General features: G+C 38.6%; 6 non-coding genes and 4 pseudogenes across 6 annotated transcripts; all 10 read right to left on the reverse strand.

The window, feature by feature from the left end:
• Positions 1–20,823: 20,823 nt before the first annotated feature.
• Positions 20,824–20,942, reverse strand: LOC114915763 (5S ribosomal RNA). Its single transcript, XR_003803848.1, has one exon. It is a non-coding gene; the product is annotated as a 5S ribosomal RNA (ribosomal RNA).
• A 299-nt stretch (positions 20,943–21,241) lies between these two features.
• LOC114915760 (uncharacterized) lies at positions 21,242–21,358 on the reverse strand (annotated as a pseudogene).
• A 303-nt stretch (positions 21,359–21,661) lies between these two features.
• Positions 21,662–21,778, reverse strand: LOC114915761 (uncharacterized; annotated as a pseudogene).
• Positions 21,779–22,626: 848 nt separating this feature from the next.
• On the reverse strand, positions 22,627–22,745 carry LOC114915795 (5S ribosomal RNA). The gene has a single exon (XR_003803880.2). It is a non-coding gene; the product is annotated as a 5S ribosomal RNA (ribosomal RNA).
• Positions 22,746–23,041: 296 nt separating this feature from the next.
• Positions 23,042–23,160, reverse strand: LOC114915757 (5S ribosomal RNA). The gene has a single exon (XR_003803846.2). It is a non-coding gene; the product is annotated as a 5S ribosomal RNA (ribosomal RNA).
• A 298-nt stretch (positions 23,161–23,458) lies between these two features.
• Positions 23,459–23,577, reverse strand: LOC114915784 (5S ribosomal RNA). The gene has a single exon (XR_003803869.2). It is a non-coding gene; the product is annotated as a 5S ribosomal RNA (ribosomal RNA).
• Positions 23,578–23,876: 299 nt separating this feature from the next.
• On the reverse strand, positions 23,877–23,995 carry LOC114915756 (5S ribosomal RNA). The gene has a single exon (XR_003803845.1). It is a non-coding gene; the product is annotated as a 5S ribosomal RNA (ribosomal RNA).
• A 302-nt stretch (positions 23,996–24,297) lies between these two features.
• LOC114915759 (uncharacterized) lies at positions 24,298–24,417 on the reverse strand (annotated as a pseudogene).
• A 302-nt stretch (positions 24,418–24,719) lies between these two features.
• Positions 24,720–24,838, reverse strand: LOC114915773 (5S ribosomal RNA). Its single transcript, XR_003803858.1, has one exon. It is a non-coding gene; the product is annotated as a 5S ribosomal RNA (ribosomal RNA).
• A 297-nt stretch (positions 24,839–25,135) lies between these two features.
• On the reverse strand, positions 25,136–25,254 carry LOC114915758 (uncharacterized; annotated as a pseudogene).
• Positions 25,255–72,089: the final 46,835 nt, after the last annotated feature.

The raw sequence follows: 72,089 nt of genomic DNA on the forward strand, positions 1-72,089 counted from the left end.
TGCAACTGCTAAGTTAGCCACAAGAGACCTGTATTCAGATGCAATCAAATGTAAGGTTTCAAAATTTTTTTTTGGAAACAAGTTAAAAATGCATGTATATACTTTCTTTAGAAATTAGAAACAGTGTAAAAAGTAATTCCAATTGGTAAAAAAGCAACACACAAACAAAAACCACATGGAAGATCGAGTCAGTCCCCGCTGTCCTCCTCCACTCCCTCGTCTACCTCCCGCGCGCCGCCTCTGCGCCGCCTAGCGCCGCCTCCGCGTCGCCCACCTCATCCTTTTCCTTGGCTTCGTCGACCGCATTGTTGACTCTGCCCTCGCCGCCGACCTCGACCTCCGCCTCGTCCACGTCGACACCTCCCACGCTGAAGAGATCACCGACACCGTCATGGCGCTCTTCCTTGGCCTCCTCCGCTGCACGCACCTCCTCTCCAACCACGCCCTCTCCGCCTCCGGCTGGCTCGACTCCGTCTAGAAAAAAACAAACCTAGAAAAAGAAAAGGACAAATTCATTAGAAGAGGGCTTTAGTGCATTCAGAAAGAAAATGGAAAACCCTAGTGTTGAGATTCATGGAGTGGTGAATCAACTCAAACTTGGAGAATGAAAGTTTTGATGATAACAAAATGTGGATTCTGAGAATCAAAGCTGACCAAGGACATCAACAAGTCAAATACAAAGTCAAGAAGAAAATATGGCTATTATGATGTGTAATAGGGATAACTCATAAGTTGTATTGTTTTGTTTAGCTTATTTTGCATGTGTGTGCTTTGTGCATGAGTCAATCTTAATCTAATTTGACTAAGAGTGAGTATGATGATGAGTTAGATACTTGAAAAGTTATTTTGAGATATAAAATAGAGTTTTTGAAAACTGACTCAAAATATCGATTATCATTAAATATAATCGATTATTCCAGCAACAGGTGAAAAGGATGCCTTCCTATAATAATTGATTATTTGTGAAATAATCAATTATCCGAGGAAGCACTCTCTGGAATAATTGATTACCCTGCAAAATAATCGATTAATCTATTCTTGGTTGATTTCTAGAAATCATGAAGAACAAAATAATCGATTATCCTTTAAAATAATCGATTATCTGATTCTGAAACTTTTATAAATAGTTTTCACACTTTGAAACTTCAGAACTAGAGAGAACAGAGAATGAGTTAACAATCAAAAAGAGAAAATCGTTATTGTGAAGTCTTTGTGACCTTCTTGGAGTGTTTTCTTTGTGAAACCAAGAAGTAAAACATTTTTGAGATGCTTTGAAAAAGATCATCATCATCATCACATTCTTGGAAGAGAAAGATTGAGATTTGCTTCTGAATTCACAGTCTGATTTGTTCAGCTTCTAGGTGAATTCGTTCCTTTATTTCTTTGTGAATAATTGTAAATCTTGAGTTGGTGTCTCAAGTGATAAGGAATTCTTGTAGTGGGTTTCTACAAGAGGTGCTTTCTTGGGGTCAAGAAAGTGGTTATCTTGAATGTAGTTGTATATGCATATGTGTTGTATGCTTGTAAAACTTCTTCATTGAGATAGTGGAACAAATCTTGATCAGGTTATGATTGAGGACTGGATGTAGGTCACATGTGGAGTGGCTGAACCAAGATAAAAGACTTGTGTATTCTTTTCTTACCCTTATCTTTTACTTTGAGTAATATCTTGGTTGTGTGTTAAAGGGAATAATCTTGATTAATATGTTTGCATGCACAACATTGCTTTAAACTGAAACAAAGTGTTGCATATAAATTATTCTTAACTTTGAACTTTATTAAAGATTAATCAAGAAAGCACATAGGACTCATTCCCATTACCAAGTCGTTCAAGGAACTTCTTTGAGAATTCATATTAGAAAAGTTTGAATTGAAATAAAGATCCTAAGAACTCTGAAAAATTTGAAAGTGTCATAGAATCCAATTCACCCCCTCTTGGATTGAGCCATTCTTTTCTAACAATTGGTATCTAGAGCAAGGTTCTTGAGTGTTATTCAAGATTTCAAAAATGGCCAACAGCAACCTACGTTATGGTGAGGGTGTGTCTATTCATAGACCTCCTGTGTTTCAATGGTGAAAACTATGTCTATTGGAAAATTAGGATGAGAATTTTCATTGAAGCAATTGACATTGTTGTGTGGGATGCAATTGAAAATGGACCCTATATCCCTATGACCAAAGATGATGATGGGAAGAGAGAAAAACTTTGGAGTGAGTGGAGTGATGATGAGAAAAAAAGAGCCCAATATAACTATAGAGCAAAGAACATTATTACATCTGCATTGTCTATTGATGAGTTTTTTTTAGAATTTCTCAATGCAAATATGCTAAAGAAATGTGGGACACTTTACAAGTCACTCATGAAGGAACAAGTGATGTAAAGAGATCTAGAAAGCACACTCTTATAAGAGAATATGAATTGTTGAGAATGAATAATGGTGAATCAATTTCTGATTTTCAAAAAAGGTTTACACACTTGATAAATCACCTTGTTGATCTTGGCAGGAAATTTGAAGAAAAAGAATTAAATTTGAAAGTGCTGCAATGCTTGGATAGATCATTGTCGCCACCGGCCCGAAACGGGCTTTCGGCGGTCGCGAAGACGGTCGAGCTCGCTTTTATTTTTAGTTTTGAAAATGTATTGGATTATTAGAACGACTTGTTCTCAAACTGAGACCTTGTCGATCTTATCCAATTTATTTATTAAAAGTCTCACCAATCCATGTTAATCCCAAGCGGGACCCTCCATGGATTAGTGGTTTTCGTAGTAAAAGGGTTCGTGGAGTCGCCACCAATGTTTTACTCAAAACATTGGAAAAAGGGATAAGGCAATTGATTTTATAAATCAACTTTGGCCATTACAACCAGAGTCGGGTAAGGGAGTCGGTTACGCGTGGGGAAGGTGTTAGCACCCCACAGCGCCCCTTTTGGGTTCCCTATGACAGATTATTTCTAAAATAACAGTGTAAAATTACTAAATTACCCCTATTTATTATAAGCGATTATAAATTAACTATCTACATGATGACAGTTAAATATGCACACAGAAAGCAGTAAAAGGAAGGATTTAAGAAGAAACCTTTGAAGCGTGCTTTTATATATTAAAGTAAAACTGGGAAGCTTTTTGGCGTTCCCTCGCTCTACAAGCCCGCTCGCTCCCTCCTATAAATAATTTTTGACTTGGAAATCCGGAGGATTTCCCTTCGACTAGGTTCGATCCTCAAGCAAAAGGCTCGGGGCTCAAGAACTTCGTCGGATCAACTCTCCCAGTGATTTCTAGGGAGAGCACTGCTCAAAAAACCCCAGAATACTCAAGGAGAGGGTTAAAACTGTGTGTCAAAGTGTGAAATGACGTCCAATTGACGTCATATTTATAGGGAACAGGCGCAATACGGGCCCTGGAGCCAATACGGCCGTATTGAAATTTTTGAACTTCAATACGGCCGTATTGAGTTCAATACGGCCCGTATTGAAGTTTTTGAACTTCAATACGGCCCGTATTGAAGTTTTTGAACTTCAATACGGCCGTATTGAGTTCAATACGGCCCGTATTGAAGTTTTTGAACTTCAATACGGCCGTATTGAGTTCGCTGCGGCCGTATTGTAGTTCAAAATACTCAATACGACCGTAGTGAACCCCTGAGAGGCCGTATTGGCTTCATTCCTCCCACTTTTCTTATTTTTGGCTATCCTAAGACCTCTATACCTATAGAGAACCCTCCTTGGGCCTTCTAGGAGTCCTTCTGGATGATCTTCCTTCAGTCTTCGAGAGTCTTCAAGCTTTATTTCCGACCCGGACAATTTTAGGGGTCTACAGCTGCCCCCTCTTTACTTAGTCAAACGGCCTTTTGGTGTACCGATTGACAAGTAAAGGAGTTGACCCAATTGTCCGGGTGATGTGCCAACCTTCTGACTTGTAGCGTCTTCCGGTGGAAAATTGTCGAGTAGCCTCTCCAGGTTTTGCTTTGCTTGCTGCCCAAGCTGGAAGCTGTGAGTGTTGTCTCTCCAGGCTTAGCTTCACTCTTTGTTCGAGCCGGAAGCTAAGTACCCTTGTGACAACGGTAGCAGTGTGAGTTTCGCCTCTCCAGGCTTAGTCTCGCTCTTTGTTCGAGCCGGAAACTAAGCACCTTTGCGACGACGGTGAGCAGTGTGAGTTTCGCCTCTCCAGGCTTTGCTTTGCTTGTTGCCCAAGCTGGAAGCTGTGAGTACCGCCTCTCCAGGCTTAGCTTCACTCTTTGTTCGAGCCGGAAGCTAAGTACCCTTGTGACGACGGTGAGCAGTGTGAGTTTCGCCTCTCCAGGCTTTGCTTTGCTTGTTGCCCAAGCTGGAAGCTGTGAGTACCGCCTCTCCAGGCTTAGCTTCACTCTTTGTTCGAGCCGGAAGCTAAGTACCCTTGTGACGACGGTGAGTAGTGAGTACTTCCTTTCCAGAGATAGCTTCGCTCATTGCTCGAGCCGGAAGCTGCATACCTCCGTGTTTGTGACAACGGGGGTAGCGTGAATATCTCCTTTCCAGGGATTTGTGATGATTTTGTCTCCACAGTCCACGATGCTGCTTCGACGGTTGTTTTTTGATTTTTGTGCCACTGAGGGCTGGATAACGCAGGGATCCGTCTAGGGGATGTGCAGTCATTCATAGGTTCCTGTGCCCCAACTTGCATTGCATTGTTGGTACCCATGGGGAATTTCTGAATCCTTGGGGTGTGGACACAGATGCTCTCTCTTTGAGTTGAGCGATGCCTTATGTTTGGCTGACGTCCTTTGACGTTGGTGGAGTATCCCGATTTATCCTTATTCGGGTGACTCTTTTGATTTTTTCTGATTTTTGCTGCCTCTGTATAGGCTGTTATCCGCTGGGGATTCTGGATGTTGATTTTGTCTCCACAGTCCACGATGCTGCTTCGACGATTGTTTTTGATTTTTGTGCCACTGAGGGCTGGATAACGCAGGGATCCGTCTAGGGGATGTGCAGTTACTCATAGGTTCTTGTGTCCCAACTTTCCATTGAGTAGTTGGCGCCCATTGAGGAATTTCTGTTTCCTTGGGGTGTAGACACGAAGATGCTCTTTCTGAGATGAGCAGTGCCTTATGATTGGCTGACGTCCTTTGGACGTTGGTGGAGTATCCCGGTTATCCTTATTCGGGTAACTCTTTTTAATTTTTGGATTTTGTTGCCTCTGTATAGGCTGTTATCCGCCAGGGGATTTTGTCATTGGTTGTGATTGGCCTCTTCTGTTAGGCAGATCATCTTGATGTTCAATGATAGGCTGAGAGCCGGATTCCGCTTGGGGAATGATTATTGATCTTTTCGATTTTTGCTTTTTGAAGGAAGTGCCTCTGAGTAGGCGAATTATCTTGATGTTTGATGATTGGCTGAAAAAGCCAAATTCCGCTTGGGGAATTGTTATTGATTTCTTTTTTTGGGTTTTCCTTTTTGAAGGAGTGCCTCTTGAGTAGGCGACTGGGGATTTGAAGTTCAGTGTTCGGCTGAGTGCCGGATTCCGCTTGGGGAATATTTATTGATATTTTTGATTTTTTCTTTTTGTAGGAACGCCTCTTGAGTAGGCGACTGGGGATTTGGGGATCTTATGTATCCCAGAGTATTATTTAGGAAGCCTCTGCAGGCTTAGCCTCACTCAACGCTTGAGTTGGAGAGCTATCTTCACTGAGGAAGTTTAAGTCCTTTGACTTGGATATTCTGCTTGGGAGATCGTGCTTCCATTGGGAATTTTGTCGATCTTGTTTTGATAGCTCTCGCTGGGGATTTGTTCCGTGAGCTTGAGTTGGGGTTTCTCTGGGGAGTATTATTTCTGCGAGCCTCTCCAGGCTCAGTTATTTGAGGGAGTATTGTTTCGGCGAGCCTCTCCAGGCTCAATTATTTGGGAGAGTATTGTTTCGGCGAGCCTCTCCAGGCTCAATTATTCTGGGGGAGTATTGTTTCGGCGAGCCTCTCCAGGCTCAATTATTCTGAGGGAGTATTGTTTCGGCGAGCCTCTCCAGGCTCAATTATTATGGGGGAGTATTGTTTCGGCGAGCCTCTCCAGGCTCAATTTTTTGGGAGAGTATTGTTTCGGCGAGCCTCTCCAGGCTCAATTATTCTGGGAGAGTATTATTTCGGCGAGCCTCTCCAGGCTCAATTATTCTGTACGATGAATTAGTTTTTTGTTCAGCCCGAGAATGCGAGCTGAGGCGTCTTTTGGAGAGTATTATTTCGGCAAGCCTCTCCAGGCTTAATTATTCTGTGGGAGTATTATTTTAGCAAGCCTCTCCAGGCTCAATTATCTTGTGGGAGTATTATTTTAGCAAGCCTCTCCAGGCTCAATTATTTTGTGAGAGTATTATTTTGGCAAGCCTCCCCAGGCTCAATTATTTTGTATGGTCAGAGAGTATTGTTTCGGCGAGCCTCTCCAGGCTCAGTTATTCTGAGAGTATTATTTCGGCAAGCCTCTCCAGGCTCAATTATTCTGTGGGAGTATTATTTTAGCAAGCCTCTCCAGGCTCAATTATTCTGTATGAGGCGATTGATTTTCTAAATCTTTTGCCTTTTTTGTCGTTTTTTGGCTTTTTCTGTATTTTTGCCTCTTTTGTTAGTTTCGGCTTTTTCTGTATTTCGCCTTTTTTGTTGATTTTGGCTTTTTCTGTATTTTTGCCTTTTTTGTTAGTTTCGGCTTTTTCTGTACAGAAATGTCTTTGAGGAGTATTATTTTGGCGAGCCTCTCCAGGCTCAATTATTCTTTGATGAAGAAGAGTATTATTTCAGCGAGCCTCTCCAGGCTCAATTATTCTTTGATGAAGAAGAGTATTATTTCAGCGAGCCTCTCCAGGCTCAATTATTCTGCGAGAGTATTATTTCGGCGAGCCTCTCCAGGCTCAATTATTCTGCGAGAGTATTATTTCGGCGAGCCTCTCCAGGCTCAGTTATTCTGTGAGAGTATTATTTCAGCAAGCCTCTCCAGGCTCAGTTATTTTGTGAGAGTATTCTTTCGGCAAGCCTCTCCAGGCTCAATTATTCTGTTATGATGAGAGAGTATTATTTCGGCAAGCCTCTCCAGGCTCAATTATTCTGTATGGTTTCTGTTCAGCCCAAGAGTGCAAGCCGAGATGTCTCTTGGGGAGTATTATTTCGGCAAGCCTCTCCAGGCTCAGTTATTTCGTATGAGTATTATTTCGGCAAGCCTCTCCAGGCTCAGTTATTCTGTATGATGCGGAATCTCTGTCTTTTTTGTCGAATTTTCTGCTGTCATACACAAGCAATTTTCTATTTTTTCTATTTTATGTGATTGCCTCATGACGAGGTCTTTGAAAATTTCTTTATAGCCAATACGGCCGTATCCATTTCAGTACGCCCGTATTGAGTTGAAATTTTGTTCATAACCCCCATTTTGGTACGGGTGTACTGAACATGGTACGGGCGCATTGTTTTTTCTGAAGTTTATATTTTTTGTTTTGTTTTGTTTTGTTTTTTTTTTTTTTTTTTTTTTTTTTTTTTTTTTTTTGTTTGTTTTTTCCAATAAACAGAGAATAAGTGATCTTCCATTACACCTATCATCTGTATGCATGTATGCAGTATGATGCACCTAATTCTATTTGATTCATTTTTCAAAAGAATTAACCGATGCGTTTTTGGATTTTGCCATTCCTCCAGACGGGCTGTGCGCTGCCGATTTCTGTAACCGAGGAATGATGCGTGTTATATTGGGATTTGGTGTCATCAACCAAATGATCCTTCCCTTCCTTTAAAAGATATGTCAACCCTCCTATTGACCACTATATCTCCATGTTTCCACTAGATTATTCAAAAATCGTTGGGACAAGAGAGAAAAGAAGGAAAGGATATATTTTCAAAAGTTTGTGTTTTAGAGGGGTTTATTTTATTTTTGAAAAATGTTTTTTGTAAGAATGGCTGGCCATGGTAGGCTTATTGTGTTTAGGTTTGTTCGATTAAACACTTATGAGGTTAAGCACATCTTTATTATTAATGATTGTGCTTTGACAACTTGGATAGCTTTTCTTGAGCCCCTTGTTGAATTCAATTGATGATACCATCATGGATTTATTTTGTTTTTTTTTTTTTTTTTTTTTTTTTTTTTTTTTTTGACGGCCCTAACTTTTGCCTAAAACACCCTTTTGTGATGTCTTAGCGGGCTTTTGTATTCATTTTGTAACCCTAACTTTTGCCTAGGTCACCCTTTTCGTGGGATTCCTAGCCGGTTTTTGTCTTCATTTTGTAACCCTAACTTTTGCCTAGGTCACCCTTTTGTGGGATTCCTAGCGGGTCTTTTGCTCTTATTTTTGCGCAGTCCCCTTTTTGGGTTTCCTGCCGAGCTTATTATCTTTAGGATTTCTTTTATCCATGATGGCACTTATTGATGCCAAGAAAAGGTGCTCCAAGCTGTCATGCACATTTCCACATAAAAATGATGCGGGTTTATTTGTTATCAAGATGATTTTAACCTCATTTATGCTTATTCAAACAGGGTTAAATAATGTGGTTTAGAATTTTATTGCAAGCAAGAAAAGAAGCAATAAGAAATAATGAAGAATGATTTTATTATAATCATAGTGGAAACATGTGCCCTATCGAGGCTCGGGGGTCGGGCTGTCCCCGAGGAGTGATCTCTAATAGTCATCAGGTCTAAACATCCCTATTAGAAGGAGAAGAACACTTGATGACAACAACCGGCCTTGACGTTTGTGAACCGGCCTTCCGAAAGATCTGGCTTAAAGAACGTCGAGTTGGATCTTGATTCCTCTTCGTCCTTTGATCTTTACTAGGGTTGTATCCTAACCCTTGTTTCCCCGGGTTCTCCTTGATAATGGGTAGCTCGGGAATTCCTTGGGAATACTTGCCAAGTCCTTGTCCAGGCAAGTACCCGTTCTTAGTAAGCATATGGGCTACCTTCTTCATTTCTCGGGGAAACGTTTCAACATTGGCAATTTCCAATGCTTGGAAGGCGGTTTCTAGAGCTTCCTCTGCTGCATCCACGTAAGGTATGGTGGATGGCTTGCTGATGAGTATGTCATCTTCAGCTTGTACAGTCACCAGTTTGTCACCCATTATGAACTTGACTTTCTGGTGGAGCGTAGAGGGTACAGCTTTCGCATCATGAATCCAAGGTCGGCCAAGGAGACAGCTGTATGTCGGAGTAATGTCCATCACTTGAAATTCGACGTTGAAGATAGTGGGTCCAATTTGGATTGGAAGATTGATCTCTCCCACCACTTCTCTTTTAGAACCGTCGAAAGCTCGAACGATCATGTTGCTCGGGCGCATTTGGACTCCCTTGATTGCCACTTGATCAAGAGTTCTTTTAGGCATCACATTCAAGGAAGATCCATTATCCACCAAGACTTTTGCGATGTGGTACTCCTTGCACTTTACAGAGATGTGCAAGGGCTTGTTGTGGTTTGATCCCTCGGCGGGGATTTCTTCATCGATGAAGGTGAGGTGATCATTAGCCTTGATGTGACTAACAATTCCCTCAAACTCGTCTTGGGAGATAGTGTGCGACACGTATGCCTCGTTCAAGACTTTCAACAGAGCTTGCCGATGCGGTTCGAAGCATAGGATCAATGACAACAGCGTAATCTTTGCTGGCGTCCTATGAAGTTGATCCACGATGGAGTACTCGCTCTGTCGGATAAATTTTAACAGCTTGTCAGTCTCCTCCTCGGATTCTTTTTCCTCGGTTTTCTTTTCTTCTTTTTCTTTATTCTTGGGGGCTTTGTTATGAAGATCATCGGGAGTGTAGATCCTACCACTCCTAGTCATGCCCCCAAGTCCAGCGATGTTGGAGATATCGCTGTCGGCAGAAGAGTGGATGTCGTATATCCACGGCACAGCCTTATTTGATTTGTAAGGGAAAGGCCTTGGAACTGTGATCCTTAATGGTGTTGGACCTTCCCCTTTGTTTGTCTTGATTACCAACAACGGAGTTGACGTGTGCTCGCTTGGCGCGGTTGTTGGCGAACAGCGTGTGACCCATTCTTTGAATATACGCATCGATTATTTCTTTCTTTTTATTAATGTTTATTAATGGATTACTAGGAGAGATGTATGAAAGACTCCTAGATCTCTCCATGATCTATATGCATGATATGAGATGATGAGGTTGAATATGCATGCATAGTGTTTATTCAACTAAGCATTATCATGTTTTTTTAGGATGTTCCTAAGATGATGCATGATATTGCTTGGTTTGGATAAATAACCCTTTTTCTTTTGGATATTTAATTTGTATTTTTTTTTGTATTTTTTGGGTGAAAAGGGAAACTACCTATATGAATGTGATGAAGGTAGATGTTAACACCATGTAATGGAAAATTCTTATTCCTATTTATTTTTATTTTAAAAGAATAGGAATGTTGTATGTTTAAAGAAATGCAATGTATGCTCAAACAATGTCACATAAACAATGCACAAACAATTCACTCATCCACGAACAGTCACGAGCGAATCACGAGGTAGGGGTCTCCTGCAGAAAAGTGCATATTCAAGGAGGTTCTAACTGTTCTCACTTGGTCAAAGGCCCCCAAGGTGCCCCCATTATAGGGACCCAATTCCTCTCATCGTAGGTCGATGGAAAGCTCCAACGCACCGTCGGACTCAAGTTCATGGTTATCACCTTGAGTGATGTTTTCCGACAACGGTCTACGGGCACCTATAGACCCATTCGACAACCGGCCGTACTAACATCCACTCCCTATGGTTAATCACTCATGCCCCCGGGTATAGAGGAAACTGTTGTGTGCAAAGGTTTGTGTGCAGTTTTTATTTCAAACAATTGCGTAAATTTAAACAAACAACAGTTATTAAAAGCCATATAGATAAAACATGTTATTATACAAGCAAGGGGTAATGAAGTAATTTTAACTATTATTTGTTAAAATAATCTGTCACTAAATGGGATTGACTCTCGAGGAGTTAGAAATTCCCCAGTGGAGTCGCCATCTGTCGCCACCGGCCCGAAACGGGCTTTCGGCGGTCGCGAAGACGGTCGAGCTCGCTTTTATTTTTAGTTTTGAAAATGTATTGGATTATTAGAACGACTTGTTCTCAAACTGAGACCTTGTCGATCTTATCCAATTTATTTATTAAAAGTCTCACCAATCCATGTTAATCCCAAGCGGGACCCTCCATGGATTAGTGGTTTTCGTAGTAAAAGGGTTCGTGGAGTCGCCACCAATGTTTTACTCAAAACATTGGAAAAAGGGATAAGGCAATTGATTTTATAAATCAACTTTGGCCATTACAACCAGAGTCGGGTAAGGGAGTCGGTTACGCGTGGGGAAGGTGTTAGCACCCCACAGCGCCCCTTTTGGGTTCCCTATGACAGATTATTTCTAAAATAACAGTGTAAAATTACTAAATTACCCCTATTTATTATAAGCGATTATAAATTAACTATCTACATGATGACAGTTAAATATGCACACAGAAAGCAGTAAAAGGAAGGATTTAAGAAGAAACCTTTGAAGCGTGCTTTTATATATTAAAGTAAAACTGGGAAGCTTTTTGGCGTTCCCTCGCTCTACAAGCCCGCTCGCTCCCTCCTATAAATAATTTTTGACTTGGAAATCCGGAGGATTTCCCTTCGACTAGGTTCGATCCTCAAGCAAAAGGCTCGGGGCTCAAGAACTTCGTCGGATCAACTCTCCCAGTGATTTCTAGGGAGAGCACTGTTCAAAAAACCCCAGAATACTCAAGGAGAGGGTTAAAACTGTGTGTCAAAGTGTGAAATGACGTCCAATTGACGTCATATTTATAGGGAACAGGCGCAATACGGGCCCTGGAGCCAATACGGCCGTATTGAAATTTTTGAACTTCAATACGGCCGTATTGAGTTCAATACGGCCCGTATTGAAGTTTTTGAACTTCAATACGGCCGTATTGAGTTCAATACGGCCCGTATTGAAGTTTTTGAACTTCAATACGGCCGTATTGAGTTCGCTGCGGCCGTATTGTAGTTCAAAATACTCAATACGACCGTAGTGAACCCCTGAGAGGCCGTATTGGTTTCATTCCTCCCACTTTTCTTATTTTTGGCTATCCTAAGACCTCTAGACCTATAGAGAACCCTCCTTGGGCCTTCTAGGAGTCCTTCTGGATGATCTTCCTTCAGTCTTCGAGAGTCTTCAAGCTTTATTTCCGACCCGGACAATTTTAGGGGTCTACAATCATGGCAAGCAAAGGTTACTTCCATAGAAGAATCAAAGGACTTGACTTTATTGACCCTTGCTACTCTCTTTGGAAAGCTAAGAGAGCATGAGCAAAAGCTGCATATTTTTGAGGAAAATGAACAACAAGACAAAAAGGGAAAAAGAGTGTCACTAAGAGCCTTGAAATCATTCAAAGGCAAAGAAGTGTGTGAAGAATCAAGCTCCGAAGATTCTGAAACAGAGAACTTCAACTTGCTGGTGAAGAAGTTTAGAAAATTCCTAAGAAAGAAGAGGAATTCCCCTTACAAGTTCAACAAGAAGGCTAATAAGAAAGAGGAAGCAATTACATCCTCTTACAATTGTTTTGAGTGTGGAAAACCAGGACACATAAAAGTTGAATGTCCAAACCTTTTAAAGAAGCAACAAGAGGAAAAGAAAGTGAAGAAAAATTTCAAGGGAAAAAGATCCTACATTGCTTGGGAAGACAATGACTCAAGCACAACAAGTGATGAATCTGAATTTGAAGAGAACAATTTATGTTTGATGGCTGGAGCTGATCAAGACACAATAGTAAGTGATTCTAACCTTGAATCTAATCTCGATTATGATCAACTTCAAGAAGCTTTCATTCAAATTCACAAAGAGGCTATGAAATTAGATGCTTTAAATTCAAAGCTTAAAAATAAGCTGTCATGGTATGAAAATGCTTTAATTAGAGCTGAACAAGATCTTGAAAATTTGAAAAATGAGCATGAAAATATTCAAACCATTTTGAACTTCAATGAAACTCATTGTGAAATCTCCCCTTCTTCTAAAGTTGTTTGTGAAAATTGCAAGGTTTTGGAAAAAGAAAATGCTGATTTGAAAAACACTCTTGCAAAGTTCACAAATGGAAATGCAAATTTGAATATCATTTTGGGAAAGAAAAGAAATAATTTTGATAGAAGTGGACTTGGTTTTAATCAAAGCATGAACATGCCATTAAAATCAAAGGAAAGAGTTTTTAAGAAAAACCAATTTTTCAGAAAATACAAAGGCAATTTCATTAAACAAACTACTTGCTATTATTGTTGTAAGAAAGGTCATACAATAAGGAATTGCTACTCTAGGATATATGGTGTTCCAAATGGAGAAATTATTTGGATTAAAAAGAGTCAAAGGCTGAGAACTAACCATCAAGGACCCTTCACATGGGTACCTAAATCAATTTTCTGATTTTGTTGTAGGAATGCTTGAGAGCCAAAAACTTATTATGGTATCTTGATAGTGGCTGCTCAAGGCATATGACTGGAGATCCTTCAAAATTTTCAAGTCTGAAGTTAAAGAATGAAGGATTTGTTACTTATGGTGACAACAACAAAGGGAGGATTCTTGGTCATGGAAACATTGGTAACTCTTCCTCCTTAACATTGATTGAGAATGTATTGCTTGTTGAAGGGCTGAAACATAACATGCTTAGTATAAGTCAACTTAGTGACAAAGGTTTTAAAATTGAATTTGATAACACTTGTTTCTTGATCTGTTATAAATTGACAAAAGAAATTAGATTCATTGGAAAAAGAATTGACAACATATACATGCTAGATTTAGAACACTCAATATCAATTTCTAACACCAAGTGTTTAATAACCAAAGAAGACAATATTTGGCTTTGGCATAGAAGAGCTGCACATATACACATGGAACACTTAAAAAAACTTAGTAGAAAGGAGTTAGTGATAGGATTACCTAAACTCAAGTTTAGTAAGGACAAACTATGTGATGCTTGTCAAAAGGGCAAGCAAGTGAAGGCTAGCTTTAAAAGCAAAAATCAGATTTCAACTTCTAAACCTTTACAATTAATTCACATGGATTTGTTTGGTCCTTCAAGAACCACGAGTCTAGGTGGGAACTACTATGGGCTAGTTATTGTAGATGACTATTCAAGATTCACTTGGGTTATGTTTCTTGCAAATAAAAGTGAAGCTTTTAATGCTTTTAAGAAGTTTGCTAAGCTTGTTCAAAATGAAAAGAACACAAATATCACCTTAATTAGAAGTGATCATGGAGGTGAATTCCAAAATATTTTGTTCCAAAAATTCTGTGAGGAGCATGGTATTAATCAATTTTTTAGCACCTAGGACACCTCAACAAAATGGGGTTGCTGAAAGGAAAAATAGGTCTCTTAAGGAATTAGCTAGGACTATGTTGAATGAGACCAAACTACTAAAATATTTTTGGGCTGATGCTATTAACACAGCTTGTCATGTGTTAAACAAGGTTCTAATTAGGCCTATTCTAAAGAAAACACACTATGAGATTTATAATGGGAGGAAGCCAAATATCTCATACTTTAGAGTATTTGGGTGTAAGTGTTTTGTGCTGAACAATGGCAAAGAACAACTTGGAAAATTTGATGCAAAAGCTGATAAGGCAATCTTCTTAGGCTATTCTACTAATAGCAAAGCCTATAGAGTATATAACAAGAGAACTCTAATAGTTGAAGAATCAGTTCATGTTGTGTTTGATGAGACTAACAAACAAGAGACAAGACAAACAGAAATAGAGGACTTGACTGATTTGCTTAATCAACCACCATTACAAAGTGAACCTAATGAAAAGCCTAAAGAGAGTGAAATGAATGAAACCATTGAAAGTACAAGTGAACAATTGCCTAAGGAATGGAAAACTTCTAAGGACTTATCAATGGAAAATATAATTGGAAATATTGGTAAATGAGTGTCAACTAGAAGATCCATCAAGAATATTTGTAATACTATGGCTTTTGTTTCACAAGTTGAACCTAAGACAATAGATGAAGCACTACAAGATGAACATTGGTTAATGGCTTTGCAAGAGGAACTAAATCAATTTGAAAGAAATGAAGTTTGGGGTTTAGTGCCATTACCAAATGATTATCCAATTATAGGAACCAAGTGGGTTTTTAGAAATAAGCTTGATGAATCTGGAATCATTATAAGAAATAAGGCAAGGTTAGTGGCTAAGGGGTATAATCAAGAAGAGGGAATTGATTATGATGAGACTTTTGCCCCTGTAGCAAGGATAGAAGCCATTAGATTACTTCTTGCTTATGCTTCAATAATGAATTTCAAGCTTTATCAAATGGATGTGAAAAGTGCTTTTCTAAATGGTTTAATACAAGAAGAAGTGTATGTGGAGCAACCACCAGGTTTTGTTGATTTTAAGTATCCTAATCATGTGTACAAACTTAAAAAGGCACTCTATGGCTTGAAACAATCTCCAAGATCATGGTATGACAGGTTGAGCAAATTTTTGATTGAAAATAACTATGTTAGAGGTAAAGTAGATAATACATTATTTGTGAAGAAGTTTAAAAATGATACAATGTATGTTCAAATCTATGTGGATGATATTGTTTTTGGAACTACTAATATCTCTCTATGCAAAGAATTTGCTAAGACCATGCAAGGTGAATTTAAAATGTCAATGATGGGAGAGCTTACATTTTTCTTAGGGCTACAAATCAAACAAATGAGTGATGGAATCTTTATAACTCAAAGCAAGTATTGCAATGAACTGTTGAAGAAGTTTGGTATGGAAGGGTGTAAGGAGGTTGCAACACTAATATCAAACACATGCAATCTTGACTTGGATGAGAAAGGGATAGTTGTTAACAACTCAAATTATAGAGGTATCATTGGATCCCTTTTATATTTGACAGCTAGTAGGCTTGATATAATGTTTGCTATGTGCTTGTGTGCAAGATTTCAGGCAAATCCAAAAGAATCTCACATGAAATCTGTAAAGAGAATTCTTAAAAGGAACAACTAATGTAGGTTTATGGTATCTAAAAGGGGTCTCACTAAGTTTGATAGGTTACTCGAATTCAGACTATGTTGGGTGTAGACTTAATAGGAAAAGCACAAGTGGTACTTGTCACCTACTTGGAAGTGCACTAGTCTCATGGCATAGTAAAAAGCAAGCTTGTGTTGCTTTAAGTACAACTGAGGCTGAGTATGTAGCTGTCGAAAGTTGTTGTGCACAAATTCTCTAGATGAAACAATAACTAAGAGATTATGGAACTGAGTTTAACAAAATTCCTTTGAGATGTGATAATACAAGTGCAATAAATCTAACCAAATATCCAATTTTGCACTCTAGGACAAAACATATAGAAATAAGGCATCATTTTTTTGAGAGATCATGTTCAAAAAATTGATTGTGTTGTAGAGTTTGTTGAAACAAGTAAACAATTAGCTGATATATTTACAAAACCTCTACCAACAGAAAGATTTAATCAATTGAGAATTGAACTAGGAATTATCAATGAGTCTTGTTTGAATTAATTGTGAATGTGCACTTGAGTTTGATTGCTTGATTGAAATTTGGTTGATGTATGTGTAAAAAACTGATATATGATGCATAAAAGAGTAGTTTAAGAGTTGAAATAGATTAGGAATGGTTTAAAAGGTTAGAAATAAGAGAAGCAAAACTTCTCTGGAATAATCGATTATTGTAAAATATAATCAATTATTGTAAGTGAGTCTAGGAGAATAATCGATTATTTGGTAGAAAATCGATTATCTGGGAGAAGACGAATTCCAGAAGTCTCTGGAATAATCGATTATTTGGGCAATAATCGATTATCTGGGTAGCAAGAATACAAAGAGTCTCTGGAATAATCAATTATTTGGGCAATAATCGATTATCTGGGCGAGTGAGAGGAAATGACCCTCTAGAATAATCGATTATTCCAAAAATAATCGATTATTCAGTGCAAAAAGGGTTTTTCAAAGGATTTTACTAATACAAATAATCGATTATTTGTATAGATAATCGATTATTTGCGTGACCCTTGGTTTTCCAGATGGTTTTTGAATGATTTTATTTGCGCCAACCCCCAACCTCCCATTTCTCTTCATAAGTGGCACCTTTTCTCTACCCCAATCCGGTGCTAGGGCTTTTATAACACCTAAACCTTCTTATTTTTCAAATACCCACATTCTCTCAACTCTTACACAAACCCTAACACACTTTCTTCTTCATCTTCTTCATCTCCAACAAAGAACCCACCTTTAACCTCAAAATGGCCTCATCTTCCAAGAGACCAAAGAAGCTTGAAGTCAGAGGGAGCAAAAGACCTCTGCCCACAGGAGCTGAGCAACTCATCTCTAAGTGGTTTGCTGATGAGAAGACCCAAGATTACTATTTTGAATGGTATGCGGGTAGGAGAATCATTCCTGTGAAGATGTTGAAGCTAGAATGGTTCAAGAAATGAAGGTTTTAGTTTTCCTCCTCTCTTGGAGCACTAGGAACTTGGGAAGTCCTTGGAGTTAGAAGGAACGTTTTACCCTAAGCTTATAAGTCTGTTCTTATGCTTTGCCTCAAGCAATGAAGGGATAATGCAATTTGTGGTGAAGGGCAAGCTTATAAAGCTTGATGGTCCAACATTGAAGGAAGCAGTTGGGCTGAGCGGAGATGGGAGTACGAAGCCCCAACCCTTCAATTTTGGAGATTTTGAGGAGCTGAAAAATTTTAGAGATTGTCAAAGGAACCCAGAGACCACTAATTACACAAAATTTCTGGCCGGAGGTATGAAGAAAAATTCAAGATTGATTTCTTTTATTATAGCTTGGATGATTAAGCCTAGACTACATAATCATGCTCAAATGTCTAGGGATGACATTTTGTTGATGCATGTTATTAAGAAAAAGATTAAGATAGATTGGGTATCTGTGGTGAATGATCGTATGTGGAAAGCTAGGAAGAAGGAGGATGGTCCAATACCATATGCTTTGTTATTATCTAGGATTTTTGAGAAAGCTGGTGTGGATCTTAAAGGGGAGAAAAAGATAATTCTCCATGCCTCAAACAAAAATGAAAAATCTTCTTTACATCATATAGGGATACTAAAACAAGAAGACAAATGGGTATTCAAAGGGGATGTTCCTCTGACTCCTGAACTTGCAATAGATGAAGATGGTGTTCCATCTCATGATGAAGACCAACCACCACAAGTAGAAATTGAACCTAAACGAGAGCAAGAATCGGAGCCTAAAGCATTTTCTCCGTTTGAGCAAATTATGAAATTATGATTAACAAGCTTGATGCGGTAATGGAGATGTCTAGGAAGCACGAGTCGTATTATTCTGGCATTCTTGACCAGTTTGATAACCTTGATCACGAGATTGCACGAATTAAGGCTCAGCTTGGAATGCAAGAGGACTCGGAGTGATTCTAGAAGTTTTAGTGTTCTGTTCTGTTCTTTTTAGGTTTTGGTTTAAAAGTCTGATTTTAAATTTTAATTGGGTTGTAATCATGTTAATTCCTGAACAATTTGGTTATATTGGTTTATCTTCTTTTGAACAATTTAAATTCTGATGCAATAGGAATTTCATTGTGATTATATTGTGTTTGGGATGATTTGTTGATTGAAACTTTGATTTGGTTGTTTTACTGCTATATTTTGATTTGTACTTTGATGTGTGCAAGTAGTAGTGCATATTTGTTATATTTGGAGTGATGCTTATTGTAGCTGAGGTATCATGTGGCTAAGATATTGTGTTTGAAATACAAATTGTGTGAATATGAAAAAAAATTCCCTGATACAAATTCTAATATTCTAATATTGTGTATGGCATTAATTTTGAGCAAATGATTCTTGTGCATAATTCAATACATGTGAAATATGGACATATGAATGTATCTGGTTGTTTTTGATGATTTCAAAAGGGGGAGAAAGGTTTTTGAGTTTGTTTTGCAGGACTTAAAATGTGAAAATACTGGTTTGCAAAACAAAATGGCTTGTATGGTTTGTCATCATCAAAAAGGGGGAGATTGTTAAGATTCATGGAGTGGTGAATCAACTCAAACTTGGAGAATGAAAGTTTTGATGATAATAAAATGTGGATTCTGAGAGTCAAAGCTGACCAAGGACATCAACAAGTCAAAAACAAAGTCAATAAGAAAATATGGCTATTATGATGTGTAATAGGGATAACTCATAAGTTGTATTGTTTTGTTTAGCTTATTTTGCATGTGTGTGCTTTGTGCATGAGTCAATCTTAATCTAATTTGACTAAGAGTGAGTATGATGATGAGTTAGATACTTGAAAAGTTATTTTGATATATAAAATAGAGTTTTTGAAAATTGACTCAAAATAATTGATTATCATTAAATATAATCGATTATTCTAGGAACAGGTGAAAAGGATGCCTTGTTGTAATAACCGATTATTTGTGAAATAATCGATTATCCCAGGAAGCACTCTCTGGAATAATTGATTATCCTGCAAAATAATCGATTAATCTATTCTTGGTTGATTTCCAGAAATCATGAAGAACAAAATAATCGATTATCCTTTAAAATAATCGATTATCTGGTTCTGAAAATTTTATAAACAGTTTTCACACTTTGAAACTTCAGAACTAGAGAGAACAGAGAATGAGTTAACAATCAAAAAGAGAAAAACGTTATTGTGAAGTCTTTGTGACCTTCTTGGAGTGTTTTCTTTGTGAAACCAAGAAGTAAAACATTTTTGAAATGCTTTGAAAAAGATCATCATCATCATCACATTCTTGGAAGAGAAAGATTAAGATTTGCAGGTGAATTCGTTCCTTTAATACTTTGTGAATAATTGTAAATATTGAGTAGGTGTCTCAAGTGGAAAGGAATTCATGTAGTGGGTTTCTACAAGAGGTTCTTTCTTGGGGTCAAGAAAGTTGTTATCTTGAATGTAGGAGTATATGCATGTGTGGTATGCTTGTAAAACTTCTTTATTGAGATAGTAGAACAAATCTTGATCAGGTTATGATTGAGGATTGGATGTAGGTCACATGTGCAGTGGCTGAACCAGCATAAAAGACTTGTGCATTCTTCTCTTACCCTTATCTTTTACTTTGAGTAATATATTGGTTGTGTTAAAGGGAATAATCTTGATTAATATGTTTGCATGCACAACATTGCTTTAAACGGAATCAAAGTGTTGCATATAAATTGTTCTTAACTTTGAACTTTATCAAAGATTAATCAAGAAAGCATATAGGACTCATTCCCATTAGCAAGTCTTTCAAGGAACTTCTTTGAGAATTCATATTAGAAAAGTTTGAATTGAAATAAAGATCCTAAAAACGCTGAAAAATTTGACTGTTTCATAGAATCCAATTCACCCCCCTCTTGGATTGATTCTTTTCTAACACCTAGTTCCTTGAAGTTTGAAAATTTGACAAAAGTACCCCTGTAAAAAAATTGAGACAGTTAGATTTCACAAAAACAACCGAGACAATTTAAAAAAAACTTGAAATTACCACGTAAGTAAGAAATCGAAAAAAAAGAGAGGTGCAACACGAGGACTTCCCAGTAGGTCACCCATCCTAGTACTTCTCTCGCCCAAGCAATTTGCCTTACAACCGCATATACTAATATTTTGCGTAATATTTGTCAGGTGCGATCATAGCAGCACTAATGCATCGGATCCCATGAGAACTCTACAGTTAAGAGAAAATAAGGAATAAGAAAATAATCAGAAATTTGAATTTTTGTCTATCTCATGGAAAAATATGAGTTCAATCCGAGATAGTTTGAAAATTTGACAAAAGTACTCCTGTCAAAAAATTGAGACAGTTAGATTTGACAAAAACAACTGAGACGATTTAAAAAAAAAAACTTGAAATAACCAAGTAAGTAAGAAATCGGAAAAAACGAGAGGTGCAACACGAGGACTTCCCAGGAGGTCACCCATCCTAGTACTACTCTCGCCCAAGCATGCTTAACTGCAGAGTTCTAATGGGATCCGATGCATTAGTGTTGGTATGATCACACCTCACAAGTATTACGCAAAATAATAGTATATGCGGTTGTAAGGCAAAACAAGACGAGATTAACAATATTTTGTGATTTATTAATTAATTAAGAGAAAATAAGGAATAAGAAAATAATCGAAAATTTGAATTTTTGTCTATCTCATGGAAAAATTTGAGTTTAATCCGAGATAGTTTGAAAATTTGACAAAAGTACCCCTGTCAAAAAATTGACACAGTTAGATTTGACAAAAACAGCCGAGGCGATTTTTTAAAAGAAAAAACTTGAAATAACCACGTAAGTAAGAAATCGGAAAAAAAGATAGGGGCAACATGAGGATTTCCCAGGAGGTCACCCATCCTAGTACTACTCTCACCCAAGAATGCTTAACTGCAGTTCTGATGGGATCCGATGCATTAGTGGTGGTATGATCGCACCTGATAAGTATTACGCAAAATATTAGTATATGCGGTTGCAAGGCAAAACAAGACGAGATTATACAGTATTTTGCGATTTATTAATTAATTAAGAGAAAATAAGGAATAAGAAAATAATCGAAAATTTGAATTTTTGTCTATCTCGTGGAAAAATTTGAGTTCAATCCGAGATAGTTTGAAAATTTAACAAAAGTACCCCTGTCAAAAAATTAAGACAGTTAGATTTGACAAAAACAACCGAGACAATTTTTAAAAAAATAAAAACTTGTAATAAACACGTAAGTAAGAAATCCCAAAAAAAAAGAGAGGTGCAACACGCGGACTTCCTAGGAGGTCACACATCCTAGTACTAATCTCACTGAAGCACGCTTAACTGCGGAGTTCTGATGGGATCAGGTGCATTAGTGCTAGGGATGGCAAATATACCCGTACCCGCGGGTAATACCCGAACCCATCCCGACTATGACGGGGAATACCCGGTTTGACCGGGTACGGGTACGGGTAAAACCAGATATATTAAATCAGGTACGGGTACGGGTACGGGTATCTACTTACCTGCCCCGTACCCGTCCCCGTTCTCATTTTTAATTTAATACCCACTTTCAATTTAATTATATTAAATAATTTTAATATTTTTTTATGTGTGATTATTTATTATAATATGAGATAGAGAAATAACCTAATTATAATTATAATATAATTTAAAAAATAATTTAAAAATAATATATTTAAAAAAAATAATAATAAAAAATTTGAGGGGTACGGGTACGGGTACGGGTATACCCGATACCCGACGGGGGTATACCCGATACCCGATGGGGACGGGGATGGGGATGAAAATTAAATACCCGACGGGTACGGGTACGGGGATGGGAATGAGTTTGGCTCGCGGGGACGGGGACGAGTATCATGAAACCCGTACCCGCCCCGCCCCGTTGCCATCCCTAATTAGTGCTGGTGTGATCGCACATGACAAGTATTATGAAAAAGACTAGTATATGTGGTTGTAAGGCAAAACAAGACGAGATTAACAGTATTTTACGATTTATTAATTAATTAACAGAAAATAAGGAATAAGAATATAATCGAAAATTTGAATTTCTGTCTATCTCGTGGAAAAATTTGAGTTCAATCCGAGATAGGTTGAAAATTTCACAAAAGTACCCCTGTCAAAAAATTGAGACAGTTAGATTGGACAAAAACAACCGAGACAATTTTTTGTTAAAAAAAACTTGAAATAACCACATAAGTAAGAAATTAGAAAAAAAGAGAGGTGCAACACGGGGACTTCCCAGGAGGTCACCCATCCTAGTACTACTCTCATCCAAGCACGCTTAACTACAGAGTTTTGATGGGATCCGATGCATTAGTGCTGGTATGATCGTACTTAACAAGTACTACGCAAAATATTAATATATGCGGTTGTAAGGAAAAACAAGACGAGATTATCAATATTTTGCGATTTATTAATTAATTAAGATAAAATAAGGAATAAGAAAATAATCGGAAATTTCAATTATTGTCTATCTCGTGGAAAAATTTGAGCTCAATTCGAGATAGTTGGAAAATTTGACAAAAGTACACCTGTCAAAAAATTGAGACAGTTAAATTTGACAAAAACAACCAAAACGATTTTTTAAAAAAAAACTTGAAATAACTACGTAAGTAAGAAATCGAAAAAAAAAGAGTTGCAACACGAGGACTTCCCAGGCGGTCACCCATCCTAGTACTACTCTCGCCCAAGCATGCTTAAATGCAGAGTTCTAATGGGATCCGGTGCATTGGTGCTGTTATGATCGCACCTTACAAGTATTACAAAAATATTAGTATAAGCGGTTGTAAGGCAAAACAAGACGAGATTAACAGTATTTTGTGATTTATTAATTAATTAAGAGAAAATAAGGAATAAGAAAATAATCAAAAGTTTGAATTTCTGTCTATCTCGTGGAAAATTTGAATTCAATCAGAGATAGTTTGAAAATTTGACAAAAGTACCCCTGTCAAAAATTTGAGACAATTATATTTGTCAAAAAAACCGAGACGATTTTTTTGTTTTAAAAAAAACTTGAAATAACCACGTAAGTAAGAAATCGGATAAAAAACAGGTGCAACACGAGGACTTCCAAGGAGGTCACCCATCCTAGTGCTACTCTCGCCCAAGCACGCTTAACTGCGGAGTTCTGACGGGATTCGGTGCATTAGTGCTGGTATGATCGCACCTGACAAGTATTACGCAAAATATTAGTATATGCGGTGGTAAAGCAAAACAAGACGAGATTAACAATATTTTGCGATTTATTAATTAATTAAGAGAAAATAAGGAATAAGAAAATAATCAAAAATTTGAATTTTTGTCTATCTTGTGAAAAAATTTGACTTCAATCTGAGATAGTTTGAAAATATGACAAAAGTTCCTCTCTCAAAAAATTGAGACAGTTAGATTTGACAAAAACAAGCGAGACGATTTTTAAAGAAAAAAAACTTGAAATAACCACATAAGGAAGAAATCAGAAAGAAAGAGAGGTGCAACACGAGGACTTCACAGGAGGTCACCCATCCTAGTAGTACTCTCGCCCAAGCACGCTTAACTGCGGAGTTTTGATGGGATCCGGAGCATTAGTGCTGGTATGATTGCACCTGACAAGTATTACGCAAAATATTAGTATATGCAGTTGTAAGGCAAATCAGGACGAGATTAACAGTATTTTGCGATTTATTAATTAATTAAGAGAGAATAAAGAATAAGAAAATAATCAAAAATTTGAATTTTTGTCTATCTCGTTGAAAAATTTGAGTTCAATCCGAGACAGTTTGAAAATTTGACAAAAGTACCCCTGTCAAAAAATTGAGATAGTTAGATTTGAGAAAAACAACCGAGACGATTTTTTTTAAAAAACAAAAACTTGTAATAACCACGTAAGTAAGAAATCGGAAAAAAAGAGAGGTGAGACACAAGGACTTCCTCGTGAGGTCACCCATCCTAGTACTTATCTCGCCCAAGCATGCTTAACTGCAGAGTTCTGATCGGATCCGATGCATTAGTGCTGGTATGATCGCACTTGACAAGTATTACGCAAAATATTAGTATATGTTGTTGTAAGGAAAAACAATACGAGATTAATAATATTTTGCGATTTATTAATTAATTAAGAGAAAATAAGGAATAAGAAAATAATCGAAAATTTGAATTTTTGACTGTCTCGTGGAAAAATTTAAGTTCAATCCGAGATAGTTTGAAAATTTGACAAAAGTACCGCTGTCAAAAAATTTGAGATAGTTAGATTTGACAAAACCAACCGAGACGATTTTTTTTTTAAAAAAAAACTTGAAATAACCACGTAAGTAAGAAATCGGAAAAAAAGAAAGGTGCAACACGAGGACTTCCCAGGAGGTCACCCATCGTAGTACTACTCTCGCCCAAGCGCGCTTAACTGCGGAGTTCTGATGGGATCTGATGCATTAGTGCTTGTATGATTGCACCTGACAAGTATTACGCAAAATATTAGTATATGCGGTTGTAAGGCAAAACATGACGAGATTAACAGTGTTTTGCAATTTATTAATTAATTAAGAGAAAATAAGGAATAAGAAAATAATAAGATATTTGAATTTTTGTCTATCTCGTGGAAAAATTTGAGTTCAATCCAAGATAGTTTGAAAATTTGACAAATGTACCCCTGTCAAAAAATGGAGACAGTTAGATTTGACAAAAACAATCAAGACAATTTTTTTAAAAAAAAACTTGAAATAACCACGTAAGGAAGAAATCAAAAAAAAGAGACATGCAACATGAGGACTTCTGATGAGGTCACCCATCCTAGTACTACTCTCGCCCAAGGACGCTTAACTGCGGAGTTTTGATGGGATCCTGTGCATTAGTGCTGGTATGATCACACTTGACAAGTATTACGCAAAATATTTGTATATGCGGTTGTAAGGCAAAACAAGACGAGATTAACAGTATTTTGCGATTTATTAATTAATTAAGAGAATATAAGGAATAAGAAAATAATCGAAAATTTGAATTTTTGTCTATCTCTTGGAAAAATTTGAGTTCAATCCGAGATAGTTTGAAAATTTGACAAAAGTACCCCTGTCAAAAAATTGATATAGTTAGATTTGACAAAAATAACCAAGACGATTTAAAAAAAAAAACTTGAAATAACCACGTAAGTAAGAAGTTGGAAAAAAAGAGAGGTGTAACACGAGGACTTCCAAGGAGGTCACCCATCCTAGTACTACTCTCGCCCAAGCACGCTTAACTGAGGAGATAAAAAGTGCAAAGAGTTTTATGCTAGTTCACTCAACCTGAGCTACGTCCAGTCTCCTTCAACCGAAGGGTTCCACTAATCACAATGGATTACAAGTATTACCAACCACTTCTGGTTTGCCAACTTCACTCGTCAGCGCTAGTATTCTTAAACCACTTCTGGTTCCCCAAGTATTATCAACCACTCTTGGTTCGCCAACTTCACTCGTCAGCGCTAGTATTCTTAAACCACTTCTAGTTCCCCAAGTATTATCAACCACTTATGGTTTGCCAACTTCACTTATCAGCGTTACTATTCTTAAACCACTTCTGGTTCCCTAAGTATTTTTTCAACTAGCCTCTTGAGGCTTTACAACAGATAGATGTTTTGAGTGTGTGTATAACTCTCACAGGGAGGATAGGATGGTTTTTACACTCGCTAAGTTATGCAACCTTAGTTTTACAAAGATATGTGTTTTGAGTGTGTGTATTACTTTCACAGAGAGGATAGGATAGTCTCAACCTTCGTTTTTACGTTGGCTTTTTCTTATTGCTCGTTGCTTCTCTTCTCTTTTTTTCTTCTCTTGTTAGGTCTTGATATTTATAGCCTCGTGATAAATCTTCCCGTTGTTTAAATTTGAAAGAGTCCGTTAGAGCGGAGCTTTCCGTTGGCACAAATAGTAGTTCGTTCATGGCCATATAGATCTTTCATTTAATGCATTTGATCTTGCATTAAATGTTTGCTTGCTGAATCCGTGTTACGTGAAGTCTTTTGTGTAGTTCGTTCACTTCTATTTCTGACTTTAATCATAACCTAGGTATTTTTGTTCTCTCTTCGTCATTATAGTTGCAGAGGCGTTGTCTTTTTTTGAAAAATAGATGTACTTTCTCTGGCACACGCATGCTTTGACTTGTGGATACGCGCTTGTCTATCTTTCTTCTTTCTTCTCACAAATTTGATGACTTTGTGTGCTCTTCTATGAGTGTAGACAATATTTGATATCTCTTGTTATGAATAGTGGACTTTAGATGCTTTTCAGTATTCTTCGTCTAGTCTGGTAATGCATCTCAAAATTTCAGTCTCCGTTTGAGAAGTAGACTTTGACTTTTCCTTCCATCTGGTCAGTTGTGAAGATGGAAGACTTTAATTCCTTTTGGAACGTTTCTTCGTCTTTTATTATCCATCGTCTAATGCTTTGTTGACCTTCGTCTGAATGACCATTAATCTTCATCTGATGTTAGTACAGACTTCATCCGGTGCTTAACTAACTTTTGTCTTGTTCTTGATTTAGCATTGTTTGATACTTGTTTTGGCCTTTCGTCTGATACTTCAAGACTTCGACTGGTAGTACGCCTTGTCTTGTTTTTGTTGTATTTTCGTCTGGCTTTTGATCAAGCTTAGTCTTGATGCTTGATCAACCATTGTTTGATGTTTTGTATAGCTTAACCAGACTTTGTTTGGTTTGACCATAGTATGTGTAATAACACGTACTTTGTTTTTCAATTTTGCCTATTCTTATATTTATCTGAAACACTAACACACCTGTTAGAAATAAAAATATGTATTATATTTATCATGTTAAAAACCTTGTTGGGAATTTCTTTGTCAAACTTAACAAGGGTTATCACCAACATCGAAGCCTTTAGTAGTTGAGGAAATAGGTCTGCATAGCTTGTAAGAATTTTGTCAAAAATCCTTTTTTCTTTTGACACTGCTTTGATTCTCTGAGGAATGGCAGAGACGGTCGTAGCGGTGATCCGCTCCCCTTTCTTCTTTCCATAGACTTTTTTTGACTGACCATTGTCCGATAATGAGGGCTTTATGGTTTCACATATGAATGGGATGTCTTGCATTAAGCACGTCTCAGTAGCTTCTTTACGATCAAAGTTGTGGTCTTCAATGGTGCTCAATTTTTCCTCTAGAGTAATCAGATAACCTCTAGTGTAGTCGATCTCGTGTTGCATTTTGATCATGGCCTTGAACACCTTAGCCATTTGTTGTTTGAGTTGTGTGAGCTCCTCAAAAATTACACAATTTCCTTCTTCTAAAGCTTCCATGACTCTTCCTCTCTAAGTCTTGTGAGTATGGAGTGTTGAAAAGCCACCTTCGGGGGAACAACAAAAGGTTACATATTAATCTATTGAATAAGAATGCATGAATGGGATTCCTAACAAAGATTCGATGACTAATCCTTGTCGAGAAGTGAGTTATCGGTGTTCCTTTTCATAATATTTTATGATGTGATAGAGGTCACACTGATTTCTCGTCTTTGATAGAAATTCCCTTGGTGATCCTAAAAATATACATGGTATGCATGTCCCTTCTTTTACTCTCTCCTTTTTGATTTTTATTTTTGATTTTTTATTTATTTTAGAAAATGCATGATGACCCATTTTTTTTAATGAAAGGGTGCATGCTTCTCACAGATTTTATTTTCACACTAGGTTTTCCCTAATGATAATGCATTATTTTTTACTTTTTTGTGTTTTTCTTTACCTTAGAGGAATTATTAAAAAAAATGAATAATTTGAATAAACAAAATGCAACAAACATATGCTCATACAATGTAACCCACGAACAGTCATATCCAAATCCTTGGTCTGTGGTCCTTGTCAAGAAAAGTTCATTGTATAGGATGGTTCTAATATCACTGGTCTTTAAGGCTCCCAAGGTGCCCCCATTATAGGGACCTAGTATCTCTATCGTCATCACCTAGCAAACTCTAGGGTTTGTCATAGTATTTCGGGCTAGAGTAACTAGTTATCACCTTGAGTGTGATTTCTAACAAGGCTTGCCGGCTCTAACGCCATACTTGGGCCGGTCGTACGTCAACCACTCCCTATGTTTATGCGCTCATGCCTTCAGGTATAGAAGGAACTGTTGTGTGGAAGTGTTTGTGTACAATTTTTATTTCAGAATTTAAACAAACAAACAAATATCAAAGCTAAACAAGTAAAACAAATAAAGTAAAGGGGAAAAGATATTTAAACTATTATTATTGTTTTGCTTATTTCATCATTAATTTGGGTTTGACCCTCTTTACGCAATCCACAGTGGAGTCGCCATCTGTCGTAACTGTTGAGATTTCCGTTGACATTAGTTTCTATCTTTGTTATAAATCATTTTTATTCTGTCAACAGAGTCAAACACGGTAAGTATACCGACCATTCAAGTAATAAATTTAAATCGTATCCAGAGGGATTAGTAGGTAAAATAAGCATTTATTGACAATTTTTCATAGATTTTCATGCAATTCAAATAAAGGTTATGACTATTGGAATTTCAAACCTATAATATACTTTGTGTGTGTGTGGAAGGGATAAGAAATGGTATTGTGATTTTGTAAGATTGTGGGGTCAGATATCACCGAACTTCACACTGATGAATCTTTATTCTCTTGTTACATTCATTGCTTAGTCAGCCCATAAGTTTACTCAAACCTAATCCCTTAGAGCAAGAGCTTAGGTGCAAGTAATGAATATCAATTCCTTGAGTATCCAATACATACACATGCATTACGGGCTAGGGTTTAAGACTACTAATGGGCCAAGCTCTATTCCTAGATACATTTCCCACTAGGCATTTGTTTTATAGCTAGTTTCAAAGGTTATTTTCCAATACCCAATGGACTCTATATCAAGCAAAGGAGAATCAATCCAAAGCAAGCATTAAGAATAGAAACATACCACAACAATGAATGAAACATCATATATATATATATCATTGATAACCTGAAGATTACATAAGAGTTAAGTTGGTTAAATCTAACCCCACAAAATAATGGGTAAAACCGCTCAAAAAAATAAGGGTGAAACAAAAATAGAGATGGAAGAACCGAAGGAAAAACCCACACAAGAACGGTCCCAAGCACCGGGAATCCCTTCCACAGCTCCTAGAAGTCGCCCAATGTGTGAATGAGGCAGAAAATCTTTGAAGCTTTGCTAAAATATGAACTGGTCGAGTCAGGATAGGGTTTACACGCCCGGCGCGTTATACCTCGCGCCCGGCGCATGGTCTTCTAGAGGGGTAATTGCTCTCTGTCTCAAATCATGCCCAGTGCGGATGCTCTTGCACCCAGCGCGGATGCTCTTGCACCCAGCACAATGCTAAAGTGCAGAGGTGATTCTCTTTGTGTTTCTCAAGCTCGGTACGGGTAGTCTGCGCCCGACACAATGATGCTTTTCCTGCTCCTCAACTCTTTCAATTTCCAATCCAATGGGTCTTCAACCTCAACTCTTTAACTCAATACATGCACAAAAAAAATGAGGTGTATTAGGGTATTGTTAGATGATTTTTAGGTTAGCTATATCTGCACAAAAATTGATCAAAAGAGAACAATTATATTGCAAGAGTGTATGGGATGAGTGGAATTGTTCAATAAGTCTTATCTAAAAAGAAGTATAATTGAGACTTAACAGTAACATGAAAATTTTTGATCTTAGGACCAATGGTTTGGGCTACCGTTTTGAAAATCTCATTAATTAAGAAATGTTAGGCCTCTAGACTAATCCTCAAATAATGGTTTTGAAAAGTGAGTTCATGGAGTCGCCACCAATGTTTTACTCAAAAACATTAGAAGAAGAAAAGATTTTTGAAAATCCAATAATGGCCTTAATAACCAAAATTGGGTTTCAGGGTCAGTTACGTGTAGGGAAGGTATTAAGCACTGTAGACACCCAATTTCGTCCGGGGGGCATACAAATAACAAGATAGGACATCAGAGGGCCCAAAGGTCCAAATCAACTTTTTTAGTGGCCCGGAACGGGCCGTTCCAAAATCGGAACGGGCCGTTCCCAAGTTCGGAACGGGCCGTTCTCGAATCAGAACGGGCTGTTTCGAGGCTTCTCGAAGGCCTAAAAATTGTTGGTTGGAACGGGCCGTTCTAGACTAGAACGGGGCGTTCCAAACCAAAAAAATGGCCTAAAATTTGTACCCAAGAACGGGCCGTTCTGAACTCAGAACGGGCCGTTTTGATTCCCCGAAACGGGCCGTTCTGATTTCAGAACGGGCCGTTCCAGGGTGCAAAAATAGAACATAACGTTCAGATCCGGAACGGGCCGTTCCGAATCCAGAACGGGCCGTTCCGGCCCACGTCTGATGCCTATAAATTGAAATCTCGGGCACAGTTTTCAGGGACCTCCAAAATTTCGTCCAAAGCTCCATAGAGCTCGAAATTTCTCCCTTTTTTTCTCTCTCTCTCTCCTATTGTACTTCTTGAGTTTTATGAGGCTTATTGTAGTGTGAAAGGTTGCCACAAAGCACCTAAAACCTCCATAGTTGAAGATCCAATAAAGCTTGTTACGAGGTATTACTTATCAATCTCTTGTTTTATCTTTCTCTTCTTTTATTTTACATTGTTATAATAAAAATAATCATGTAGATATTTTAGAGTCAATTGTTTAATTTAAATTTCAAGCATGTAAATAGTCATCAATAAAAGGGGATTTAATATTTATATTATTATTATTTATAATGTTAACTTCGTCATAGGGTACCGATTAAGGGCATTGTAGGGGTGCTTAATACCTTCCTTACACGTAACCGACCCCCGAACCCAATTCTGGTTATCAAGGCCATTATTGGACTTTTAAAAAACTTTTCTTTTTCCAATGTTTTGATTAAAATATTGGTGGCGACTCCATGAACCTATTTTCAAAACCATTAATTAAGGATTAGTCTGGTGTCCGGGCATTCCTTAATTGATGAGACTTTTAAAAGGATGTCTAAACCATTAGTCGCAAGATCGGAAATTTTCGGGTTGCGACAAGCACCCCTACAACGTCCTAAACCAGTACCCTATGACGAAACTAAGGTAATAAGAATTAATATTTTAGATATTGAAGTTAGATGAAAAACACATAGAAAGAGGGGTTGAATATGTGTATGTTTGAACAAAGGAAATTTTGAAATCGTTTTCACAAGGGACTCCTTCTTTGTCTAGTAAAAATATTATTTTGTGTACTTAAAAATTGTGTAGGATTTGCTCAACAAGGGATCTTTCGTCTGCACGTGAACTATATTTCTTAAACGAAAACTGTTTCTTAGGATGATAAATTAAATAAGTGTAGTTTTCGTCTGAAGATAGTTACAGTGAAGAATAAGTTATGGACAAAATTTTCAATATGATTTAAAAGTTAAGGGAAATTTCGTCTGAAATGTAAATAAATAGTGCAAGAATTTTTATACTGGTTCGCTCAGACTGAGCTACGTCCAATCTTCTTCAATTGAAGGGTTCCACTAGATATTCAATGAAGTACAAGTATTATTTGTTCAGCCTCTTCAGGCTCACAGTGAGTATTCTTGACCACTCCTGCTCCCGAGTATTATCAACCACTCCTGGTTCGCCAACTTCACTCATTGGCGCTAGTATTCTTTATTCAGCCTCTTCAGGCTCGCAGTGAGTATTCTTGACCACTCCTAGTCCCGAGTATTCTTAACCACTCCTAGTTGGCTAATAGCACTAGTATTCTTTTTTCAGCCTCTTCAGGCTCTTAGTGAGTATTCTTGACCACTCCTGGTCCTGAGTATTCTCAACCACTCCTGGTTGGCTAGCTTTACTCACTAGCTCTAGTATTCTTTGTTCAGCCTCTTCAGGCTCTCAGTGAGTATTCTCGACCACTCCTGGTCCCGAGTATTCTCAACCACTCTTGGTTGACTATTAGTACTAGTATTCTTTTTTCAACCTCTTTAGGCTCTTAGTGAGGATTGTCGACCACTCCTGGCCCGTCAACGTCACTCATTGGCGCTAGTATTCTTTATTCAGCCACTTCTAACTCGTAGTGAGTATTCTTTGACAAGCCTCTCCAGGCTTTTGCAAGTATTCTTTCCCTAGCCTCTTCAGGCTTTACAAATGTATGATAGATGATTTGATATGAGTGTTTGGTTTACTCTCACAGAGAGGATACAAATGTTTCTACACTCACTACACTTAGAACACCTTAGTCTACAAAGATAGATACACTATGGTACATTTGACTCTAAACACTCTATCTTTGGTTTCATTGCTTCGTGGGCTTGATATCACTCTTTGCTAATCTTTGCCAAAGCCAGCCTTTCCAGGTTTGAAGTGATGATCTATATATAGTCTTGTGAAATTTTCCAGTTGCAAATGTCTGTTGAAGCTAGATGTAGTCGTTCATGACTAGTTTGATCTTTCATTTAACGCACAAGATCTAGTATTAAATGTTGCTTCCTGTTTATAAATATTGCGTGAAGTCTTCTTTGTTTTATTAGTAGCAGTGTTTGACTTTAGCTGAGACCTAGGAACATTTTGTCCTTTTCTGGTCGCGTAGCTGTAGAGCGTTGTCTTTATCTAAAAAAGTAATGTACTTTTTCTGACCCATGCATGCTTTTACTTTTGGCGTGCTTTTCTTCTTCTTCTTCTTCTCTTCCTTTAATCACGCGATCATGTTGATAGTTTTTAAATGATCGTAGACGATGCCTGAGTTGTCCTTTGAGACTTGATTCTTCAAATACTTGTATGGTAGTCTTAGTCTGCGTCTGTTAGTCCATTTGCGTCTCAAGATCTTATCTTCATGCTGTGCTTTTCCTTGATCGATCTTCTTTTGATATTTGATTTATCATCGTCTGGCGCTTATGTCTTACTTTATCTATCATTTGGCTTTGTTTCGTCTGATCCTTGAAGCTTTCGTCTTTGGTCTTGAAGCTTTTCTTCCTTTCTCTTGGCACATGATTTATTCTTCAACTTACCTGTACTATGTTTTTCTGAAACACTAACACACCTGTTAGAAATAACAACATGTATTATATTTGTCTCATTCAAAACCTTGCTGAGAATTGCTTCGTCTAAATTAACAGATATTAGATCCCCTTTATTAACGGTTATTTGTATATATGAAATTTAAATTAAATGATTTACCCTAAAACTTTTACATGATTATTCTTTTATTTAGAGTAATATTTATTAAAAATAAGGAAGGAAGGGAAGGAGAATATTGACTAAAATACCTCGTAATCGAGCTTTATTGGATCTTCAAGTGCGAAGATTTTTTGGCGTTTTTTGGCTGCCTTACACACTACAATGTGCCTCACAACTCTCAAGAAATACAAAAGGAGGGAGATAGAGAATTTTGCGCATTATGGAACTTTCTAAGGTAATTTTTTCCAGTCCTGGTAGTAGTGCCTGACTCTATTATCTATAGACGTCAGATCTAACCAGAATGGGTCGTTCTAATTTCAGAACGATTCCAGATTTGAACTTTACTCTTAACAACTGTCGCCACCCGCCGAAACGGACATTGGCATTCGCGACGATGGTCGGACTCTTTTTAAAGTTTTGAAAAGTGGTGGATTGTTAGAACGACTTATTCTCAAACTGAGACCTCATCGAGCTAACAATTTTATTTAATGATTCACCAATCCATGTTAATCCCAAGCGGGACCCTCCATGGATTAGTGGTTTTCGCAAAAAGAAGGGTTCTTGGAGTCGCCACCAATGTTTTACTCAAAACATTGGAAAAAGGGATAAGGCAATTGATTTTCGCAAATCAACCTTGGCCATTACAACCAGAGTTGGGTAAGGGAGTCGGTTACGTGCGGGGAAGGTGTTAGCACCCCACAACGCCCCTTTCGGGTTCCCTATGACGGATTATTTCATAAATAACTGTGTAAAATTACTAAATTACCCCTATTTATTAGAAACGATTATAAGCGGAATATCTACATGATGAAAAATGCAATGCAACAATCAGAAAGCAATAAAAGGAAGGATTTGAAAAAGAAACCTTTGAAGCGTGCTTTTATATATTCAAACAGACGTTAGGAGGCTTTTTGGCGCTCCTTCCCACTACACGCTTGCTCGCTCCTTCCCTAAAGATTAATTTTTACTATGGAAATCAAAAAGATTTCCCTTCGACTAGTTCGAATCCTCAAGCTAAATGGTCAGAACTCAAGAACTTTGTCGGATCGGCTCTCGGAGAGACTTCTAGGGCAGAACACTGCTCAAAAACCCCAGAATACTCAGCAAGAGGGTCCAAAAGTCTGGAAAAAGTCCGGGAGGACGTGCAAATGACGTCCTATTTATAGGATTGGGGCGCAATACGGCCTGGGAGGTCAATACGGCCCGTACTGGGTTTTTGAACTACAGTACGGCCGTATTGAATTTGGTACGGCCGTACTGAAGTTCAAAAACTTCAGTACGGCCGTATTGATTTCACTACGGCCCGTACTGAGCTTTTTTGAACTACAGTACGACCGTATTGAATTTGGTACGGCCGTACTGAAGTTCAAAAACTTCAGTACGGCCGTATTGAGTTCACTACGGCCGTATTGCAGTTCAAATGGCTCAGTACGGCCGTACTGAACCTCTGGGAGGGTGTATTGAGCTCCAATCCTCGCACACCCTTATTCTAAGCTACTCTAAGACTTTTAGACCTACAAAGAATCATCCTAGGGTCTTCCAGGAGTCCTTCCGGCTGACTTTCCTTCGGTCTTCGAGAGTCTTTGAGCTTTATTTCCGACCCGGACAATTTTAGGGGTCTACAGCTGCCCCCCCTTTACTTAGTCAAACGACTTTTTGGTGTACCGGTTGACAAGTAAAGGAGTTGACCCAATTGTCCGGGGAACATGCCACCCTTCCGACTTGTAGTGTCTTCAGGTGGGAAAACTGTTGAGTAGCCTCTCCAGGTTGAGTATTAGTCGTCGCCTCTCCAGGCTCGTTGCATACCTCGGTGTTTCTGACAACCTCGGTAGCGTGAGTTTGCCCTCTCCAGGGTCTGCATGCCTCCATGTTTCTGACGATGTTGGCAGCTGCATACCTCCATGTTTCTGACGACGGGGTAGCTGAGTACCGCCTCTCCAGGCTCGTGCATACCTCGGTGTTTCTGACAACCTCGGTAGCTGCATACCTCCGTGTTTCTGACGACGGGGTAGCTGAGTATTAGTCGTCGCCTCTCCAGGCTCGTGCATACCTCGGTGTTTCTGACAACCTCGGTAGCTGCATACCTCCGTGTTTCTGACGACGGGGTAGCTGAGTACCGCCTCTCCAGGCTTGTGCATACCTCGGTGTTTCTGACAACCTCAGTAGCTGCATACCTCCGTGTTTCTGACGACGGGGTAGCTGAGTATTAGTCGTCGCCTCTCCAGGCTCGTGCATACCTCGGTGTTTCTGACAACCTCGGTAGCGTGAGTTTGCCCTCTCCAGGGTCTGCAGTTTGCCCTCCCCAGGGTTGCATACCTCTGTGCTTCTGGTCACTTTGGTAGCGTGAGTTTGCCCTCTCCAGGGTCTGCGGTTTGCCCTCCCCAGGGTTGCATACCTCCGTGCTTCTGGTCACTTTGGTAGCGTGAGTTTGCCCTCTCCAGGGATTTGTGATGATTTTGTCTCCACAGTCCACGATGCTGCTTCGACGGTTGTTTTTGATTTTGGTGCCGCTGAGGGCTGGATAGCGCAGGGATCCGTCTAGGGGATGTGCAGTTACTCATAGGTTCTTGTGTCCCAACTTTCCATTGCGTAGTTGGTGCCCACTGGGGAAATTCTGATTCCTTGGGGATGTAGACACAAAGATGCTCTTTCTGATGTGAGCGGTGCCTTATGGTTGGCTGACGTCCTTTCGACGGTGGTGGAGTATCCCGGTTATCCTTATTCGGGTGACTCTTTTTGATTGTTTGGTTTTATTGCCTCTGCGTAGGCTGTTATCCGCTGGGGGATTCTATTGTGATGATTTTGTCTCCACAGTCCACGATGCTGTTTCGACGGTTGTTTTTGATTTTGATGCCGCTGAGGACTGGATAACGCAGGGATCCGTCTAGGGGATGTGCAGTTACTCATAGGTTCTTGTGTCCCAACTTTCCATTGCGTAGTTGGCGCCCACTGGGGAAATTCTGATTCCTTGGGGATGTAGACACAAAGATGCTCTTTCTGATGTGAGCGATGCCTTATGATTGGCTGACGTCCTTTCGACGTTGGTGGAGTATCCCGGTTATCCTTATTCGGGTGACTCTTTTTTGATTTTCTGGTTTTGTTGCCTCTGCGTAGGCTGTTATCCGCTGGGGGATTCTGTTGTGATGATTTTGTCTCCACAGTCCACGATGCTGCTTCGACGGTTGTTTTTGATTTTGGTGCCGCTGAGGGCTGGATAACGCAGGGATCCGTCTAGGGGATGTGCAGTTACTCATAGGTTCTTGTGTCCCAACTTTCCATTGCGTAGTTGGTTCCCACTGGGGAAATTCTGATTCCTTGGGGATGTTGACACAAAGATGCTCTTTCTGATGTGAGCGGTGCCTTATGATTGGCTGACGTCCTTTCGACGGTGGTGGAGTATCCCGGTTATCCTTATTCGGGTGACTCTTTTGTTTTTCTGATTTTGTTGCCTCTGCGTAGGCTGTTATCCGCTGGGGGATTCTGTCGTATGATTTTGATTGGCCTCTTCTGTTAGGCGGATTATCTTGACATTCGGTGTTTGGTTGAATACCGAATTCCGCTTGGGGAATGGGTATTAATCTTTTTGGATTTTCTTTTTTTTTGGAGGAGTGCCTCTAAGTAGGGGAATGGGGATTGAGGATCTTGTGTATCCCAGAGTATTATTTAGAAAGCCTCTTCAGGCTTAGCTTCACTCGTCGCTTGAGTTGGAAAGCTATCTTCCACTGAGGAAGTCTAAGTCCTTTGACTTGGATATTTTGTTTGGACGATCATGCTTCCGTTGGGGGATCTTGCTGATCTTGCTCTGATAGCTTTCACTGGGAATTCGGCCCAAGAGTGCAAGCTGAGATGTCTCTGGGGAGTATTATTTCGGCAAGCCTCTCCAGGCTCAGTTATTCTGTACGACTTGTTGGATTTTTTCTTTTTGAAGGAGTGCCTCTGAGTAGGCGAATGGGGATTGAGGATCTTATGTATCCCAGAGTATTATTTAGAGAGCCTCTTCAGGCTTAGCTTCACTCGTCGCTCGAGTTGGAAAGCTATCTTCCACTGAGGAAGTCTAAGTCCTTTGACTCTGATATTTTGTTTGGATGATCATGCTTCCATTGGGGAATCTTGCTGATCTTGCTCTGATAGCTTTCACTGGGAATTCGGCCCAAGAGTGCAAGCTGAGATGTCTCTGGGGAGTATTATTTCGGCAAGCCTCTTCAGGCTCAGTTATTCTGTATTTTCTGAATTTTGCCTTTTCTCTTTTTTTGTCGATTTTTTGGCTTTTTCTGTACAGAAGGATCTCAAACACACTCACAGATAAAGTATGCAGAGGAATGAAGATGTTGTGGATGTACAAAAGAATGGGCCAATACGGGCCGTATTGAATTCAATATGCCCGTATTGGTGTGGATGTTATGGCCAATGCTGCCGTATTCATTTCAGTACGCCCGTATTGAGTTGAAAATTTGTTCATAACCCTAATTTTAGTACGGGTGTACTGAACATGGTACGGGCGCATTGTTTTTTCTGAAGTTTATATTTTTTGTTTTTTTGTTTTTTTGTTTTTTTGTTTTTTTGTTTTTTTGTTTTTTGTTTGTTTTTTCAATAAACAGAGAATAAGTGATCTTCCAGTACACCTATCATCTGTATGCATGTATGCGGTATGATGCACCTAATTCTATTTGATTTATTTTTCAAAAGAATTAACCGATGCGTTTCTTTGCTTGGATTTTTGCCATTCCTCTAGACGGGCTGTGCGCTGCCGATTTCTGTAACCGAGGAATGATGCATGTTATATCGGGATTGGTGTCATCAACCCAGTGATCATTCCCTTCCTTTAGAAGATGTATTAACCTTCCTATTGACCACTATATCTCCATGTTTCCACTAGATTGTTCTAAAATCGTTTGGGACAAGAGAAAAGAAAGGAAAGATATTTTTGTTCAAAAGTTTGTGTTTTAGAGGGGATTATTTATTGTTTTGAAAGCGGTTTTTGTAAGAATGGCTGGCCAAGGTAGGCTCATGTGTTTAGGCTTGTTTGATTAAACACTTATGAAGTTAAGAAAGTCCTATTATTGACGTTATGATTTGACAACTTAGATAGCTTCCCTTGAACCTTTCTTTTTGAATTCGGCTCATGGTACCATCATAGATTTCTTTTGCTTTTTTGATTGTCCTTATTTTTTGCCTAAAACACCCTTTTGTGGCGTCTCAGCGGACCTTTGTTTTTGTTCATTTTTGCAACCCTAACTTTTGCCTAGGTCACCCTTTCGTGGGATTCCTAGCGGGTTCTTTGCTCTTATTTTTGCGCAGCCCCCTTTTTGGGTTTCCTGCCGAGCTTTTTTTGTTTTTATGATTTTTGTTTTTAAAGGATTTCTTTTTTATCCATGATGGCACTTCTCGAGGCCAAGGAAAGGTGCTCCAAGTTGTCACGCACACTTCCACATAAAAATGATGCGGGTTTATTGTTATTAAGACAATTTTAACCTCATTCATGCTTATTCAAACAGGGTTAAAATAATGTGGTCTAGAGATTTATTGCAAGCAAGAAAAGAAGCAATAAGAAATAATAAAGAATGATTTTATTATAATTCTAGCGGAAACATGTGCCCTATCGAGGCTCGGGGGTCGGGCTGTCCCCGAGGAGTAATCTCTAACAGTCATCAGGTCTATACATCCCTATCGGAAGGAGAAGAGCACTTGATGATGACGACTGGCCTTGATGCTTGTGAACCGGCCTTCCTTAAGATCTGGCTTAAAGAACGTTGAGAAGGATCTTGGTTCCTCTTCGTCCTTTGATCTTTATTAGGGTTGTATCCTAACCCTTGTTTCCCCGGATTATCCTTGATGATGGGTAGCTCGGGAATTCCTTGGGAGTCCTTGCCAAGTCCTTGTCCAGGCAAGTATCCGTTCTTGGTGAGCATGTAGGCTACCTTCTTCATTTCTCGGGGAAACGTTTCAACATTGGCAATCTCCAATGCTTGGAAGGCGGTCTTTAGAGCTTCCTCTGCTGCATCCACGTAAGGTATGGCAGATGGCTTGCTGCTGATGAGTATGTCGTCTTCAGCTTGTACGGTCACCAGCTTGTCACCCACTATGAATTTGACTTTCTGGTGGAGCGTAGAGGGAACAGCTTTCGCATCATGAATCCAAGGTCGGCCGAGGAGACAGCTGTACGCGGGAGTAATGTCCATCACTTGAAATTCGACATTAAAGATGGTGGGTCCAATTTGGATTGGAAGAGTGATTTCTCCCACCACTTCTCTTTTAGAACCGTCGAAACCTCGGACGATCATGTTGCTCGGGCGCATTTGGATTCCCTTGATTGCCACTTGCTCAAGCGTTCTTTTTGGCATCACATTCAAGGAAGATCCATTATCTACCAAGACTTTAGCGATGTGATATTCCTTGCACTTGACAGAGATGTGCAAGGGCTTGTTGTGGTTCGGTCCCTCAGCGGGGATTTCTTCATCGGTGAAAGTGAGGTGATCATTAGCCGTGATGTGACTAACAATCCCCTCAAACTTGTCTTGGGAGATAGTGTGCGACACGTATGCCTCGTTCAAGACTTTCAACAGAGCTTGCCGATGCGGTTCGGAGCATAGGATCAACGACAACAGAGTAATCTTTGCTGGCGTCCTATGAAGTTGATCCACGATGGAGTACTCGCTTTGTCGGATGTACTTTAACAGCTCGTCAGTCTCCTCCTCGGATTCTTTATTTTCCTCGGTTTTCTCTTTTTCTTTTCCTTTATTCTTGGGAGCTTTATCATGAAGATCTTCGGGAGTGTAGATCCTGCCACTCCTAGTCATGCCCCCAAGTCCAGCGATGTTAGAGATATCGCTGTCGGCAGAAGAATGGATGTCGTATATCCATGGCACAGCCTTATTCGATTCGTAGGGAAAAGGTCTTGGAGCAGTGATCCTTAATGGTGTCGGACCTTCCCCTTTATTCGTCTTGATTACCAACAACGGAGTTGATGTGCGTTCGCTTGGCGCGGTTGTTGGTTTACACTTAATAACAAACGGCGTGCGATCCATTCTGAAACATACGCATCGGTTAACTCTTTCTTTTTATTAATGTTTATTAATGATTTATTGGGAGGGATGTATGCAATGCACTCCCCTAGATCCCTCCATGATCTTCGATAAGAATGCATGATATGAGATGATGGCGTTGAATATGCATGCATTGTGTTTATTCAACTAAGCATTATCATGTTTTCAGGATGTCCCTAAGATGATGCATGATAATTGCTTGGTTTGGATGAATAACCCTTTTTTCTTTTTTGGGTATTTTTGTTTTTTTTTTGTATATTTTTTTTGGGTGAAAATGGAAACTACCTACATGAATGTGATGAAGGTAGATGTTAACACCATGTAATGGAAGATTCTTATTCCTATTTATTCTTATTTTTAAAAGGGAATGTTGTATGTTTAAAGAATGCAATGTATGCTCAAACAATGTCACATAAACAATGCACAAACAATTCACTCATCCACGAACAGTCACGAGCGAATCACGAGGTAGGGGTATCCTGCAGAAAAGTGCATATTCAAGGAGGTTCTAATTGTTCTCACTGGTCTGAGGCCCCCAAGGTGCCCCCATTATAGGGACCCAATTCCTCTCGTCGTAAGTCGATGGAAAGCTCCAACGCACTGTCGGACTCGAGTTCATGGTTATCACCTTGAGTGATGTTTTCCGACAACGGTCTACGGGCACCTATAGACCCATTCGACAACCGGCCGTACTAACATCCACTCCCTATGGCTTTCCACTCATGCCCCCGGGTATAGAGGGAACTGTTGTGTGCAAAGGTTCGTGTGCAGTTTATATTTCAAACAATTGCAAAAATTTAAACATCCAACAGTTATTGAAGCCAACTAGGTAAAACATGTTATCATACGAGCGAGGGGTAATGAAGTAATTTTAAACTATTATTTTAGAAACAATCCATCACTAAATGGGACTGACTCTCGAGGCTTCCCCAGTGGAGTCGCCATCTGTCGCCACCCGCCGAAACGGACATTGGCATTCGCGACAATGGTCGGACTCTTTTTAAAATTTTGAAAAGTGGTGGATTGTTAGAACGACTTATTCTCAAACTGAGACCTCATCGAGCTAACAATTTTATTTAATGATTCACCAATCCATGTTAATCCCAAGCGGGACCCTCCATGGATTAGTGGTTTTCGCAAAAAGAAGGGTTCTTGGAGTCGCCACCAATGTTTTACTGAAAACATTGGAAAAAGGGATAAGGCAATTGATTTTCGCAAATCAACCTTGGCCATTACAACCAGAGTTGGGTAAGGGAGTCGGTTACGTGCGGGGAAGGTGTTAGCACCCCACAACGCCCCTTTCGGGTTCCCTACGACGGATTATTTCATAAATAACAGTGTAAAATTACTAAATTACCCCTATTTATTAGAAACAATTATAAGCGGAATATCTACATGATGAAAAATGCAATGCAACAATCAGAAAGCAATAAAAGGAAGGATTTGAAAAAGAAACCTTTGAAGCGTGCTTTTATATATTCAAACAGACGTTAGGAGGCTTTTTGGCGCTCCTTCCCACTACACGCTTGCTCGCTCCTTCCCTAAAGATTAATTTTTACTATGGAAATCAAAAAGATTTCCCTTCGACTAGTTCGAATCCTCAAGCTAAATGGTCAGAACTCAAGAACTTTGTCGGATCGGCTCTCGGAGAGACTTCTAGGGCAGAACACTGCTCAAAAACCCCAGAATACTCAGCAAGAGGGTCCAAAAGTCTGGAAAAAGTCCGGGAGGACGTGCAAATGACGTCCTATTTATAGGATTGGGGCGCAATACGGCCTGGGAGGTCAATACGGCCCGTACTAGGTTTTTGAACTACAGTACGGCCGTATTGAATTTGGTACGGCCGTACTTAAGTTCAAAAACTTCAGTACGGCCGTAGTGAAATCAATACGGCCGTACTGAGCTTTTTTGAACTACAGTACGGCTGTATTGAATTTGGTACGGCCGTACTGAAGTTCAAAAACTTCAGTACGGCCGTATTGAGTTCACTACGGCCGTATTGCAGTTCAAATGGCTCAGTACGACGGTACTGAACCTCTGGGAGGGTGTATTGAGCTCCAATCCTCGCACACCCTTATTCTAAGCTACTCTAAGACTTCTAGACCTACAAAGAATCATCCTAGGGTCTTCCAGGAGTCCTTCCGGCTGACTTTCCTTCGGTCTTCGAGAGTCTTTGAGCTTTATTTCCGACCTGGACAATTTTAGGGGTCTACAACAACCTATGTCAAAACGGTTCGTTCCGAATTGGGGAATGGCCCATTTCGACATAGGGTTTCTAGGCCTTTTTAGGATTTTGGAATGGCGTGTTTCAGACTCCTAATTCGCTCTTATTGGGCCTTGGGCCTTCTGATGTCGTGTCGTTTCAATTCTAAGGTCGTTCTTGGGACTTCGAGTATTGCTTTTCTTCATACTAGAAGTCCATTTCTTTATTTGCGGGTCTAGATGAAATTAGGTGTCTACAATAATAGGGTAATTTACAAGAATACCAATCTTTCTCCCTTTGAGGTTGTTTAAGGCTTTAAGCCTCTTACTCTTCTTGATATGCTTCCCTAGTACTACTTCCTTATTACATAAAGAATGAGTATCTAGGGCTAATTTTGTTAAAAAAAAAATATCATGATAAGGTTAAAGCCTAAGTTGAAAAACAAACCTAAAAATATGTAGATTACAAAAACAAAAAGAGAAAGTAACTTATCTTTGAGGAAAGGTATTAGGTTTGGCTTCATTTAAGAAAGGAAAGGTTCCTTTCTTAAAGGAAGTTTAAAATAAGTCCTAAAGGAGATGGTCCATTCCAAGTCCTTCAAAGAATAAATGTAATGCATATAGGCTAGATTTACCTTCGTAGTATGGTGTTAGCACTACATTTAATGTTTGTGATCTTTTGCCTTTTATAGGTACCACTAACATTGATGGATAATATGTAGAAAAGACACTAAAACAAATGAATGCATTAATCTAATTAATATATTGATGATAAAATTATTTAGATCCTATTGAACATTTTTCCATAGTTTTCTAACTTAAGGTTTTAGCAGAATAATTTTCTCAAGTTAAATCCTTAAAGAATTTCTATAATTTTTAATTTAGAGATTTTCTCTTGTAATTGTATTTATTCTTAATCTACACTCAATAAATTATCATTTAAATTATAGATTACGTAAATTTTCTTCAACCTAGTTTCTCACATTTTATGGTGTGCTTACCACGCTATTTGGAAAATAGTCAAATTTGACAATTAAATATGTAACAACCCGATTTTCACAGATTGTACGAAGGCCCACAGCCCAATAAGTGTTATTTAGTAGCATAGAACAGGCCGTTCCAAACTACTAAAATTGCCTACAAATCTTAGTTGAGAACGAGGCGTTATAAATTGGAATAGGGCGTTCCCAACTGGAACGGGACGTTCCAAATTTCCAAAAAGGCTTGTAACTCTAGTTGGGAACGAGTTGTTCTGGTTTAAGAATGGGCCGTTCCAAACATGGTTGTTATGAGTTAAAATGTAACCCTAGAATGGGCCGTTCTGGTTTTAGAACGGGCTATTCTGGTTTTAGAACGGGCCATTCTGGATGTGAAATTTTACACATAATGAAGAGTCCAGAATGAGCCGTTCTGGATTTGAAACAAGCTGTTCCAGCCACTATTGATGTCTATAAATAGCACGCTTTGGCACTCCCAAAAACACATTTTTCAGTTCTGACTTCTTTCAGTTTGACTTCTTTTCCTTCTACATTCTCTAAAGACTGAGGGGAACCTAGCGAAGGAGACCAACCAGATCCTGCTTAGTTTCAACTACTGCTTATCAAGGTACGGGGGAAAAAGGGAGATTTATGTGTAGAGTCACATGAGGGAATTTTTAATAATTTTATAATTGTTTCTGTTTGTAGAATTATTGGTATTATGAGATTCTGTATGTGTTAAGGATTATGAATATATAATTAATTTGTAAAAATGATGATCTGGGAGAGAGAACAAAATTGTAGAAAAGTGTTTATGAGTTGGAAGGAATTTGGTGGAATGGGCAGAAATGGAGAGTGGGGTGAAGGTGTTTGATGAAAGGTTTGAAAGGGTACTCTAGGGTTTGGCTCACTCCATGGGTGATGAAGGCCACTTCTAGGGTTTTTCTCTCAAAGATGGAGATAGGACTGGTGTGGCCGAATTTAGCCAAGGGAGACTAAGGATGATATAAAGGAACAAAGGCTCTCTCTAGATTCAATATCCAAAGTGATTACATGAAGCAATACCTAGGGTATTTATAAGTGTGGGGTGACATCACAAAACCCTGATGAAGATGGCGGCTAGATCATCATTGGATGATCATTCCTTCCCTAAATGGAAAGGAAATGCATGCCAAATGACATCCAAATGAACCCTAGTAGGTGCCGCCCCTTTTACCCTAAAAAATGGGATCTTTTTGGTTAAGCTAGGCTACAACTAGGTGCATGATAGGAGAATGCAACCTAGGTGCCCTTCCACTTGGGCCAATGCTCTTCTTAGCCCAAAAGACCCATTTTTGTCACGCCCAAACACTCACATCACCTAGGAAATAAAGCCCTAAATTCTAAGTGCCCAAAATATAAGGGCAAAATAGGAAATACAAAGAAAATTATTTCTAAGTCCTAAACACCCCAAAATACAAGGGTAAAACTGGAAAATAAAATAAACCCTATGCTAATGAGGTTGAGGAGAGTATTTAGAACTCTATGATCATGAGGAGGGTGTCCCTTGGTGTGTGAGCTCCCTCCTCCTCTTCCACTCTCCTAGCCATGGACCTAATGATGGGGCCCACATGTTTCTTCAAGGATGGTCCTCCATCATCCCCTTGTTAGAAAAGAATGGCACAATCCAAGAAGGGGGGTGAATTGGATACTATGACCTTTAAAGGATTTCAGAGTATTTAGGATCTTTATTTCACTTAAACTTTTCTAAGACTGAATTTTCAATGAAGTTTATTCAAAGACTTGCTTATAGAAAAATGAATGCTATATGCTTTCTTGATTACAAAATAATGAGGTTCAAATGTAATGCTCTAATTCAGATTAAACCATCAATATTCACACACACGTGTTAATCAAGAATTATGTTCTTTAATGTTCAACCAAGATATTACTCAAAGTAAAAGATAAAGGTAGAAGAAGATTGCACAAGCCTTTTATACTGGTTCAGCCACTCCACATGTGACCTACATCCAGTCCTTAATCAGCACCTGATCAAGATTTGTTCCACTATCTCAATGAAGAAGGTTTACAAGCACACCACACATGCATATACTTCAATACTAAAGATAACCACTTTCTTGACCCCAAGAAAGCACCCCTTGTAGAAACCCACTACAAGAAACCTTACCACTTGAGAAACCCTTCTCAAGATTATACAAGTATTCACATAGAATAAAGGAACGAATTCACCTGGAATTCAGAAGCAAATCTTAATCTTCCCCTTTCAAGAATGTGATGATGATGATGATCCTCTTTCAAAGTTTTTCACAAACGTTTTTCTTCTTGGATTCACAAAGAAAACTCTCCAAGATTGTCACAAAGACTCCACAAAAACGCTTTTCTAAGTTTGATTATCAGTTCTAACTCTTGTCTTATGTTTCTAAAAGTTTAAACTATTTATAAAAGTTTCAGACCCAAATAATCGATTATTTTAAAGAATAATCGATTATTTTGTTCTTCAGGTTTTCTGGAAACCAACCAAGAACAATATAATCGATTATTTTGCTGGATAATCGATTATTCCAGAGAGTTATTTCTGGGATAATCGATTATTTGGAAAATAATCGATTATTGCAGCAAGGCATCCCATTTTGCCTATTGCTGGAATAATCGATTATATTTAACAATAATCGATTATTTTGAGTTAGTTCTCAAAACTTCATTTTAAGTCTCAAAATAACTTTCTAATCTTCTTAACTCATCATCATACACTCTCTACTTAGTTTAGATAAAGATTTTACTTATGCACAAAGCACACACAACAAATAAACTCATCCAAAACAATTTATATACTAATCCCTATTACATAGCATTTTCTTTGACATTATCTTTGACTTTGTTTTTGTGCTTCTAAGTTGTTGTTGTTTGTTGTTGCCCTTGACACACATTTTGTGATCATCAAAAGTCCTTTAAGCTTCAAGCTCCTCCAAGCTCAACAATCTCCCCCTTTTTGATGATGACAACCAATCTAGGCTTCAACCATTTTTGCTTCTAATTTCAACATACCAAACCTGCAAAAACATACACACACAAGCACAATACTTGCAAAAACAACAACAAGCACAATACCTGCAAAAACAACAATCATACACACAATAACCTTTCTCCCCCTTTGGCATTATCAAAAACAAACCAAGCTATGTTTTACAATATAAGCCAAGTATAACATAGGCATTAGATTCAATCTCAGTGAACAACACCATCTCAGCCAGAATTATTTAATCAATCAAGATACAAATGACAACTCAGAATTCTTCAAGCCAAAACAGAGTATTATGTTCAACAATCAACCATGACTCAATTTGCTCACAAGATATCAAATTTTAAAAAAAAAAAATAGAACATCAACAAATATGCTCAAAAACAGAGCATCAATGCACCAGCCATTCAAATCAAAATTTGAAATCACAATCAAACCATCATATCAAAATAAACTTCAAATTCACCAGAATTTAATTGTTCAACAATTTAATGCAAATAAATTGTTCCAGAATTAAACTATTACAACCAAATTGAACTTAAAATCCAAAAACAGAATTTTAAAAACCTAATTAAAATTATCAACAAAATAGAACAGGAATCAATCTTCATCTTCAGGTATGCCAAGGTGAGTCTTGAGCAGCTTCACTTCATGATCAAGATCATTAAACCTGTCAAGAATACCAGAAAACAAAGATTCATGTCTTCGAGACATTTCCATCACCGCGTCAAGTTTATTTAGCATGATTTGCTCAAAAGGTGAAAACGGTTTTGGCTAAGCTTCTGGTTCTCTGCCAGGTTCAGCCTCCACCTATGGTGGCTAATCCTCATCGTGTGACGGAACACCGTCCTCATCGATTGCCGGTTCAGGAGTCGGGGGTACATCTCCTTTAAACACCCATTTATCTTCCTGTTTAAGCATCCCCATATGATGCAAGGAAGATTTTTCGATCTTATTCGAAGCATGTAAAACAATTTTTCTTTCCCCTGTCAAGTCCACACCTGCATTTTCAAAAATCTTTAACAACAACAAAGCATACGGAATTGGTCCATCTTCTTTCCGTCTAGCTTTCCACATACAATCATTAACGACTGACACCCAATGAATCTTAATTTTCTTCTTAATCACATGCATAAGTAAAAAGTCATCTCTTGACATTTGAGCATGGTTATGTAAGCGAGGTTTTAACATCCAAGCAATGATAAAAGATATTAAGTGGGAATTCTTTTTCATACCTCCCGCCAGAAACTTTTCATAGTTAGTATTCACTAGGTTCCTTTGACAGTCCCGGAAGGTAGTCAATTCTTCAAAATCCCCAAAATTGAAGGGTTGGGGTTTCTCTCGTCCAGAACCACTCAGCCCCGCAGCAGCCTTCAATGTTGGCCCGTCCAACTTAATCATCTTTCCTTTCACCACAGATTGCATGATGCCCTCATTGCTTATGGCAAAACAGAGAAATAACCTGATCAACTCAGGATAATAGGGACCCTCCATTTCCAAAAACTTTCCCAGTTCTTGGTGCTCTAGAAGGGTTGGAAAACTGAAACCCTCATTCTTAAACCATTCAAGCTTAAGAGTCTTCAGAGGAATGATTCTCCGCTGTCGCCACCGGCCCGAAACGGGCTTTCGGCATTCGCGAAGGATGGTTGGACTCTTTTATTTGTTTAAAAGTATGGATTGCCAGAATGACTTATTCTCAAACTAAGACCTTGTCAAACGAGCAATTTTATTAAAAGGCTCACCAATCCATGTTAATCCCAAGCGGGACCCTCCATGGATTAGCGGTTTTCATAAAAAGGAAGGGTTCATGGAGTCGCCACCAATGTTTTACTCAAAACATTGGAAAAAGAAGTTTAAGGCAATCGATTCAAAAATCGACTTCGGCCATTACAACCAGAGTCGGGTAAGGGAGTCGGTTACGCGTGGGGAAGGTGTTAGCACCCCACAGCGCCCCTTTCGGGTTCCCTATGACAGATTATTTCTAAAAATAATAGTGCGAAATTACTAAATTACCCCTATTTATTCTAAGCAATTATAAATTAACTATCTACATGATGACAGTTTAAATATGTACACACAGAAAGCGGTAAAAGAAGGGACTTTAAAGAGATAAACCTTTGAAGCGTGCTTTCTTATATATCTTGACAGAAATTGGGAAGCGTTTTGGCGTTCCCTCCCTCTACAAGACCGCTCGCTCCCTCCTATAAAATTTTAACTATGGAAATCCGGAGGATTTCCCTTCGACTAGGTTCGAGACTCAAGCAAATGGCTCGTGACTCAAGAACTTCGTCGGATCAACTCTCCGAGTGATTTCTAGGCAGAGCACTGCTCAAAAAAACCCAGAATACTCAAGAAGAGGGTTAAAACTCAGTGTAAAAGTGTCAAATGACGTTGAAATGACGCCATATTTATAGGGAACAGGCTCAATACGGTCCCTGGAATCAATACGGTCCGTATTGAAGTTTTGAACTACAATACGGCCGTATTGAATTCAATACGGCCGTATTGAAGTTCAAAAACCTCAATACGGCCGTATTGAAGTTCAGTGCAGCCGTATTGAGTTCAGTGCAGCCGTATTGAAGTTCAGAAACTTCAATACGGCCGTACTGAACCCTTGGGAGGCCGTATTGGGCTTCATTCCCTCCACTTTCTTATTTTTTGCTACTCTAAGATCTCTAAACCTACAGATTGTCATCCTAGGGTCTTCCAGGGTCTTCCAGGAGTCCTTCCAGCTGACTTTCCTTTGATCTTCGAGAGTCTTCGAGTTTTATTTCCGACCCGGACAATTTTAGGGGTCTACAGCTGCCCCCCCTTTACTTAGTCAAACGGCCTTTTTGTGTACCGGTTGATAAGTAAAGGAGTTGACCCAATTGTCCGGGTGATGTGCCAACCTTCTGACTTGTAGCGTCTTCTGGTGGAAAATTGTTGAGTAGCCTCTCCAGGTTGTTGCATACCTCGGCGCTTCTGACAACCTCGGTAGCTAAGTTTACCCTCTCCAGGGTCAACTTCACTCGACGCCCGAGCTGGAAGTTGAAAACCAATGTGCCTCTGACGACGCTGATGGTTGAGTACTGTCTCTCCAGACCTTGAGTACCGTCTCTCCAGACTTTGAGTACTGTCTCTCCAGACTTTGAGTACCGTCTCTCCAGACTTTGAGTACCGTCTCTCCAGACCTTCTTTGAGTACCGTCTCTCCAGACTTTCTTTGAGTACTGTCTCTCCAGACTTTCTTTGAGTACCGTCTCTCCAGACTTTGTTTGAGTACCGTCTCTCCAGACTTTGTTTGAGTACCGTCTCTCCAGACCTTGTTTGAGTACCGTCTCTCCAGACTTTGAGTACCGTCTCTCCAGACTTTGAGTACCGTCTCTCCAGACTTTGAGTACCGTCTCTCCAGACTTTGAGTACCGTCTCTCCAGACTTTGAGTACCGTCTCTCCAGACCTTGAGTACCGTCTCTCCAGACTTTGAGTACCGTCTCTCCAGACTTTGTTTGAGTACTGTCTCTCCAGACCTTGTTTGAGTACTGTCTCTCCAGACCTTGTTTGAGTACTGTCTCTCCAGACCTTGTTTGAGTACTGTCTCTCCAGACCTTGTTTGAGTACTGTCTCTCCAGACCTTGTTTGAGTACTGTCTCTCCAGACCTCGTTTGAGTACCGTCTCTCCAGACTTCGGTTGAGTACCGTCTCTCCAGACTTCGGTTGAGTACCGTCTCTCCAGACTTCGTTTGAGTACCGTCTCTCCAGACTTCGTTTGAGTACCGTCTCTCCAGACTTCGTTTGAGTACCGTCTCTCCAGACTTCGTTTGAGTACCGTCTCTCCAGACTTCGGTTGAGTACCGTCTCTCCAGACTTCGGTTGAGTACCGTCTCTCCAGACTTCGGTTGAGTACCGTCTCTCCAGACTTCGTTTGAGTACCGTCTCTCCAGACTTCGTTTGAGTACCGTCTCTCCAGACTTTGTGCATACCTCGGTGTTCTCGACAACTGGGTAGCTAAGTATTGCCTCTTAGGCTTTGAGATGATTGTGTCTCCACAGTCCACGATGCTGCTTCGACGGTTTTTCTGATTTTGTGCCGCTGAGGGCTGGATAACGCAGGGATCCGTCTAGGGGATGTGCAGTCATTCATAGGTTCCTGTGCCCCAACTTGCATTGCATTGTTGGTACCCATGGGGAATTTCTGTTTCCTTGGGGTGTAGACACAAATGCTCTTCTTGAATTGAGCGATGCCTTATGTTTGGCTGACGTCCTTTGACGTTGGTGGAGTATCCCGGTTATCCTTATTCGGGTGACTCTTTTTGATTTTCTGGTTTTATTGCCTCTGTGTAGGCTGTTATCCACTGGGGGATTCTGTTGTGATGATTTTGATTTGGCCTCTTCTGTTTAGGCAAATTATCTTGATGTTCGTTGTTTGGCTGGATGCCGAATTCCACTTGGGGAATACTTATTGATATATTTTTTTATTTTCTCCTTTTGTAGGGGTGCCTCTTGAGTAGGCGACTGGGGATTTAGGGATCTTATGTATCCCAGAGTATTATTTAGGAAGCCTCTGCAGGCTTAGCCTCACTCAGCGCTTGAGTCAGAGAGCTATCTTCCACTGAGGAAGTTTCAAGTCCTTTGACTGAATATTTTGCTTGGATGATCGTGCTTCCATTGGGGATTTTGACGATCTTGCTTTGATAGCTCTCGCTGGGGATTTGTTCCATGAGCTTAAGCTGAGGTTTTTCTGGGGAGTATTATTTCTGCGAGCCTCTCCAGGCTCAATTATTCTGTAAGAGTATTATTTCGACAAGCCTCTCCAGGCTCAGTTATTCTGTGTGCTGTGGAGTATTATTTCGGCGAGCCTCTCCAGGATCAATTATTCTGAGAGAGTATTATTTCAGCAAGCCTCTCCAGGCTCAATTATTCTGAGAGAGTATTATTTCGGCAAGCCTCTCCAGGCTCAATTATTTTGAGAGAGTATTATTTCGGCGAGCCTCTCCAGGCTCAATTATTCTGAGGGAGTATTCTTTCGGCGAGCCTCTCCAGGCTCAATTATTCTGGGAGAGTATTCTTTCGGCGAGCCTCTCCAGGCTCAATTATTCTGGGAGAGTATTCTTTCGGCGAGCCTCTCCAGGCTCTATTATTCTCTAAGAGTTTTGTTTCGGCGAGCCTCTCCAGGCTCAATTATTCTGGGGGAGTATTGTTTCGGCGAGCCTCTCCAGGCTCAATTATTCTGAGGGAGTATTGTTTCGGCGAGCCTCTCCAGGCTCAATTATTCTGGGGGAGTATTGTTTCGGCGAGCCTCTCCAGGCTCAATTATTCTGAGGGAGTATTGTTTCGGCGAGCCTCTCCAGGCTCAATTATTCTGGGGGAGTATTGTTTCGGCGAGCCTCTCCAGGCTCAATTATTTGGGAGAGTATTATTTCGGCGAGCCTCTCCAGGCTCAGTTATTCTTGTACGTTTTATTGATTTTTTGTTCAGCCCAAGAGTGCAAGCGGAGATGTCTCTTGGGGAGTATTATTTCGACAAGCCTCTCCAGGCTCAATTATTCTGTGGGAGTATTATTTCGACAAGCCTCTCCAGGCTCAATTATTCTGTACAATTTTGTGGATTTTCTATGTTTGCCTTTTATCGATTTTTGGGCTTTTTCCATATTTTGCCTTTTTATTGATTTTGGCTTTTTCTGTATTTCGCCTTTTTGTTGATTTTGGCTTTTTCTGTATTTCGCCTTTTTTTGTTGATTTTGGCTTTTTCTGTATTTTTGCCTTTTTTGTTGGTTTTGGCTTTTTCTGTACAGAAATGTCTCTGAGGAGTATTATTTTGGCGAGCCTCTCCAGGCTCAATTATTCTGAGAGAGTATTATTTCGGCGAGCCTCTCCAGGCTCAATTATTCTGAGAGAGTATTATTTCGGCGAGCCTCTCCAGGCTCAATTATTCTGAGAGTATTATTTTGGCGAGCCTCTCCAGGCTCAATTATTCTGTATGATGCTGTTGATTTTCTGAATTTCTTCATTTTGTTTGCTGCTGTCATACACAAGCAATTTTTCTATTTTTCTATTTTATGTAATTGCCTCATGAAGAGGTCTTTGAAAATTTATTTGTGGCCAATACGGCCATATCCATTTCAGTACGCCTGTTTTGAATTGAAAATTTTGTTCATAACCCTGATTTTAGCACGGGTGTACTGAACGTGGTACGGGCGCATTGTTTTTTCTGAAGTTTATTTTTTTTTTTTTGTTTTTTTGTTTTTTTGTTTTTTTTGTTTGTTTTTTCAATAAACAGAGAATAAGTGATCTTCCAGTACACCTATCATCTGTATGCATGTATGCGGTATGATGCACCTAATTCTATTTGATTTATTTTTTCAAAAGAATTAACCGATGCGTTTCTGTGTGGATTCTGCCATTCCTCAAGACGGACTGTGCGCTGCCGACTTCTATAACCGAGGAATGATGCATATTACATTAAGATTTGGTGTCATCAGCCAAATGATCCTTCCCTTCCTTTAGAAGATGTGTCAACCCTCCTATTGACCACTATATCTCCATGTTTCCACTAGATTAAAAAAATCGTTGGGACAAGAGAGAAAAGAAGGAAAGGATATATTTTTTCGAAAGTTTGTGTTTTAGAGGGGATTATTTTATTTTTGAAAAAAATGATTTTGTAAGAATGGCTGGCCAATGGTAGGCTTAAGTGTTTAGGCTTGTTTGATTAAACACTTATGAAGTTAAGCACGTTTATTGTTGTGACATAACAACTTAGATAGCTTCCCTTGAACTCTCTTTTTTTGAATTTAAGGTACCATCATGGATTTCTTTTGTTGTTTTGATTGTCCTTATTTTTTTTTTTTTTTGCTTAAAACACCCTTTTGTGGCGTCTTAGCGGACCTTTGTTTTTGTTTATTTTTGTAACCCTAACTTTTGCCTAGGTCACCCTTTTGTGGGATTCCTAGCGGGTTTTTTGCTCTTATTTTTGCGCAGCCCCCTTTTTGGGTTTCCTGCCGAGCTTATTGCTTTTTATTTTAGGATTTCTTCTTTATCCATGATGGCACTTATTGAGACCAAGGAAAGGTGCTCTAAATTGTCACACACTTCCACATAAAAATGATGCGGGATTATTATTATTAAGACGATTTTAACCTCATTCATGCTTATTCAAACAGGGTTAAAATAATGTGGTCTAGAATTTTATTGCAAGCGAGAAGAGAAGCAATAAGAAATGAGTAAAGAATGATTTTATTATAATCAAAATGGAAACATGTGCCCTATCGAGGCTCGGGGGTCGGGCTGTCCCCGAGGAGTGATCTCTAATAGTCATCAGGTCTAAACATCCCTATTAGAAGGAGAAGAACACTTGATGACAACAACCGGCCTTGACGTTTGTGAACCGGCCTTCCGAAAGATCTGGCTTAAAGAACGTCAAGTTGGATCTTGATTCCTCTTCGTCCTTTGATCTTCATTAGGGTTGTATCCTAACCCTTGTTTCCCCAGATTATCCTTGATAATGGGTAGCTCGGGAATTCCTTGGGAATCCTTGCCACGTCTTTATCCTGGCAAGTATCCGTTCTTGGTGAGCATGGAGGCTACCTTCTTCATTTCTCGGGGAAACGTTTCAACATTGGCAATTTCCAATGCTTGGAAGGCGGTTTCTAGAGCTTCCTCTGTTGCATCCACGTAAGGTATGGTGGATGGCTTACTGATGAGTATGTCATCTTCAGCTTGTACAGTCACCAGCTTGTCACCCACTATGAACTTGACTTTCTGGTGGAGCGTAGAAGGAACAGCTCTTGCATCATGAATCCAAGGTCGGCCGAGGAGACAGCTGTGTGCGGGAGTAATGTCCATCACTTGGAATTCGACATTAAAGATAGTGGGTCCAATTTGGATTGGAAGATTGATCTCTCCCACCACTTCTCTTTTAGAACCATCGAAGGCTTGAACGATCATGTTGCTCGGGCGCATTTGGACTCCCTTGATTGCCATTTGATCGAACGTTCTTTTTGGCATCACATTCAAGGAAGATCCGTTATCCACCAAGACTTTTGCGATGTGATATTCCTTGCACTTTACAGAGATGTGCAAGGGCTTGTTGTAGTTTGGTCCCTCAGCGGGGATTTCTTCATCGGTGAAAGTGAGGTGATCATTAGCCATGATGTGACTAACAATCCCCTCAAACTTGTCTTGGGAGATAGTGTGCGACACATATGCCTCGTTCAAGACTTTCAATAGAGCTTGCCGATGCGGTTCGGAGCATAGGATCAAAGACAACAGCGTAATCTTTGCTGGCGTCTTATGAAGTTGATCCACGATGGAGTACTCGCTCTGTCGGATATATTTTAACAGCTCATCGGTCTCCTCCTTGGATTCTTTATTTTCCTCGGTTTTTTCTTCTTTTTCTTTCCCTTTATTCTTGGGAGCTTTGTCATGAAGATCTTCGGGAGTGTAGATCCTGCCACTCCTAGTCATGCCCCCAAGTCCAGCGATGTTGGAGATATCGCTGTCGGCAGAAGAATGGATGTCGTATATCCACGGCACAGCCTTATTTGATTTGTAAGGGAAAGGCCTTGGAGCAATGATCCTTAATGGTGTTGGACCTTCCCCTTTGTTTGTCTTGATTACCAACAACGGAGTTGACGTGTGTTCGCTTGATGCGGTTGTTGGCTTGCATTTAATAACGAACGGCGTGCGATCCATTCTTTGAACATACGCATCGATTTAATTCTTTCTTTTTATTAATGTTTATTAATGAATTACTAGGAGAGATGTATGAAATGAATGACTCCTAGATCTCTCCATGATCTATATGCATGATATGAGATGATGGAGATGAATATGCATGCATAGTGTTTATTCAACTAAGCATTATCATGTTTTGGGATTTTCCTAAGATGATGCATGATATTGCTTGGTTTGGATAAATACATATTTTTTCTTTTGGATATTTTGTATCTTTTTTGTATTTTTTGGGTGAAAAGGGAAACTACCTATATGAATGCAATGAAGGTAGATGTTAACACCATGTGCTAGAAGATCTTTATTTCTATTTATTCTTATTATTTTAAAAAAAGAATGTTGTATGTTTAAAAAGTGCAATGTATGCTCATACAATTTCACATAATCAATGCACAAACAATTCACTCATCCACGAACAGTCACGAGCGAATCACGAGGTAGGGGTCTCCTGCAGAAAAGTGCATATTCAAGGAGGTTCTAACTGTTCTCACTTGGTCAAAGGCCCCCAAGGTGCCCCCATTATAGGGACCCAATTCCTCTCGTCGTAAGTCGATGGAAAGTTCCAACGCACTGTCGGACTTGAGTTCATGGTTATCACCTTGAGTGATGTTTTCCGACAACGGTCTACGGGCACCTATAGACCCATTCGACAACCGGCCGTACTAACATCCACTCCCTATGGATTACCACTCATGCCCCCAGGTATAGAGGGAACTGTTGTGTGCAAAGGTTCGTGTACAGTTTGTATTTCAAACAATTGCGTAAATTTAAAAATACAACAGTTATTAAAGCCAAATAGATAAACATGTTATCATACAAGTGAGGGGTAATAGAGTAATTTTAACTATTATTTGTTAAAAATAATCTGTCATTAAATGGGACTGACTCTCGAGGCTTCCCCAGCAGAGTCGCCATCTGTCGCCACCGGCCCGAAACGGGCTTTCGGCATTCGCGAAGGATGGTTGGACTCTTTTATTTGTTTAAAAGTATGGATTGCCAGAATGACTTATTCTCAAACTAAGACCTTGTCAAACGAGCAATTTTATTAAAAGGCTCACCAATCCATGTTAATCCCAAGCGGGACCCTCCATGGATTAGCGGTTTTCATAAAAAGGAAGGGTTCATGGAGTCGCCACCAATGTTTTACTCAAAACATTGGAAAAAGAAGTTTAAGGCAATCGATTCAAAAATCGACTTCGGCCATTACAACCAGAGTCGGGTAAGGGAGTCGGTTACGCGTGGGGAAGGTGTTAGCACCCCACAGCGCCCCTTTCGGGTTCCCTATGACAGATTATTTCTAAAAATAATAGTGCGAAATTACTAAATTACCCCTATTTATTCTAAGCAATTATAAATTAACTATCTACATGATGACAGTTTAAATATGTACACACAGAAAGCGGTAAAAGAAGGGACTTTAAAGAGATAAACCTTTGAAGCGTGCTTTCTTATATATCTTGACAGAAATTGGGAAGCGTTTTGGCGTTCCCTCCCTCTACAAGACCGCTCGCTCCCTCCTATAAAATTTTAACTATGGAAATCCGGAGGATTTCCCTTCGACTAGGTTCGAGACTCAAGCAAATGGCTCGTGACTCAAGAACTTCGTCGGATCAACTCTCCGAGTGATTTCTAGGCAGAGCACTGCTCAAAAAAACCCAGAATACTCAAGAAGAGGGTTAAAACTCAGTGTAAAAGTGTCAAATGACGTTGAAATGACGCCATATTTATAGGGAACAGGCTCAATACGGTCCCTGGAATCAATACGGTCCGTATTGAAGTTTTGAACTACAATACGGCCGTATTGAATTCAATACGGCCGTATTGAAGTTCAAAAACCTCAATACGGCCGTATTGAAGTTCAGTGCAGCCGTATTGAGTTCAGTGCAGCCGTATTGAAGTTCAGAAACTTCAATACGGCCGTACTGAACCCTTGGGAGGCCGTATTGGGCTTCATTCCCTCCACTTTCTTATTTTTTGCTACTCTAAGATCTCTAAACCTACAGATTGTCATCCTAGGGTCTTCCAGGGTCTTCCAGGAGTCCTTCCGGCTGACTTTCCTTTGATCTTCGAGAGTCTTCGAGTTTTATTTCCGACCCGGACAATTTTAGGGGTCTACATCCGCCCAGCGTACCACTCAAAGTAGTATTCTTGAGTCTTCTCATCCGGAAACCACTTTGAAATCAGTTGCCCAGAGGGTAGAGGACGTTTGCTCCCCCTCACTTCAAGCTTTTTAGGTCTCTTTGATGAAGATGCCATGAGTGGGTATTGAAGAAGAAGAAGAGAATGAGAGAGTTGAGAGAGTTAGGGTTTGTGGGTTTGTGAGAAAATGAGAGAAAATGAGAAAATGAGAGGTTTTAAGAAGTTTTTCCCTAACAACTTCTGAGTGGGAGAGTTATAAGAGGTTTTAAGGGTTTGGCGCATATTTAACTGTTCAAATGCTCAGAAATTTTAAACGACGCCCAATTAATCGATTATTTATGCAAATAATCGATTATTTGCATCAGCAAAATCCCTTTGAAAACATAATCTAATATGAATAATCAATTATTTTCAAGATAATCGATTATTACAGAGAGTAGTTTCTCCTAACTTCGTCCAGATAATCGATTATTTCCCAAGATAATCAATTATTCCAGTGGCCTTTTAGATTCCTCTTCTCAGATAATCGATTATTTTCCTAGATAATCGATTATAACAGTGACTCTTTAGATTCTTCTTACTAGATAATCGATTATTTCCCAAATAATCGATTATTCCAGTGGCTCTTTAAATTCTTCATCTCCCAGATAATCGATTATTACCCAAATAATCGATTATTATCATGGGTTTACTTAAAATAATCGATTATATTTTAAGATAATCGATTATTCCAGTGAAGTTTTGCTTCTCAGAAATTTTAGCTTTTCATATTCCACCAAGTCTAAGTTGCCACTTGAATACTCTATTCTTTACACCTCTAACTTGTCACTCTCAAAGCATAATCAATTCAAACATGATTCATTGATTATTCCTAATTCAATTCTCAATTGGTTGAATCTTTCCCTTGGTAGAGGCTTTGTAAAAATATCAGCTAATTGTTTGCTAGTCTCTACAAACTCTACAACACAATCATTCCTTTGAACATGATCTCTCAAAAAGTGGTGTCTTATCTCAATATGTTTTGTCCTAGAGTGCAAAGTTGGATTTTTGGTCAAATTTATTGCACTTGTGTTGTCACAACCTCAAAGGTATTTTATTTAACTCCACTCCATAGTCTCTTAATTGTTGTTTCATCCAAAGAATTTGAGCACAACAACTTCCAACAGCTATATATTCAGCCTCAACTGTACTTAGAGCAACACAAGCTTGCTTTTTGCTATGCCATGAGACAAGTGCACTACCTAGTAGGTGACAAGTACCACTTGTGCTCTTTCTATCTAGTCTACACCCAGCCTAGTCTGAATCTGAGTAGCCTATCAGACTTAGTGAGACTCCCTTTGGATACCACAAACCTACATTGGTTTTCAAGTATTTGAGAATTCTCTTTACACTCTTCATGTGAGATTCTTTAGGATTAGCCTGAAACCTTGCACAAAGGCACACAACAAACATTATATCAGGCCTACTAGCTGTCAAGTACAAGAGTGATCCAATGATACCTCTATACTTTGAACTATCAACAGCTATTCCTTTCTCATCTAAGTCAAGATTGCAATTGTTTGATATTGGTGTGGCAGCCTCCTTACACCCTTCCATACCAAACTTTTTCAGAAGTTCATTGCAATACTTGCTTTGACTTATGAATATTCCATCATGCATTTGTTTGATTTGCAACCCCAAAAAGAATGTGAGCTCCCCCATCATAGACATTTCAAATTCACCTTGCATGGTTTTAGCAAACTCTTTACATAGAGAGGTATTTGTAGATCCAAATACAATATCATCCACATAGATTTGTACATACATTGTATCATTTTTAAACTTCTTGACAAACAACGTATTATCCACCTTCCCTCTTTCATAGTCATTCTCAATCAAAAATTTGCTTAACCTGTCATACCATGATCTTGGAGCTTGCTTCAAGCCATAAAGTGCCTTTTTGAGCTTGTACACATGATTAGGATTCTTAAAATCCACAAAGCCTGGTGGTTGTTCAACATACACTTCCTCTTGTATCAACCCATTGAGGAAAGCACTTTTCACATCCATTTGATAAAGCTTGAAATTCATTATAGAGGAATAAGCAAGAAGTAATCTAATGGCCTCTATCCTTGCTACAGGGGCGAAAGTCTCATCATAGTCAATTCCCTCTTCTTGATTATACCCCTTAGCCACTAGTCTTGCCTTATTTCTTAGAATTGTCCCAGATTCATCAAGCTTATTTCTAAAAACCCACTTGGTTCCTATAATTGGGTGATCTTTTGGTAATGACACTAAATCCCATACTTCATTTCTTTCAAACTGATTTAGTTCCTCTTGCATGGCCATTAACCAATGTTCATCTTTTAGTGCTTCATCAATGCTCTTAGGTTCAACTTGTGATACAAATGCCATAGTGTTGCAAATATTTTTAATGGCACTCCTAGTTGAAACTCCCTTACCAATATTTCCAATTATGTTATCCATTAATAAGTCCCTAGAAGTTTTCCATTCCTTGGGCAATTGTTCACTTGTTTCCTTTGTTTTCTCATGTGATTCACTCTCCTTAGGCTCTTCATTTTGTTCATTCTCCAGTAGAGGTTGATCAAGCAACTCAGTTAAATCTTCAATTTCAGTTTGCCTTGTCTCTTGTTTATTGGTCTCATCAAATACCACGTGGACAGATTCTTCAACAACTAGAGTTCTCTTATTATAAATTCTATAAGCTTTGCTATTTGTTGAGTATCCTAGAAAGATTGCTTCATCAGCCTTTGCATCAAATTTTCCAAGTTGCTCTTTCCCATTGTTCAGCACATAGCACTTACACCCAAACACTCTAAAATATGAAATATTAGGATTCCTTCCATTGTAAATTTCATAGGGTGTTTTCTTTAATATAGGCCGGATCAGAACTTTGTTTAACACATGACAAGCTGTGTTAATAGCATCAGCCCAAAAATATTTTGGCAATTTTGTTTCATTCAACATTGTCCTAGCAAGTTCTTCTAAGGACCTATTTTTCCTTTCAACAACCCCATTTTGTTGAGGTATCCTAGGTGCTAAGAAATTATGGTTTATACCATGTTCTTCACAGAATTTTTGAAACATTATGTTTTGAAACTCACCTCCATGGTCACTTCTTATAGAGGTAATGTTTGAACACTTATCATTTTGAACAAGCTTGGCAAATTTTCTAAAGGCATTAAAAGCATCATTTTTGTTTGCAAGAAACATAACCCATGTGTATCTTGAGTAGTCATCAACAATTACTAAACCATAGTAGTTTCCACCTAAGCTCATGGTTCTTGAAGGACCAAACAAATCCATGTGAATTAATTGCAAAGGTCTAGTTGTGGAAATCTGATTTTTGCTTTTAAAGCTAGCCTTCACTTGCTTGCCCTTTTGACAAGCATCACATAGTTTGTCCTTACTAAACTTGACTTTAGGTAAACCAACCACTAATTCTTTCCTACTCAATTTATTCAAATGATCCATATGAATATGTGCAGCTCTCCTATGCCAAAGCCATATGTTTTCTTCTTGAGTTATTAAGAACTTAGTGTTTGAGATTGTTATTGAGTGTTCTAAGTCAAGCATGTATATGTTGTCAATTCTTTTTCCTATGAATCTGATTTCTTTAGTCTTTTTATCACATATCAAGCAACATGTATTATCAAATTCAATTTTAAAGCCTTTGTCACTTAGTTGACTTATACTCAGCAAATTATGTTTTAATCCATCAACAAGCAAGAAATTTTCAATCAATGTTTGAGAGGAAGAATTACCAACATTGCCATGACCAAGTATTCTCCCTATGTTGTTATCACCATAGGTAATATACCCTTCATTCTTCAATTTCAGACTTGAGAATTTTGAAGGATCCCTAGTTATATGCCTTGAGTAGCCACTATCAAGATACCAAAGTAAATTCTTGGCCCTCAAGCATTCAATTGTGTCTTGGTCAGCTCCAGCCATCAAACACAAGTTGTTCTCCTCACATTCGGATTCATCACTTGTTGTGCTTGAGTCATTATCTTCCCAAGCAATGTAGGCTCTCTTCCCTTTTCCATTTCTCTTGATTTTCTTCTCCTCTTGTTGCTTCTTCAAGAGGTTTGGACACTCAGCTTTCATGTGTCCCGGTTTTCCACATTCAAAGCAATTGAAGGAGGATGTACTTGCTTCCTCTTTCTTGTTTGTTTTTCTGTTGAATTTGTAGGGGAAATTTTTCTTTCTCCTTATGAATTTTCTGAACTTCTTCACCAGCAGATTGAAGTTCTCAATTTCGAAATCATCAGAGCTTGATTCTTCACACACCTCCTTTCCTTTGGCAGATTTCAAGGCTTTCAATGACACTCCTTTGCCTTTCTTGTCCTGCTGTTCATTTTCTTCAAATATGGGCAGCTTTTTCTCATGCTCTCTTAGCTTCCCAAAGAGAGTAGCAAGTGTTAAGGAGGTCAAATCCTTTGATTCTTCAATGGCTGTCACCTTTGCTTGCCATGATCTGTCCAAGCATTGCAGCACTTTCAAATTTAGCTCTTCTTTCTCAAATTTCCTGCCAAGGTCAACAAGGTGATTTATCAAGTGTGTAAATCTCTTTTGAAAATCAGAAATAGATTCACCATTTTGCATTCTAAACAGCTCATATTCTCTAATGAGAGTATGCTTCCTTGATCTCTTTACATCACTTGTTCCTTCATGAGTGACTTGCAAAGTATCCCACACTTCTTTAGCAGATATGCATTGTGAAATTCTAAAAAACTCATCAATTGACAATGCAGATGTTATGATGTTTTTGGCTCTCTTGTCATGTTGGGCTCTTTTCTTTTCCTCATCACTCCACTCACTCCAATGTTTTTCTTTAAGCTCATCACCATCTTTTTTCATAGGGATATAGGGTCCATTTTCTATTGCATCCCATACAACAATATCAATAGCTTCAATGAAAATTCTCATCCTAATTTTCCAGTAGACATAGTTTTCACCATTGAAAATAGGAGGTCTATGAATAGACACACCCTCACCATAGGCTAGGTTGTTGTTGGCCATTTTTTAAATCTTGAATAACTCTCAAGAACATTGCTCTAGATACCAATTGTTAGAAAAGAATGGCACAATCCAAGAGGGGGGGGTGAATTGGATACTATGACCCTTTAAAGGATTTTAGAGTATTTAGGATCTTTATTTCACTTAAACTTTTCTAAGACTGAATTTTCAATGACGTTTATTCAAAGACTTGCTTATAGAAAAATGAATGCTATATGCTTTCTTGATTACAAAATAATGAGGTTCAAATGTAATGCTCTAATTCAGATTAAACCATCAATATTCACACACACATGTTAATCAAGAATTATCTTCTTTAATGTTCAACCAAGATATTACTCAAAGTAAAAGATAAAGGTAGAAGAAGATTGCACAAGTCTTTTATACTGGTTCAGCCACTCCACATGTGACCTACATCCAGTCCTTAATCAGCACCTGATCAAGATTTGTTCCACTATCTCAATGAAGAAGGTTTACAAGAACACCACACATGTATATACTTCAACACTAAAGATAACCACTTTCTTGACCCCAAGAAAGCACCCCTTGTAGAAACCCACTATAAGAAACCTTACCACTTGAGAAACCCTTCTCAAGATTTTACAAGTATTCACATAGAATAAAGGAACGAATTCACCTAGAATTCAGAAGCAAATCTTAATCTTCCCCTTTCAAGAATGTGATGATGATGATGATCCTCTTTCAAAGTTTTTCACAAACGGTTTTCTTCTTGGATTCACAAAGAAAACTCTCCAAGATTGTCACAAAGACTCCACAAAAACGCTTTTCTAAGTTTGATTATCAGTTCTAACTCTTGTCTTATGTTTCTAAAATTTCAAACTATTTATAAAAGTTTCAGACCCAGATAATCGATTATTTTAAAGAATAATCGATTATTTTGTTCTTCAGGTTTTCTGGAAACCAACCAAGAACAATATAATCGATTATTTTGCTGGATAATCGATTATTCCAGAGAGGTATTTCTGGGATAATCGATTATTTGGAAAATAATCGATTATTGCAGCAAGGCATCCCATTTTTCCTATTGCTGGAATAATCGATTATATTTAACGATAATCGATTATTTTGAGTTAGTTCTCAAAACTTCGTTTTAAGTCTCAAAATAACTTTCTAATCTTCTTAACTCATCATCATACACTCTCTACTTAGTTTAGATAAAGATTTTGCTTATGCACAAAGCACACACAACAAATAAACTCATCCAAAACAATTTATATACTAATCCTATTACATAACATTTTCTTTGACATTATCTTTGACTTTGTTTTTGTGTTTCTAAGTTGTTGTTGTTTGTTGTTGCCCTTGACACACATTTTGTGATCATCAAAACTCCTTTAAGCTTCAAGCTCCTCCAAGCTCAACACCCCTCCTTCTTGAGAGGCATCTGTCCTTAGATTAAGATTTTCATCCATATCCTCAGCTCCTAAAAATGGTGTGAGATCACATATATTAAAAGGTGAGCTAATGCCATACTTAGAAGGAAGGTCTAAATGCTATGCTTTGTCATTTAGTTTATGAAGGACTTGGAATGGTCCATCTCCCTAGGGTTTAGTTTTGACATCCTTTGAGTGGGAAATCTATCATTCCTCAAATGAAGCCAAACCCAATCCCCACCTCAAAGGTGATTTTCTTTCTTCCTTTGTTGTTGTATTTGGCATATTTTTGTGTTTGGTTTTCAATTTGACTCTTGATCTTCTCATGATATTTCTTAATAAAATATGCCCTAGATACACCTTCTTTGTGAAACACGGAGGGAGTATTAGGAAGGGGGAGTTGATCAAGAGGGGTTATTGGGTTAAAGCCATATACAACTTCAAAGGGTGAAAGATTAGTAGTCTTATGAACTACTCTATTGTGTGCAAATTCTAGGTGGGGGAGACAATCATCCCAAGTTTTCTTATTCCCTTTTAGGAGTACCCTCAAAAAAGTGGATAGGGACCTATTTACTACTTTAGTTTGGCCATCGGTTTGGGGATGACAAGTAGTAGAATAGAGGAGCTTTGTTCCTAGTTTTTCCCAAAGTACTTTCCAAAAGTGACTAAGGAACTTAGCATCCGTATCAGACACAATTGTCTTGGGTAGACCATGCAAACAGACCACTTCCCTAAAGAATAATATAGCTATATATCTAGCATCATCCACTTTGTGGCATGGTATGAAATGAGACATTTTGCTAAAACGGTCCACTACCACAAAGATGGAGTCAAATCCCCTTTGAGTCCTTAGAAGTCCAAGCACAAAGTCCATACTAATATCTACCCAAGGGGAGCTAGCTACAGGAGGCGGGTATAGAGTCCATGAGGCATTACTCTTGATTTAGCTTTTAGACAAGTAATGCATTTGGAGCAATGCCTTTGGACATCTATTTTCATATGCGGCCAATAAAATTTTGCTTTTAAGAAACTGATGGAAAAGACTAGGAGGAGTGGTAGATGACTTCTCCTTAGCTTCTCCTTTGCTCGGATCTTCTTCAAGGAGATGGAAACCACAAAGATGAACACTAGATGGAGGAAGTATCATGGATGGAAGAGGCTTAAGCCTTGGATGGAAGCATCCAAGCTTAAGGTGCAAGGGAAAGCTCACTTCAAAGAGGAGGAAAACCTAGTAGGGTTCCTAAGGTGAAGCTTTCTCTCATGGTGACTCTTGAACGAAATTTGGCTGAATAAGCTCTCAAATTTCATTATTCTCAAAATTGAATACAAAAATGTGAAGGGAGGACTTAAGTATGCAAGGAAATGAAGCACATAGGCACCTAAACCAAAGCTACACAAATTGGCGCCTAAAGTTTGAATTCAAATTTGAAATTTGAATTCAAACTTTGGTGCACATGTGTAAGTCCGAAAATTTAGGTACCAAGGTGCATTTAGGTCTGATTTGAGAGTCATTTAGGGTTAATTTGAGTGTCACATGTTCAGCCACCAATGGTGCAAAACATGTGACTCAAATGTAACTTAAATGACTTCCAAATTAAACCTAGTTTAACCTAATTAGCATACTTTAGTATTCCTTGTATTTTCCTATTCTAATGACCTAATTACATTGGTCAAACAATTACAATGGAAAGGAAAAATTACAAGAATGAAAATAAGCCCAATATTGGGTACCAAAAGCCCAAAGGCCCATGAAGCCCAAAACTAGGCCCAACTAGCCTAAAACCTAAAATGCTATTCTATGTGGTCCAAACTACAAGACCAAAATATATGATACCTATACTAACATCATGTATACAAAACATATGAAATTAGCTATAACAAAATATGGCCCATGAAAAGTTCAACTTGGGCCTTCCCAGGCCCATCAGGCCCTGACTGGCCCAAACCTTCATGTCTAGCGAACTCCTCTTGGCTCCTTCAATATGTCACCTCTTGCCTTCCTAGGCATGATTCCATCATCCCCTCCCTCTTGAAAAGGATTTGTCCTCAAATCACGAGGATGCATGGAATAAGAATCATCACCTACATACACAACAAACCATGTATAAGAGGTGACATGTTTATGATGAGAAAATGGATTATGGATCCTAAGAGGAGTCCTTATATCTAGCCTAAGAAAAAATAAACTATCAAAATTAGACTCCCTAAAAGTAGAAATTGGATCCTCTTCTAAGTACAACCTAGAATGAAATCCTAAAAATGTAATGACACTATGACTAAGACAATGAAAAGAATGCTTCTTAAAAATTACAACATCTTGCCTAAAGTACCCTAAATGGTAACCTAGGCTTTTCCTAGAATATAAAGAAAATACCACTAGAAAACGCCCTAAACAATTTTGGATTTGATTGTTTACTAGATACTCACAATCATATAAGCTATATTTGTCTTGTAGGGAAGGAAACGTATTAAGTTCAAAAGAGTAAGAACTTCCCATAAGATCAAACATAGAATATAGATAATTACAAGTTGTATCTACTAAACAATGTAAACTGAAAATTGGGTGCTTTATTAGAACAACTAAGGTAGAAGGAGTCCTAAAGAGGGGAAGGCTTTCTTCCTTGGGCACCTCCAAGGAAGTAGCACAAGAAGTGGAACTAAATGTAGTCCACTCCTTCTTCACTGCATCTTGAAGTTGAGATTCATTTTTCTTTAGAATAATTTGTTCTTGAATCTCTACTTCATGACTAGTGATAAGATTAGGGTAAGAGTTAAGGTATTTATTTATGAAGAGAGTATTTTGTAAATGATTTTTAGTGGTAGAACAACTCTCTTCACTCGCAAGTCCTTTAGAGGAATTATTTTCCTCCTTACTCTTCCCTAAGAGCAATGCCTTTTTTCTTTCTTTTTCTCTTGTTTTTCTCAATTTTTCTTTTGCTAAAAATTTTTCTTTCTTTTGTTTAAGAATGTGAATTTCTTCCTCTAAAATTGAAAGTCGTGCTTTTCTTTTAAGTTTTTCTTTTTCTCTTTTTAACACTTCTTGCTTTGTCCAAGGTGTTAGTGATTTAAGCCTTTGAGTAGGATGTGAAAAACTTTTTGAAGAGCTTAAATCACTACCACTTGAGGAATATTTTCTCATGATTAAACAAAAGAATTTTGTTTTTATATGCTATGCAAAAAGAAAATATTTTTGTAATTTTCTAGGAACAAAAAAATAGCACTTGGAAGTCTAAGTGTACAAATTGCACTATCAAGGGAGGTGAGCTACTAAGAGCCACTTAATAACCAAGCCTTTTCAAGTGGAAATCACTAAACTCCCTTGTGGTATTTTCAATTCCACAAAAATTTTCACAAAGATTTTTTATGTTGTATGCTTTTCACAATTGTTTTTGAAGCTATCTAAAATGTGAACAATTAAATGCTACACAAAGCTAGTCGAAACAAGGCAGCAAAAGTAAACAAATTAAAGATCAAACACTTAAAGGAAGCAAGATTAAGCAACTAGTCGGTTTGCCCTAAGTGGAAGCTTGAAACATATGAAATTTCCAAGCCACTTCCACTAGTACTACACGTGAGTGAGCTACCAAGGTTTAGATATGCCTGACCAGCTTCTTAATACTCCCTCCAAGCTTTACAAATTGGTTTAAAAATACAAAAGAGATTGCAAAATTTAAACTAGCCTAGAAAACAATTAATGACAGCTTTTGTGACCCAATTAGTGACGGATTGGTTGATCAACTTTTCTAACACTTGTTCAAGTGTTTTAATCCGCCACTAATCCTTGAAATAAGATGCTCCTGGACCTGCACAATGAACACAAAAAAAGTGGTTAATGGAGGCTCCTCACAAGGTGAAAGGAATGGTCACTCAAGTGAAGGAAGTTTAGGAAAAGCTAGGTCACTAAATTAGGTCAAAATTTTGTAGTCTTAGTGTCCAAACTTTTCCTACTCTTTGTTGAGCAATTCTTGATCCTTAAGCAAGGATTTGAGGCCACTTCCAGCACAGGGAATTTAATGAAAGAAAACAAGACAAGCAATAAAAGCACAATTTGAAAAGCTTATACCAAAAATGAAGAGTAATATGTATATATGACAAGACTCAAAGAGGTTCAACAAGTAAAACTGAAAATTAAGACTCCAAATAAAGCTAGCACACAGTTAGGAAGGTTCCTAGATAGGTACTACAGTAGATGAACAAAACAAAAAAAATTTGAGAACAATTGGATAAGTATAGAACAAATAGTAGTCAAAACAATATCAAGGAATCAAGTAGATTTTTCAGCTTGTACACCTCTCGGCTTTTTCCTTTTAATTTGTTTTCTATATTTTTTTTTTATTATTTATTTTTCTATATTCAAATTAAGATTCCAGAGAAGGTATTTTCCTTTTGTTTCAAATTTTTTTATGATTCCAAGCTATAGAAACCGAGACTACAAGTTAGGTCAAAATTCAAGTGAAAAACAAAGAAACTAGTGCACTAGTTTTTAGGTTTTGTTTTGGATTCCTTTTGTATTCTTTCTTTTATTTTGAAATTTTTGAACCTTAGGCTCTGTTTTTGCCTCTGTTTTCAGTCTCTTAACTCTTTTTTTTTATAAAATTTGAATCCACAAGAAAAATGCACTAGAAGTAGGTTAAACACTTGAAATTTTAGGTAACAAAAATTTTTCTTAAGATTTTTCAATGGAAAGTGATTTGAAAACTTAAGTACACAATGGAAAACTAACTCTAAAGAAATTTGCTAGGACTAATAGCAAATTATGAAAAAAATAAGGTAAAAGAAAAAGCACATTTAGGTAGGCACAATGAATACAAACCGAGAGCAACAAATTGATGAACAATGCACAAAAGAAAATTAGGTCAACATGCTATTCAAGGAATTTTTGAACATATAATGACTAAACAAACATCCTAAGACAAAACATGGATTAAAAACCAAAATCTAATGCAATGCATGGAGTCCAATCACGGACACATACAAGGAATGCAGAGACTCAAAGAGAAACAAAAATAAGCACAAGCTAATAGGTCCTAAACAAGTTGATTGTGGAAGAAATCAAGAACAATCAAACAATGGATCTATGGAACAAATTTCATTCAAAACAATTAGATCCGAATAGAAACTCAAAGAAGACATACAAGAGTACACAAACATCAAAACAATCGGACAAAACACAAGAGAACTTATCTCTAAGAAGAACCTTGCTCTTGATACCAAAAATGATGGAAAAGACTAGGAGGAGTGGTAGATGACTTCTCCTTAGCTTCTCCTTTGCTCGGATCTTCTTCAAGGAGATGGAAACCACAAAGATGAACACTAGATGGAGGAAGTATCACGGATGGAAGAGGCTTAAGCCTTGGATGGAAGCATCCAAGCTTAAGGTGCAAGGGAAAGCTCACTTCAAAGAGGAGGAAAACCTAGTAGGGTTCCTAAGGTGAAGCTTTCTCTCATGGTGACTCTTGAACGAAATTTGGCTGAATAAGCTCTCAAATTTCATTATTCTCAAAATTGAATACAAAAATGTGAAGGGAGGACTTAAGTATGCACGGAAATGAAGCACATAGGCACCTAAACCAAAGCTACACAAATTCGCGCCTAAAGTTTGAATTCAAATTTGAAATTTGAATTCAAACTTTGGTGCACATGTGTAAGTCCGAAAATTTAGGTACCAAGGTGAATTTAGGTCTGATTTGAGAGTCATTTAGGGTTAATTTGAGTGTCACATGTTCAGCCACCAATGGTGCAAAACATGTGACTCAAATGTAACTTAAATGGCTTCCAAATTAAACCTAGTTTAACCTAATTAGCATACTTTAGTATTCCTTGTATTTTCCTATTCTAATGACCTAATTACATTGGTCAAACAATTACAATGGAAAGGAAAAATTACAAGAATGAAAATGAGCCCAATATTGGGTACCAAAAGCCCAAAGGCCCATGAAGCCCAAATCTAGGCCCAACTAGCCTAAAACCTAAAATGCTATTCTATGTGGTCCAAAATACAAGACCAAAATATATGATACCTATACTAACATCATGTATAAAAAACATAGGAAATCAGCTATAACAAAATATGGCCCATGAAAAGTTCAACTTGGGCCTTCCCAGGCCCATCAGGGCCATTGGGCCCTGACTGGCCCAAACCTTCATGTCTAGCCAACTCCTCTTGGCTCCTTCAATATGTCACCTCTTGCCTTCCTAGGCATGATTCCATCAGAAACTTAGTGTTTTGTCAACCCCAAAATGGCCCATGAGACCCCCTTCATAACTTTCTTTGACCAAAATCTTTCTAATGGATCATTGGGGTATGCAAAGTTTGCCCATTCTAAAAAGATACCCCTCAAGAAGATAGAATCCATCAAAAGGCTTTTGGAGACATTTGGCATAAGTGGCTTGGAAGTCCAAATCAAGCTCATACAATTTCTTTACATCATCAAAGCCAAGTATTTGTGTTCCTAAGGTGGAGAGCAAGGTATGCCTCCTTGAAAGAGTGTCGGCTACCACATTGCTCTTTCCCTTTTATATTTGATGATGTAGGGGAATTGTTCAAGATATTACACCCACTTTTCATGCCTTTTATTCAACTCCCCTTGCCCTCTAAGACACTTGAGTGACTTATGGTCGATGTGTATAACAAATTCTTTAGTCACTAAGTAGTGCTCCCAAACTTGGAGGGCTCTTATAAGGGCATAGAGTTCCTTGTCATAGGTGGGATAATTCAAGGTGGCCCCATGGAGTTTTTCACTAAAGTAAGCAATTGGGTGGCCCCCTTGAAGTAATACAGCACCTATGCCAAGACCGGATGCATTACATTCTAGCTCAAACGTTTGGTCAAAGTTTGGGAGAGCTAGGATGGGTGCATTGGAGAGTTTCTTTTTTAGGGTTTTGAAAGCTTTTTCTTGGGCTTCACCCCAAAGGAGTGGTAAATATTTCTTAACAAGCTCATTAATAGGGGATGCAAGTGTGGAGAATTCTTTTACAAACCTTCAATAGAAGCTAGCTAAGCCGTGAAAACTTCTAACTTCTCCAACACTCTTTGGGTTGGGCCAATCTTGGATACCCTTTATTTTCTCGTAGTCAACTTGTACTCCCTCTTTGCCAACTATGAAGCCCAAAAATTTACTTGTTCTTGACAAAAAAGTGCATTTTTCAAGGTTGGCATATAGGTGGTTGTCTCTAAGAATTATTAGAACTTGCCTTAGATGCCCAAGATGCTCATCTAAGGTTTTGCTATATACAAAGATGTCATCAAAGTAGACGACCACAAACTTCCCTATGTAATCCCTAAGAATATGATTCATAGGCACATAAAGGTGCTATGGGCATTAGTAAGGCCAAAATTCATCACTAACCACTCATACAAACCAAATTTGGTCTTACAAGTGGTTTTCCACTCATCACCCTCTTTGATTCGAATTTGGTGATAACCACTTTTAAGGTCAATCTGGGAAAATATGATGGCTCCATGCAACTTGTCTAACATATCATCTAACCTAGGGATTGGGTGCCTATATTTTATTATTATTTTATTGATGGCCCTACAATCAGTGCACATCCTCCATTTTCCATCTTTCTTAGGAACCAAGAGAACGGGGACGACACAAGGGCTAAGGCTCTTTTGAACCCAACCTCTTTTCAACAAGTCATTAACTTGAGATTCTATCTCGTTGGTTTCTTGAGGGTTAGTCTACAGGCATGCCTATTAGGAAGACTAGCACCTGGTATAAGGTCTATTTGATATTTTATTCCTCTTAAAGGTGGAAATCCACTTGGAACTTCTTGAGGAAACAAATCATCAAATTCCTTTAAAAGGTTTTGAACCTTAGGAGGTAGAAACTCAAGTTCATGGCTAGTGGCAGCTAGTGTCTCTTTGAAGTAGAGAAGGTATAAAGGTTGCTCACACAAAAGAGTTTTCTTGATATCATTTTTAAGGGACAAATGACTTTTGTGCACAACTTCCTTAGAGGGGACACTAGCCTCTAAGCTTGATACCTTTTCCTCCCTTTCTTCATTCAAGGGAATATTTTTCTTTTGTTTTTGTTTTTGTCTTTTTTTTGTTTTCTCTTCTTCTTCTTTCTTGGCTTTCATTTTTATTTGGTCCTCA

This window comes from Cajanus cajan, chromosome 8, assembly GCF_000230855.2.
Source record: "Cajanus cajan strain Asha chromosome 8, NIPB_CcT2T_4, whole genome shotgun sequence".
Classification (NCBI taxonomy): Eukaryota; Viridiplantae; Streptophyta; class Magnoliopsida; order Fabales; family Fabaceae; genus Cajanus; species Cajanus cajan.